At 43.3% G+C, this 72,089-nt stretch overlaps 3 protein-coding genes across 4 annotated transcripts; 2 read left to right on the forward strand and 1 right to left on the reverse strand.

Moving 5' to 3' along the window:
* Positions 1 to 44,383: 44,383 nt before the first annotated feature.
* LOC127338271 (uncharacterized) lies at positions 44,384 to 45,578 on the forward strand. Its single transcript, XM_051364462.2, has 2 exons — positions 44,384 to 44,663; positions 44,794 to 45,578. Exons 1-2 carry the CDS (start codon positions 44,483 to 44,485, stop codon positions 45,336 to 45,338), a joined length of 726 nt encoding a protein of 241 aa, XP_051220422.1. The 5' UTR covers positions 44,384 to 44,482; the 3' UTR covers positions 45,339 to 45,578.
* Positions 45,579 to 46,855: 1,277 nt separating this feature from the next.
* Positions 46,856 to 50,415, reverse strand: LOC127338270 (uncharacterized). 2 transcript variants are annotated; one of them, XR_007874264.2, is made up of 5 exons: positions 50,061 to 50,415; positions 49,849 to 49,967; positions 48,788 to 48,903; positions 48,042 to 48,387; positions 46,856 to 47,288 (listed from the first exon to the last, which is right to left on the reverse strand). XR_007874264.2 is itself a non-coding variant. In XM_071826944.1 (3 exons), the coding sequence occupies exons 1-3, from the start codon at positions 50,369 to 50,371 to the stop codon at positions 48,896 to 48,898; spliced, it is 438 nt and encodes a 145-aa protein (XP_071683045.1). In that variant the 5' UTR covers positions 50,372 to 50,415; the 3' UTR covers positions 48,770 to 48,895. The 2 variants fall into 2 exon arrangements, 1 of the variants encoding a protein (XP_071683045.1); XM_071826944.1 differs by lacking the exons at positions 46,856 to 47,288; positions 48,042 to 48,387 and having other exon boundaries at positions 48,770 to 48,903.
* A 16,874-nt stretch (positions 50,416 to 67,289) lies between these two features.
* LOC127341804 (protein RALF-like 33) lies at positions 67,290 to 68,127 on the forward strand. The gene has a single exon (XM_051367737.2). The coding sequence runs from the start codon at positions 67,470 to 67,472 to the stop codon at positions 67,851 to 67,853; it is 384 nt and encodes a 127-aa protein (XP_051223697.1). The 5' UTR covers positions 67,290 to 67,469; the 3' UTR covers positions 67,854 to 68,127.
* Positions 68,128 to 72,089: the final 3,962 nt, after the last annotated feature.

Here is a 72,089-nt window from a genome sequence, read left to right on the forward strand (position 1 = left end):
TATTGGTCTTATTGAATCAATTGACAAAGGTAGTCAGTACTGCCCATTTATTAATAAAGATTTACTGCGCATATAGAAATTTCATGACATATTTATATTCTTGTTTTATTGTTTGGTGTAGGCAAGCTTAAAAAAATCATCCCAGGAGAGTACAATTTAATCAGGAAGAGTACTGTGAAGCCAAACATGGTTGTTATCATTGACCTACCTGATGTCAATATACCAGAACCAAGGGAGATTGATGATGGAAAAGAAAACTATCCTGAAGAACAAGAATACATACTCATCGGTAGCCAGGAAGACTACAGCATGGAATGCTTGAAGGAAAGACGCAGAGCGGAAGAAACATCAGAGGACAGAAAAGAAGACAAAGAAACAACAAAGAGCGGCGAAGAAGACAAGAATCAGAAGCAACAGAAATCTGTTGTTGCCATAAACTATGAAGACAACAAAGATCAATACTTGAGGACTAGAGAAGCAAGAGTTGACGATCCCTCAAGATTGCACCAAGTTTTGTTTACTCCAATAAACAGAACCTCTTCTTCATCGCCTGGTTATAAAGTTGATAAAGACTTGCACTGTAGCCTCACTAGGTCACAAAGTCTTGAGACTCCACCGAAGGTTTCAAAGTCCAATTATGTAGACAAACTGAAGAGGGACAATGTTACTCCGTCTAACGTCACGACAACAAAGAGACCAAGAGCTACTGCAAAAAGGTTTTGCGAGCCTTTGCCGAACCATAAACCAAGGAAGTTCAAGCATCAGAAAAAAGCAAACGCCTTATATGACATCATACTGAAAAGAAAGAAATACGATGAGTAAGTATTTCATCTTGCACTGCATAATGTTCATCTCTTCAACTTGTTATTTTTTAACCTCTGGATTTTCATGCAGAATTGAGATATTCAATGCACCAGTTATGCACAGTACTGTTCCTGACTTTGATACCCGTTACACGGGCGCTGAAATTAAAACACAATTTGGTGTTAATCAGCCATCGGATGGTACTACGATGGACTACATCATTGACGAGGTGAGGAATACATCCGATTTGTACGCCATCGGAGAACGAGTCTTGTTAAGCCAAGGATTTATCATGAGTACGCATTGCAGTCTATAATGTATGCTGCACTATAACAATGATTATATTGTGCAACGACTACTGATATAATCCATGTTTGATATGTATGATGCAGCACGTTCTCCAGGTGGGTATTTGGTCCCAGTCACCAGAGGAAGTAGAAGAATCCGTTCAAAAAATGAATGATTCATCTAGCTACACAGAAGGTTTCAACGTGGATATTGCATCGGATGTTTTCCATAACTATGTTGACAGAACAAAGAGCCTTCTCGATGCAAAACTTGTAAGCTCCCTGCCTCTATAGGTGCAACATCAGTACAATATCTACTATTTCCATCTACTATTTCCATCTTGTTCTTACATGTCCAATCTCCAAACAGATAATGATGACGTACTTCAAAAGTTCTCACCATATTTTGTATGTGATGAACAAATATACACAAAAATTCGAAATATTGGACTCTAGAAACTATGTTGTGAGAAAAGGTGATGTCCAACTTTATACAAAGAGCAGATTCCACACGGAATGCGGGAAAATAGTAAGTAGAGAAAAATTCCAGATGCATGCTTTTCAAATAATACTATTTGTTGTTGTCAACCATTATTTTACAATCATTTATTCCCTGATTCCTACAGATGGCAAGGATGGAACTTGTACTCAAGCATGTTTACGGTACAGACAAATACAATAAAAGTAATCAACCAAAGAGCTGGGTTGCCTGTGCAAAAAAGCCAAGATATATCGCATGCCCACACCAAGGAATAAACCAATGTGCATTTTACGTTCTGAAGGGTGCGTACCTATATGATGGGATTCGTCTATTGGATGAAAAAGACGGATATGAGCCAATTGAAAAGGATCATGTAAGTGTTACTGAAATACACATTTGTTAATAAGATACAGTGTTTGTAGGATATGCAGTAATTGTAACTACTGTCGTCTCCATTCATTGCAGCCCAAGATAAACTCCATAAAAGGTGAGTATCTGTACGCTTTAATATTCACCCTGCGCAACAGGGCGAATTTGCCATCTGGAATCCAAGAGTTACAACCAACTTCCGCACTTTACGGATGATCTTTGTCATAGTAAGCATGTTCACATGTTCAGCAATGAATGTTAACATGACAATGACTTGTCTAATGTATTTATTAATTACTTTCATCTACTGTCTTTTGTAGCACATTCCCTATGGTGAATGGTGGACAGTGCACGTACATCAGATGCGCTTGCGTAAATTTAGTAAACTTCACTACATTGTGATCTATTAGTACTTGTGAATATGCTGGACATGTACTTTTTGTATCAGTACTTATTATTCCCAGAAAAAGCAGTCATGTATTCCTCTTGCTGCTTAAGCTGTACTCGTGCAGCATTCCCAAATGTACTCCTCTTGCTAACGATGCTGTACCTTCATGCACATGTACCTTCCCACAGAATCCACAATTTGATTTTTTTTTTAGAGAAACAGTCATGTACTCCTCTTGCTGCATAAGATGTACTTGTGCGCCTTTCACCGCTGTACTCGAAACAGCCGGCACCTGTCTCTTCACATAAAACAAAAAACATGCAGAAAACATAGGGAAACACTCCTGTGCCCCAGTTCATATCGAAGCTGTACTCGTGCGCCCTTCACCGCTGTAATCGACCTTGCTGGCACATGTCCATTCGCAAGTAACAAAAAACATGCAGATAACATAGGGAAACAGTCATGTATTCCATAGACAAGTAACAAAAAACTACTGTACTCCTCTTGCTGACGAAGCTGTACTCGTGCATCCATCACCGTTGTACTCGACACACCTTGCACCTGTACCTACATGTAGAATCCACAATTTGCAAAAAAAATATAGAGAAACAGTCATGTATTCCTCTTGCTGCCTAAGATGTACTCGTTTGCCTTTAACCGTCGTACTCGACCCTGCTGGCGCATGACCCTTTCCCAAAGAACGAACAACGTGCAGAGAACAGAGGGAAACACTCCTGTACTTATCTTGCTAACGAAGCTGTACTCGTGCACCCATAACCGCTGTACTCGGCACACCTTACACCTGTACCTTCTTGCAGAACCCGATATATGCAGACAAATATAGTGAAACAGTTGTGTATTCCTCTTGCTGCCTAAGCTGTACTCGTGCGCCCTTCACAGCTGTACTCGACCCTGCTGGATCATGTCCATTCCCAGAGAACAAAAAATATGCAGAAAACATAGGGAGAATCCGATCCCGAAGGGGGATTAGAGACAAAGCCAATGAGGAGCCGAAGACAGCCTTGTAGGAGGCCAAGCTGCAAAGAGCGCTCGAGGAGACTTATTAATCCCAGAAAAAGCAGTCATGTATTTCTCTTGCTGCCTAAGCTGTACTTATTCCTCTAGTGCATTAAGATGCGCTCCAAAGCTGAAAGATTGAGGGCCACTCTGGTAGAAAAAGAAAGCGGAAGCGCCTACAAATACACGGTGGGAGCTGAAAATTCTCAAGCCAATGTTCAAAGCAAAAGTCACACACCACCAGCACCTTCTTCTCGCTGCACAGCCACAACTCAGCGAGTAACTATGTCGGTCTCCACGGGAAAATCTCGGGCGGTTCCGGCGGCCGGCGGAGGAGGAAACGGCGTGGCGGCTGCCGGAGGGTCGCTCTCCTACCGTCCGGGACTCGTGCCCGCCCCCGAGGATACGATGACGAAGGAGGCGCGCGCTATGAGGGAGGCGGAGAAAGCGGATCTGGAGAAGAAGATCGCGAGCGCCAAGGACGAGATCGTCGCGCTGGAGGCGGAGCTGGCCGAGATGGACGCCGCCGCCGTCTCCGAGCCCACGAAGCCGTAGCTGAACCACCGGATCCGGCGCCCGCGCTCGTCGCTTGATCTCCGCGCGTGTCGCCGGCGCCGTTTTGAATTATCCTTCATTAGAAGTTTAGAACTGTAGGAGTACCTTGTTTGGCAGTGGCTTTAAATTTGCTTAGTTAGTTCGAGCACCTACTTGCTCTTCGGTCTATCTGGTGTGAGTTGTGACGAATCAACAACGATCAGTTAGTTCTTGGTGTGTTTGTGTGTGAACGTTGCCAAAGCTGCATCGGCCAAGTAACTTGCCCCTGCCATTCTGTATCAGATCAGCTATCACTCGTCCTTTTCATCTTTTTCTTTTTGCTCGAGCCGCCCATTTCGAGCTAATCATAAGCGCAGCATTGCTTTAGCCCATGCGACTCACAGCAGCAGCTCCTACCATGACATTGATCTTACTTCCTACCACAAGCTAAGCTAGCATATGGTTTGTGTGGTAAGATTAAAGAATCTACTACACCGAAATTGCATCAGCGGGTGGTCAAGGCTGCAACTTTGTGTGCTGTTGTGCAGCTGGTGGTTGGGCGGTCAAGGCGGCAACTTTGTGTACTGTTGTGCAACTGGTGGTTGAACTTGGCCCAGCCTCTCCTGCCATCGATGAGCGCATCTTAATTTGGAGCCCGATTTATTCCTCTCGTGCAGCATTCCCAAATGTACTCCTCTTGCTAATGATGATGTACCTTCTTGCACCTGTATCTTCCCGCAGATTCCACACTTTTTTTTTTTAGAGAAACAGTCATGTACTCCTCTTGCTGCATAAGATGTACTTGTGCGCCTTTCACCGCTGTACTCGAAACAGCCGGCACCTGTCTCTTCACAGAAAACAAAAAACAAGCAGAAAACATAGGGAAACACTCCTGTGCCCCAGTTCATATCGAAGCTGTACTCGTGCGCCCTTCACCGCTGTAATCGACCTTGCTGGCACATGTCCATTCGCAAGTAACAAAAAACATGCAGATAACATAGGGAAACAGTCATGTATTCCATAGACAAGTAACAAAAAACTACTGTACTCCTCTTGCTGACGAAGCTGTACTCGTGCACCCATCACCGTTGTACTCGACACACCTTGCACCTGTACCTACATGTAGAATCCACAATTTGCAAAAAAAATATAGAGAAACAGTCATGTATTCCTCTTGCTGCCTAAGATGTACTCGTTTGCCTTTAACCGCTGTACTCGACCCTGCTGGCGCATGACCCTTTCCCAAAGAACGAACAACGTGCAGAGAACAGAGGGAAACACTCCTGTACTTATCTTGCTAACGAAGCTGTACTCGTGCACCCATAACCGATGTACTCGGCACACCTTACACCTGTACCTTCTTGCAGAACCCGATATATGCAGACAAATATAGTGAAACAGTTGTGTATTCCTCTTGCTGCCTAAGCTGTACTCGTGCGCCCTTCACAGCTGTACTCGATCCTGCTGGATCATGTCCATTCCCAGATAACAAAAAATATGCAGAAAACATAGGGAAACAGTCATGTGCTCCTCTTGCTGCTTAAGTTGTACTCCTGTGTCCTTCAGCGCTGTACTCGTGCACCCATCACCGCTGTACTCGACACATCTTACACCTGTACCTTCTTGCAGAACCCGATATTTGCAGGCAAATATAGTGAAACAGTTATGTGTTCCTCTTGCTGCCTAATCTGTACTCGTGCGCCCTTCACAGCTGTACTCAACCCTGTTGGCTCATGTCCATTCCCAGATAACAAAAAATATGCAGAAAACATAGGGAAACAGTCATGTGCTCCTCTTGCCGCTTAAGCTGTACTCTGTGTCCTTCAGCTGTACTCGTGCACCCATCACCGCTGTACTCGACACATCTTACACCTGTACCTTCTTGCAGAACCCGATATTTGCGAGGCAAATATAGTGAAACGATTATGTGTTCCTCTTGCTGCCTAATCTGTACTCGTGCGCCCTTCACAGATTGTACTCGACCCTCTTTGGCACATGTCCATTCCCAGGGAACAAAAAATATGCAGAAAACATAGGGAAACAGGTCATGTGCTCCTCTTCTTTGCTTAAAATTTGTACTCGTGTGCCCTTCACCACTGTACTCCTGCACCCATCACCGCTGTACTCGACACACTTTACAGCTATACTTTCTTGAATAACCCAAAATTTGCAGACAAATATAGAAAAAAAAAGACAAGTACTCCTCTTGCTGCCTAAGCTGTACTTGTGGACACTTCACCGCTGTAATCGACCCTGCTGGCACATGTCCATTCGCAAGGAACAAAAAACTTGCAGAAAACTTGGAGAAATACTCGTGTAATCTACTTGGTGAAATCTGTACTTTTTCAACCTTCTCCTTTGTACTCGAGCCATTACGCACCTGTACATTCCTAGATAACTCAAATCTTGCGGAAAACATATAGAAAAACTCCTGTACTCCTCTTGGTGCCATTGCTGAACTCGATACAGGCGACACCTGTCCCTCCCGATGAACTAAAAAACATACCGACAAAAGGTACTGCGACGGTGGCAGGTGGTTTCAAGTGAATATATTCCTTTGTCGAGTTTTCGAGTGAATATATTCTGCACGAGAATGACACGACAGTGGCAGCATAAAAAGCATATAAAGCATGCAGCGACAAGCAACTGAGCGACAGTGTGTGTTCGAGATAATATAAAATGCAGTCACTCTGATTACACCATATTACTGTGTTACTTTTTTTATTTATCCCATGTTTTGGGTGCTTGTTGAAATTATGTAATTAACCCACGTTATATGACAGCACTTCTGAAAACATTTATTTAGTTCATGTGCAATCCTGGAATCTTCCTCTATCTTCCTCGGCTTATAGTAGTTGCTTTGCGTTGATGATTACGGATTGGGTCATGCGCCCTGCCAGTGTTTCGAGTGAATATATTCTACAAAGAATGACAAGACAAATGCAGCCTAGAAATCATAAAAAGCATACAGCGACAAGCAATTGAGTGACCATTCTCTGACTGAGTGACAATGCAATTAGAAAAATGGGCTGGTTATGATTCCACAGATTTCTTAGAGTGACTACAACTTTTTTTCATATAAATAGTAGCTACCGCATTGTTGGTTGGCGAGATAGAAGCCATGCAGTATTCTCGGAGATCCACTGGTTCCAGTACACAAGAACCTGCTCCTGCCAATCTCCTAGTTTACCACAGAAGAAGTGCAAGAGAGAGGGAGTTGGCAGATGAGAGGAATAGAGCATTCTTGGAGCAGGAAGCTGTGGATGGTTTGGAGAAGCTAGGTGAGTGTCTTGTGAGAACATCTATCATGGCACTCCCTTCTCCAAATGCTCCACCTAACATTAGAAGGGCTTGTAGACCTAGCATGCCATCAATGTCTGAGTTGCCAAGAAGAGTCGATGGATTGCATCCTAGGGAGGCAAGAAATCGGCGTATTTGTGCAGGGGAGTACCCTCCACTTGAACACTTGGAGAGGGCTCTTGAAGGACAGTACCTTCATGCATTGGTACCTCCTGAGACGGAGAAAGAAGTAACTGCTTCAATTGTTCTGTGCAAGGTCAAAAGGGCCATGAAGAGATGGTTGACTAGGGTGAGAAATAAATTAAGGAAGCAATAGTGTTTTGTGTCTCTGCAGCCATGTAGTGTATGTGTTTATCTGCAACCATATAGTGTGTGTACGTGTGTGTACGTGTGCCACTATGTATTATCGTGCAAGGTACAATAAAACGTGTCGTTCTTAATTACTAGCACTTGCCACATACAGAGAAATGCATATGCAAGTAGTTAATTGCATTACTTACACGATTCTACATTAGAGCGATGCGTAAGTACAAAAAAAAAAAAAAAGGTACGCACGCAGTGACATATTTTCTTTATAATTTCTACAAAGGCAATTCAGCGCGCGAGACATGGTAATCCCGATGAGCAGATCAAAAACTTTATTAGGCACATATTTATAAAATTTAAAGTAGTTACCATAACACACTTGCCACTAATAGGTAACAAAGTGCATTGAGCCCAAGTACGGCTCAGGCTTATATGCAAGTACTAGGTTATATTATGTACAATTATTTAACAAATTTTTTTTTAATAAAATGATGTAATGCGTCGCAGACAAGTGCCAAACTGACTTAGACATGATACGAGAATACGCAAGAAGATGAACCGCTTTGCGGTTAGACGAGTAGTGGAACCGCTTTGCGGTTAGCGGAATTGAATCGTATACATCTGTAATATAGCGCTCTACATTCCTCTCTAAATAATCACCACCATCGCCACTAATTCCCGCATTCCACTTTCTCCCTATTTTGCCACCCAACGATTGATCGCCGCGGCTTGCACCGCTCATCCGTAGCGATGGAGCAAGGTGACAAAGAAGCAACTCGAACACGCACGCGTATGTTCTTGCTTCTGGTCCGATGGCAAACATCACTTCGCGATCAGATCTTCTTACCACCGCTCGCATTGCATATGGTATACCGGAGATGCGCGATGCCATCCATGAAGACCGAAGCCTCCCGTTCGGGTCCCCGTGCATTTTACACAGCCTACGACCACAAGAGTATTCTGCTCATCGGAACTCTCATGTATTTATTTTCAATAATATTTCATTTTTTATGTTTTATTTTGACATAAATTTGTGAGATTAATGATGCAAAACTCATGTAGGGAATTGACGCTTCCCTGACGCCGTTAGACTCTGCTGTGGTATCAGCATTCGTTCCATGTAGAGTGATAGGCCGTAATAATAAGCATTGGGTTGGTGCGAATGGGGACCGGGTTGCATTTGTTCAGGATCAGGCACAATGGACCTTGATGAACGTCTACACCAAGGCGGAGATAACACTTCCTTCGATTCGAAATGTTGGGATCCATCCGGATGACCATTTCAGGTATTGCTCGATAAGTCGTTATTTCACCATCTTTTTTGATTTATTTAAGCCAAAAGTTTTTAAAATACCACCCAGGTATCATTGGGAGATGGCTAGTCTCGTGTTACTAAAGATCCAGTTGGTGAACCATTCATGTTTGAAGGCAGATGGCACTCATCGTGCCATAGCAGTGTTTGACAAGACATTGGCAATCATGATGGGTGGAATGGACTACGATCGAGGATCCTTAAGAATGACTTCCTTCGTCCGTCATTCTATGCCGATGCCATCTACGATGAAGGTAGGATATATCTTGTTACGGAACCCCGTGGGGATGTACTTGTGTGGCAGCCAATGGAATATGGTAAGTTCGTATTCTATTTATTTTATAACAATTTTGCACTTTTTGTCTTTACGCCATCAAATACGCTTAAGCTGCTTTCCTAGATTAATTATAAGGCTGTCTACAATCAAACTTATCTCAATCTCAGATAATTTGTTCAAATTCCCTATGCATTTTTTAATTTATTCACATTTCACTTGTTTCTTTTTCTTCCAACCCTATAAAATTTTAATAGTTATCACAAAGTATATGATCAATGCTACATTGTTTACTTAAATAACTACCATGTTAAATATACTGTAACTATGTTCAGACTACGTTGTTTATTTATTTCTCGTGATCACCGTTTTTTTTCTTTTTCTTTTGCCTAAAACACAAAAAAGGTGCAAGATCAGGTCCCCGTGTAATCTCGACGCCCTTGAACGAGGACGCGGCAAATGTTAACGCAGCAGGCCAAGATTCAAGAATCTGGTTCCTAGCGTCTGGTCTTGGTGGCAACATTATCTTGGTTTGTATCCGAGGTCAAGGCGAGCCAGTGGGTATTCCAACCAATTACAAGGGCAAGAATGTATGGAATTGTCCTTCCCTGCATTGTGAAGTATATGCAAGGAATGGGCAAGTTACCGATCCCGTTGATACAGATCGTCGAGGCAGGGAGATCTACAGGGTAACTCTTTGTTCCTCGGCGTAAACTACCCATTCTTGCTAGATGCCCCAGAACCAGAAGCTGGCAACGCTGGCAACACATTTCCGCTGTTCAAGCCGGACAGTGTTTTTGCTGCACCAAACTACGTCAACCATATCCTACGTTTCCCAGTTGGTGCCGCATACCAGCTTGATGGTGGTGCTTAGTAGGCTCGACTTTTGTTTGGCCTCGAGCTCAACCGGGGTGAGTTTCACGAGGTACCGATGTGGTTTGTGCCAACTCTGCCATGGCCAGATATGTGAAAGTTAGGTCTAGCCTGTGATTTAAAGTTGTTGTGTGCTATGCTTTCTATCTCAATTTGTGGAACCTTGAATCTATGTATTGTATTTAAATGTGTAAATTTATCATTCCATTTAGCATCGGCCGATGTATAGATTTCGTTGATGTTAAGAAAACCAACAAAGAAAACCTGGTACTATTCTTCGTGCCACATTTGTACACATCTCAGTAGAACCGCCGTACCCAACTTTATTAGTAACTGTGACTTTCATGCCGCAAAAAGTACCAAGAAAAGCAAAACTACGAACGCGAAATGTACCTCTTTTCGTGCCGCAAATGTACTCCTCTTAGTAGAACGGTCATACTAGACATTTCCTAACAACTATACATACCCCATGTAATCGGATTTACGAAGAAAAATAAACCTAACCAATATGGTACTCGTCTTCAAGCCGCACTTGTACTAGTCTCAGTTTGACAACTGTACTCTACAATATTAACAATCAGAATCGCCCTAAATAAAAATTGAACGGAAAATGCTAGATATAGCTAAGGATCTGCGTGTCTGATCTTCCCGATCTTCCTGCCACGTACGTACTATTCTGGAAGTAGAAGTACCTGCGTGTACACATATATCTGGATAAACCCATCAGCAACTGCTTCTTCTATTTATATGCATCTGGCAGCAGCTTCTTCCCCCTTATGCACAAATCTCCTATGATAAACTAGCAACTCTTTGTCTGTACAATTTGCAGCAACCATATGCCGTATAAGCACTTTTTAAAAGAGAGAAAAGACCCGGAGCTTATTCAGGTATTGCATAGGCAACTCCTATGATAAACAAAAAATAACATACAGATTGCTTAACACAAGGCATGATTGCTGAAAAATAAAGATGACACACATACAGATTGCTTAACACAAGAAATGGTTCACATCACGAGTCATCGATGTCGAAGTTCAGCTACAAACATAATACAAAAAACAGAATAGTAACAATGTTCACACGCAACAAAAGCTAAAACCATGTCCCAGCTTAGATAAAGTAATACAAACAACAAAATGCACTACATCTTCAAATGACATCAACAGAAATAACAACACCCTGCCTCTGTTCCATGATACCACCATAAGGATGGAAGAGAAACATCACCACTTGACCAGCTACTAGTGCCTTCTTCTTAGCAAAATCTTCCCATGCATCAGGACTTATTATCATCCTACCATCAGTGGAGGGATAGAACTGTCCAACAACATCTGATGTGTTATCTACTGATAAAACCACAGAACCCGAAGGTTCTAGTTGAAGACCTTGGACAACAGTGCTTGGAATTTTCTGCACAGCACAACAAAAAATAAACAAAGTAAATATATAAGCAAGCATGTACATGTGATGATTTGGTCTACAACAAAATTAAAAAAAGACAAGCATAAATAAGGAGTCACGGATTACATACATACCATCGTGGATCTGTTAATGTTTGTGGCGTTGAGTTTGTGGATAAACAATGGTCCCAACCCAGTGCCTCTCCTATTGATAATTGCCTTCCAACTAGCCAAGATGTTGGTAGACCAATCAAGTGGCCTTGTCATAACAACAACACTGTGTCTATCATACACTGATAACAAAAAAAGCAAAACGAAGAAAGTCTGAATAAGCTAATGTTTGTTTAAGATGGAGACATATTGTATCATAAGTAAAAAATATGAAAAAATAAAAATCATATAACCTTCATCTGGTTCTTCATCACTTGATTCACTGTAAGAAACACTCGAAGTACCAGCCTGGACATTAATGATCTGGGACGTTGTTGCTGAATTGCAAGGTCCTACTCTAATTGGTCTATCGGAGTTGTTGGTCATTTGAAACATAATGAAATCACCAGACGAGAACCGGAATTGCATAGAAATTCCTTCCACCCCCAACCATAAAACTAGTTACGAGACTACCTCCACTACATTGAAAGTGTAATTGTTGCCTACAATATCAGAGACACGGACTTCACTACTGCCTGCACATATCATGTTTATCTTGTTCCTAACATAGCATGGGACATTCTACAAGAAAGGGAAACATGCAAAATCAACAATAAAACGACAATAAGTTAATATTTGTTTAAAAAAAGAGGATAAAAATATAAATAATACGTTGGTGCATAAATAAATATAGTAACAAAATGTACCAGCAAATCTTCAGACTTAACCAACAGCTCTGTTATGAAAAAGGAACAATCCCTTGTTTTGGCCCTGCATGGTCCATCTGGATTACCACAAACATTGCAGACCATATTGAATAAAATCCTGCGCACATGGAAAAGGACATCCCTAAGTAAAGTTTCTTAGTAACAAAAAAGGAATAAAATTGATTGGTAAAGTATAAACAGGCAAAGACGATGAGCTCACAGAGATTACATGTAACAGATATAGAAAGTACCATTTGTAGATCTGATCTATTAGGGTTAAATCTTCAAATATGATTTGTTTTTAAAAGTTGTTGTCCATGGTACTTACCTGTTTTAGGATAAACATAGCAAAGAAAACGAAGAGACAAAAAAGGCAAAGGAAGAGGAAGACAAAAGAATCCAACGAGTTCCTAATGCAAACATATGAGGGTACGGGAAAGAACTGAGATAAGATAAAAGAAACCTATACGCGATACAGATATGGAGAAGACCCACCGAGATAGAGAAAGAGGACGATTGCTTCACTGGGTGATGGACCCGCTGCACTGCCAAAATCTCTCGGCGTGGGTGTAGACCTAGACGAGGGAAGGTGGAAGAGGGAAGAAGAGTGAGAATAGATGCAAAGTGATAAGGTTGTCTATATATTGAAGCCGAGTCGTCTCACCTCCCCAACGCTGTAGCATTAAAAAAAACGGACTAATATAAGCATTTATCTCGGGCAGTAATAAAAGCATTTTGACTAAGATGCTCCCTCCATAACCTGACGCAGCGGGACGTAGGTAATCCGTGATTGCTTCCTAATTTGCGCTGTTTCATGCATGCTAACATTTATTACATGCATTGACGAAAGAAACAGCTGTATTTGTTCACACTGCATGCAGTGAACCAAAGTCGGATCATTTCAAACGACATGTAGATAAAAGTAGAACCACGGTCTCGTACCACTTCAGTGCGGACGCCGTACCCATATCTCGTTCACCACCGTACTCCTCAAGCCATGCACTTGTACCGCACTATAGAAAACTGTTATGTTTATGGAGAAACAAAAAAACACAGTCCCGTACTCCTACTGGTGCGGACGCTGTACTCGTCTGTTGTTCATAGCTGTGATCTTCAAGCCATGCACCTGTACCTGCGCTAGAGAAAACGGAGTTCTTTCCAGAGAAACAAACAGAAACACGGTCCCGAACTCCTCTTGGTACGGACGCTGTACTAATTTCTCCTTCACCGCTGTACTTCACCTGCCTTGCACCAGTACCTAGAGAAAACGGAGAATTTTCCAGATAATCAAACAGAAACACGGTCCCATACTCCTCTTGGTGCGGACTCTGTACTCGTCTCTTCTTCTCCGCTGTATCCCTCAAGCCTTGCACTGCATCCGCACTCAGAGAAAACGGATATCTTTATCGAGAAACCAACGAAAACACGAGTCCCGTGCTCCCTCTTTGGTGCAAAAGGACGCTATACTCATCCGTTATTCATAGCTGTACTCTTCAAGCCATGCACACAGTACTGCGCTATAAAAAACAAAGTTCTTTCCGGATAATCAAACAGAAACACGAGTCCCATACTCCTCTTGGTGCGGACTCTGTACTCGTCTCTTCTTCTCCGCTGTATTCCTCAAGCCTTGCACTGCATCCGCACTAGAGAAAACGGATATCTTTATGGAGAAACCAACGAAACACAAATTCCCGTACTCCTATTGGTGCGGACACTATACTCATCTGTTATTCATAGCTGTACTCTTCAAGCCATGCACCTGTACCTGCGCTATAAAAAACAAAGTTCTTTCCAGATAATCAAACAGAAACACGGTCCCATACTCCTCTTGGTGCGGACTCTGTACTCGTCTCTTCTTCTCCGCTGTATTCCTCAAGCCTTGCACCTGCATCTGCATTAGAGAAAACGGATATCTTTATGGAGAAACCAACGAAAACACAGTCCCGTACTCCTATTGGTGCGGACGCTGTACTCATCTGTTATTCATAGCTGTACTCTTCAAGCCATGCACCTGTACCTGCGCTATAAAAAACAAAGTTCTTTCCAAAGAAACAAACAGAAACACGGTCCCGAACTCCTCCTGGTGCGGACATCTACTAGTCTCTTACTCATAGCCGTACTATTCGAGACAAACAGAAACACGGGTGCGTGTTCCCCTTGGTACGGACGCTGTACTCGTCTTTCCGTCACCTCTGTACTCCACATGCATTGCACCTGTACCTAGAGAAAACGGAGATCTTTCCAGAGGAACAAACAGAAAGACGGTCCCGTACTCCTATTGGTGCGGACGCTGTACTCGTCTCTTATTCATAGTTGTACTATTCAAGAATTGCACCTATACCTGCACTAGAGAAAACGGATATCTTTATGGGAGAAACAAACAGGAACATGGTCCCGTACTACTCTTGGTGCGGACGGCGTACTCGTCTCTGTTTCGTTATATCTCGTACTATTCAAAAATTGCATCTGATATCGCAATAGAGAAAACGGATATCTGCATGGGGAATTAAATAGAAACACGGTCCCGTACTACTATTTGTGAGGACGCTGTACCCATTTCTTCGTCATATATGTACTCTTCAAGAATTGCACCTGTACCTGCGCTACAGAAAACGGAGATATTTACACTGAAACACACTGAAACACGGTAAAGGCGTCCTGATCGTACCTCTCGCAATAGGACATAGCCCGGATCGTACCGAGCGTACACCCTGTCAAAGGCGTCCGGACACAAGATACATTCATATAAAAAAATGTCTATTTCAAACATTTCGGGGATACCAACAAACCAGAAAAAACAATGCAGACAACAGACACATTCATAACAAACAAGGAGTAGTTCAAATAAACAAGCAAATCTGTGTTCGAAGAAACAGCATTACAACTTTTCCCTGACAGGGTAGCACTTCATTGAAAAAAGAGGTGAGAACACACTCCCAAAGAAAAGCTTAAGCAAACAAACTAATAGTTCATACAAGCCATAACTAGTACTGGACAACTTAGGTGTGCCTGATCTTGGATTGATAACCAATAGATATCTTCAACTTATCCTTCAGCAAACACCTGATTCCTCGTTCATCTGACATTGCAAGTACTTATGTATATAGATTTATGCTGACTCAACAACAGCCCAGGTGTCATTGATGTTCTGCCTGCTATAAATTGACTTGAACGATCCATCAAAAGCAGGGTGTCTTTTCCTTACAGTAGCAACTTTGTAAAACTTCAACATCAACCGAGCACATATGAAGAAGTGATTTATGGAAGTGTAATCAAATGCGTAACGACTGGAGAACTTCAAGTACAAATGAGCCTTCCTCATCAACAGCCCACTTCACATCTGGCAAGTTTGCAACACGCAATGCATACACAAAATCCTTAGGGCCAGCAAAATACTTCAACTCCACCCTGAGCAAACAATCAGCAGGCCCTTCCTCCACACCAAGGATCCACATTGTTGTCGCAGGCAGTGTTGGGTTCTGATGCAGCTCCACATCTTCGGGTGGCGTACCAAATCCCCTTGGATAATTCAAGATATCCATCCCTTCGTGTACAAAGAAGGAACTGTTGCACATTGCCGTAGAAAAAGGTATCTTCACTTGGTGGCATCAAACTAAGCGTTTGAACCTTAATACAAATGATCAACTTATCATCATGCTTGAACATGATTCGATCGGAACCCAACAAGTACGTATCAACTGGATTACTGCATCTAACAAGCAGTTGAGAATTGTTGGATGTGTTGATCATGTATCTTATTGGAGCAGTGAAAAGTGACTGCACTGTGTGTATTGCGTTGAACAAACTCTCAGTTCGAAAAGAGAAACGAACACACACAAGCATCACATCGTTCACTGCACCAGGTTCCAGCCCCAGGTACTCCAAAACAAAACGTGAAACAACGGGCCTCCTAGTCTCCTCACCTGCCATAATGTGCTTCCTGTCTATACAAACATACACATGTGTTACATGAATTCAATGACAGACTTATTAGACTATATTCCTTCACATTCATTTTCCATTTATACCATAAAAACCAAACAATAGACTTTAATTTTATCAGTGCATACATAGTGCATTTTACTTGCAAAACATATTCAGAAAAGAAAAAACAAACTAATTGCATACAGCCACCCAAATACCATAAATGCAACAAAACACGAGTACAAAAAACAACACAAGGACAAAAATGGTACACGAAGCTAGCATGTATTATACCAATAATGCACAGATCTATACTGAACATGTTTCCAAAACATATATGTCTACACATCAGGAGCATGCATCATACTAAAAAATACAACCATGTATAGTTGCACAAAAAGCATCATGTACTATTTCTGTGTTTCATATGAGGTTGTCGTACCAGATCTTTCAACTGCAATAAGCTGTCGTACCAGTTCTATCAACATCCATATGTCAACAAACTACCAATGAAATATGACAGCGAAAAAATATGAACAAAACATCAATATTAGGTGGAGGAAAAAATCAAAATCAATTGTCGGATCTGTCTATTTAAGCAGTTGAATGTTAATGAATTTTTTACCAGGAGAAAAAATGCCACCGGTAGAGGAATGAGGGTCTCCGAGAACCCTGGCAGCGAGGAATGAAGGTCTCCGATGTCTCTGGCCACGAAGAATCCTCCCTGCGACGAACCACCGAAGCAAATATCTTCACCCTCCACCCCCCACCAGGCGAACTCGTTTACCTTGCAAAATGTCTCCCACACTACAGTTTGAACAGGGGGAAGAGGGTCCCGGGTCTTATCTAGAACAGAGAGGGAGTAGGTGGTGAGACACGTGCTCCCGCGCAACGCCACCTGTGACATAAATGAGAACACTTTGCCACACACATTAATGATTTAAGTTCAGAGATTCGAGACTTTACGATTCAAATCTCGAGGCAGATCCAACGGCACATTAGCATATCCCGAACGTGTCTCCGACTTGCCACCGGTACTGCCAAGTGCCAACGCGTACCCTGACAACGGCACCATAGCAACCGCAGTATAGTGACATCCCTACCTGCCACGTGCCACCGGGTAGACACGCAACTTGGTTGAACTCCCATCAACATGCTGTACTCGTGTTCGTGCCGCCACTGTACTACATACTTTCAAAATAAGCATACTTACCCTGGAGAAACAACAATCTACGCATGAAGCCGTGAAGTCTAAAAAAACCCCAGATTTGCCCTAGAACCGACCAGTCCACGACGCACCGTTCCACCTCAATGGCGACTCCATGCGACTACGGCGATGGGTTAGATGGTGGAAGACGCGGCGGGCATTGCGACGAATATGGCGATAACGTATCGGAGTCCTGCGACACCTCAAACAAAGTCGAGGGCGACGTGTCGCTGTTCCCGGCGGATGCTTCGCCATCAGCGAAAGTCTGGAAGGTGCGCCCGGCTGAGAGCCATCGGTGGACCTCATCACTCGGCGGCGGCGAGTAAGCTTGCTTCCCTCCTCTGTAATTTTTGCGGCACCGCAACCGAGGAAAATCTAGGGTTTGGCAATTTCCAGAATTTTGATTTGATTTTCATGTGGTTTTTTCGTAGCTTGGAGGATGAAGTGTGGGATGTTAGGTTTCACCTAGATGGAAAAGATAATTTGGAGAGGAAACTAGGCAAATCTTACATTACCTATACCAACATGCTAGCAATGTTAGAGATAAGGGTATGGCCGGGGTTACAAAGATGTACTTTGTAAAAGAAGAGGGGGCAGCATAGAAGGGATGGCACTCATAAACAGCATGATTGACGTTGAAGAAATGCTGGAACCGTATAAGGATGCCGGATGTGTTTCCATTTACGTAACCAAGGGTGAATCATGTCTGTCACAGATATAAACAGGAAACAATGTGAAGAACAAATTCCTATATCTGAAATAGGAGTGCCCGTTGTTTATGCAAAGTAGACATGCAGGGTGTGCTGACTACAAAATACCACTTAGTACATGCTATTCCTATATCTGTAATGTATGAGGATTGTCTGTCGATTCAAAAAAGCCAGGTTCCAGTGATTACAAAAGGTTCAGCTGATGATATGTACTCTAGCACCACCGGGTCACAAAGTTTTCAGACTCCACCGAAGGATGCAAAGTACAATTATGTACATGTTGAGCATACTGATAATTTAGACAAAAAGAAGAGGAAACTTGTTTCTTCATCTGAAGCCACGTCAACAAAGAGACCAAAACATACTGCAAGAGATCATCGCGAGTCTGTGGCACAATATAGACCAAAGAAGTTCAAACACCAATGCAAAGCAAAAAGACTGTACAACCTCTTAATGACATCAAACAAATTTGCATCGTAAGTACCTTATCATGCACCGAATAATGTTCATATATTCAACTTGTTAATTTCAACCTTTTGGATTTCCTTGCAGAATCGAGGTATTCAATGCATCGATTATGCACAAGGCTATTCCTGACTTCAATTTACCAAACGATGGGGCTGACATTGGTAGACAATTTAGTAGAGGTCAGTTACTGGATGGTACTACATTGGACTACATCATTGACGAGATGAGGAGTACCTCCGATTTGTACGCTACTGGAGAACGAGTGTTGTTAAGCCCAGGATTTATCATGGTATGCATTGCAGTCAACAATATATGTTGCAATATAACAGTGATCATATTGTACACTAACTACTGATATAATCTATGTTTGCAACGTATGACGCAGCACGTTCTCCAGGTGGGTATTTGGAATCAGACACAAGAACAAATAGAAGAAGCCTCTAAAAAAAGGGATCAAACATTTGACTACACAAAAGATTTCGATCTGCAAACTGCACTGGACACTTTCCCTAGATATGTTGACAAAGAAAAGAGCCTTCTTGACGCAAAACTTGTAAGCTCCCTACTTCTAAACGTGCAATACAATTACAGCATACAGAACTACATTTTTCATCTTGCTCCTATATGTCCAATCACCAAACAGATATTGATGCCGTACTTCAAAAATTATCACTATACTTTGTATGTGATGAACAAATACAAAAAAGAGTTCGAAATATTGGACTCTAGAAACTATGCTGACACAAAGGGATGTACTCCACTGTATACAAGGAGCACATACCATACGGAATGCGATATCATAGTAAGTATAGAATAATTTTCTAAGCTTCAAAAATAACAATATTTGTTGTTGTGGATCATTAGCTTGGAATCATTTATTTCCTGATTCCTACAGATGGCAAGGATGGAACTTCTGCTCAAAACAGTATATGGTTTAGACGCATACAATGCAAGTAATCAACCAAAAAGATGGGTTTCCCTTGCAAACAAGCCAGTATATATCAGGTGCCCACACCAAGGAGTAAATCAGTGCTCATTTTTCTGTATGATGTGCGCGTATTTCTACGATGGATATTTTCTGTTGGGTAAAAGTGATGGATATCTGCCAATTCTAAATGATGATTTATGTGTTAGTGAACTACACATTGTTAGTAAGATACGGTGTTTATAAGATATGCAAGAACTACTATTGTTTTCATCCATTGCAGCCCTTTATAAACGACATTAAAGCTGAGTATATGTACATCTTAATATTCACCGTGCACAACAAGGCCAATTTGCCAGAGGAAATCCTAGCATTAAAACCTCCATGATCATTTTATGAATGAAGAAATCATAGTAAGAATGTTCACATGTTCACAACTGATATTTCATAAAACAATTAAATATCTCATATATTTATTAACTTGTTATTCACTTGTTGCCTACTATATTTTTGAAGCACATCCCCTATGGTGAATGGTGGAACACTACACATGAATCGTATGTGTCGATTCATTTCCTCGAATACCTTTTGATGCTGTTTTGGTGGCAAAAACTTGAATACATTGCGATGGTCTTAGATCTTAGTACTTGTGTTGGACCTTCATCGTGTACTGTAAACCTATATTGTGTAGAACTTTGTATACACTATAATCCAGTTTTTTTTAATGCATTTTACAAGTAAGTACTTGTGTTGAACTTGCCCTTTTATCTGGTGTTTACTGATGAGTCGCATACTAGTGAATATGCTGCAGTATGTACTTTTATATCAGTACTTATGTATCCCAAGGAACCAAAAACTTCCAGAAAACATGAATAAACACTATGTACTCCTGTTGGTGCATAATATGTACTCGTGCATCGTTGACAAGTATGCTCGACCCTTTTAGCACTGTCCCTTAACAGAGAAAACAAAACATGTACTCCTTGCGTAAATCATATAGGAACATTCATGTACTCCTTTTGGTGCTAAACCTGGATTCATGCAAACTTGACGATCGTATTCGTCCCATGAACCCGTATCTTCTTAGAGAACCCAAAACATGCAGAAAACATGAAAAAACTTACGTAATCCTATTAGTTCCGAGGGTGTACTCACGAAACATTCACCAATGTACTTGATACAGATCACACCTATCACTTCCCAAAGAACAAAAAAACAATGATGAAAAACATAGAGAAACAGTCCCGTTATCCTCTTTGATGCCAAAGATGAACTCTTAAAACCGTCACAATCGTTCTCGAGTCTTTGTGGAGACACCAAGATGTCACGAGAGAAAGCAAATCTTGCAGAAAACATGAAGAAAAACAATCATGTACTCAAGTTGCTGTAAAATCTGAACTCGTGCAACCTTCACAACTGTACTCGCCAACTTGTGGCACTGTATCTCCACAAAGAACCAAAATATTGCAGAAAGCATTAAGAAACACTCCTGCACTCGACTTGGTGTCAAAACTAACCTCGTTCAGTATTGACAACTGTAATCGATCCATTGTGGCACCTGTATGTTCCCACACATAACCAAATACTTGCTCAAAACATGGAGCAACACACTTGTAATCCACTTGCTGTCAAAGTTGAACTCGTGCAACCTTCACATATGTACTCGACCCATTGTGGCACCTGTAAATTCGAAGATAACCCAAATTTAACAGAAAACATGGAGAAACACTCTTGTACTCAACTTGGTGCCAAAGCTGAACTCGTGCAACCTTCAGAACTGTACTCGACACATTGTGGCACCTGTACATTTCCCAAAGTTCCAAAAACATGCAGAAATCATGGAGAAACACTCCTGCACTCCATTTTCTGTCAAAGCTGAACTCGTGCAACCTTTTAACACTCTACTATACCAATTGTGGCACCTGTAACTTTCCAGAGAAACTAAAACATGCATAAAATGTGAAGACACATTATGTACCTCACTCCATGCCAAACTGAACTCAAGCAACCTCCATAACTGTACTCAAGCCGCTTTGGCTCCTATACCTTCCAAGAGAACCTAAACATTGCTGAAAACCTAGAAAAACACTCATGTATTCCATTCGGTGCCAAAGATGAACTCGTGTAGCCTTCACAACTGTAATTGACGATTTTTTACACCTGTACCTTCCCAGAGAACGCAAATCCTGCAGAACACGTGGAGAAGCACTCCTGTAATCCTTTTGGTGCCGTAGCTGTACTCACGCACACTTATCCACTGTAATCTTTACAAAAAACATCCTGCACTAGTGCTAAGAAAACAAACAGATACACTCATGTACTCCTATTACTGCCCAATCTGTACTCCTGCGCCCTTCAAAGTTATACTCGATGCAGCTTGCAGCTGTACCGTCCAAGTGAAAGACAAAACTTTCAGACCGTAATAATACCAGCACGAGCACTGTATCCCAGACTAAAAGCAAAGTAAAACTAGAAACGTACTGATCTTAGTACCTACCTGTAGAAACGAAAATTTCCGAAAAAAAATGAAGAGAAATCCCTATTCGTCCTTCCACCGTAATCATGTCCATACCACCGCTGTATCGTCTACTAAAATTTTGTGATCACCTATACTCACAGAAATAAAAACAACAATTTAAACAAAAACAAATAAAAACGTCTGTACTTACGACCATTAAATTCTATACACGAAAATCAAAAAATTAAACGTGAACAAACAAAGGCCGGTGAACTTAAGGCCCTTAACGAATGTACCTACTACAACTGGTACTCGTACTCTATCAACAGGTATACTCCTGTCAATACCACCGTTGAACCTAGTACTGCTATACTAAAGAAAATTTCAATTTCCAAACTACACATTATCACACATTACATTGATTAACAATTATATATAAACACATTGCAGTCAATCATATGAATGATAACAGTATCAGTCATACATTGTACATATATCCAGTAATATCGTATCCCTTGATTGCCCATTTTTTTCTAGGAATTTCAAAGCTTAGCCGTGCATCCAAGGCTGCATATTTGACCTGATCAAAGCTTAATTCGGGTCTTGCCCATCCTTCCTCTCTTATTTTCTTGCATGATTCACCTTTCTTTTCCAAATTTGTCCCCAACACAGCATTTGACAGATCATAGAGTGATGGTATTCTTATATTCTTAACAACTGGATCTAGTTTATGAATATTGATCATCTTCTGCAAGTCGAACGCACACCTGATATTTAATCCATAAGGCATCAGCATCTTGCGATCCATATCAATTGCTGCACCAAAAAACCAAATCTTCCCCGAGCTCAAGAATTTCTTTAACAAACATGGAATCTTTGTTGCCTGAAATATCTGCGAAAATTCAAACTAAAGGTAAACGATGTATATAATTCGGAACAGTTGGTAAAAAACTTGTATGGTGTCATTTGTGATACCTGAAAAAGAATGATGTCATTGGCAACACATAGCTGCAAAACTGCTGCACGTTGCCGTTTATCCTCTGGAAGAAGTTTCTGCTTTGTTCCTTTCACTTTGTCAGTGAACTCGCAATCAAGACCAACGATCTTTGCGCTGGCGTCGCACAGGAAATCTTCGGATACGCGGTAGATCCACTTCTCCATTGTTGCAGCCCTTGTGGTTACGGTGACCTTGAATTCCATTGAGAGATGCTCGAACGAATATACGGTGTCACTTGTTTGGGGCGCCATAAGGATGGGAGAAGAAAATGGTTCAACTGATGGTTTTGATACCTATCCACTTGGTATGGGGTTCCTTTTATACAAGATCAAGGTGGTGACGATGAGTGAGAACACATCAGTGCCGATTTGTATTCCCTCGTTGGAATGTGATCAGACTGATAATTAATAGCGGATTAATCAATAATAATCGTGTGTTAGACGTACAGACGCAAAAGGGGCATGAGAGCAAGGAATTACGAACAAGGAGGGTTATCATCAATTATGCCTACTCTCCTACTAAGTTATCACCGTTGACCGACACGGTGGTGCCTTTTTATTTTCTCGCGCTCGTTGTGTTCGTAGGACTGCAATTGTAAGACGTGCTTCACTTGACTCGGCCAGGCCATGTCTAGCAGAAACCACCGTTTCAGTGTACCTGACCACACTTCCATAGAACATTTTTAGCCACATTAGATACATATATCAAACTAGTTATTTTTCACTTTTAGAATCACCAAGTAAATAATCTATATTTTGGATTTTCTACAAATGTTACATCGATTATAATGTTGACAAAAAAATACACCTGGTGCTATACAATGTATTTGACATGTTAAATAAAGTGAATTGTGCATAATAAATATATATACACACGGCATATTAATAAAAGCGCCGGCAACAACATGCCGGCCCCTTGGCCTAAGGCGCGAATCAGGCACGCCAGCGCCTCAAAACGCGGGAAAGTTTGGACGTGGGAGCCACATATCAGTAACGCTAGAGCGCCACGAGAGATATTTTCACCCACGACGCCCGGCCGGAAACTCTCCCGCCTGCCGCGTAGGAAATTCTACCGCGTAGGAGGTTTCCCGCCTCGCCGACAGTCTATATTATCCCACCACCCCCGCCTCATTGGTTCAAACAACATAGAAATGGAAAAATGTTCAATTCGTGGGACGACGTCGCGCTAGAGAGAACATCAGGTAGCGGTGCAATAAAAGCGCTAGGAGACGCGGCCGTTGCGGGACACGCGGCGGCGACTGGAGGAGGAGCAGGAGGAGTTCCCGCGACGGCGGCGGGAGGAGGTGAAGGAGCAGCTGGGGCTCGATGAGGAGGAACGGCTCTGTATGGTCACTGTAATTGTCGGAGCTGCTCGGTACGGTCACCGAGATGTGAAGTTCCATGGTCTGGCAGTGAGAAACAATGCCATGCATGTAGCCTACAAATTGCTGGAGTTATTCCATGAATACTTGCTGCATATGAGATGATTATTACAGAATATGGGCAACTACTGATAAATAAACACAGGAAAATGACAGTCGTTATTGGGCGGCGCCACCGTCGAAATTTTGCAGGCGGCGACCATATTTGGGCGGCGCCGCCTACAAGCCGCTGTATCCTGTATTCAACATTAAATACCACAACAACATAAAAGTTATAAATAAGCACAGCAAAATTATATATGTGAGCACAAACTGATGACATGTATAAATTCAAACTAGTTGCTTTATATTTGATCATAGCATTACATAGCATTGCATTACATAGCATCTCCAAAAGGCTACTGCATCTCCAAAATGTTACTGCACTACATAGCATTGCTTGCAAACTCTAACTTTGGTTAACTCAAAGCTACTGCATTACATAGCTACTGCATCTCCATCTACCACTACACATGTACACCACAAACTACTTCAAAAGCTAGCAGTACACATGTACTGCTCATCTTCTCCAAAAGCATACATCTCCATCATCTACTGGCTCTTAACCATGGACTTCTTCTTGTACTGCATCTACAATTAGCTTCCACTAGCAGGGGGGTTCCATGCAATCGGCACCCCAAGCGGAGCAGCCCCGTGCTCCATGGATTTCATCAACAATCGAGCCATTTCGATCTTCGAAATGTACCTCAAACCAACCCTTGGATCATCTGCATACTTGCAAACCTCAATGACCTCGGACGTGTGCTCCGGTTCGCCGCCGGCCTTGGCAGCACCGGCTCTGTATGCAGCAATGATATGCAGCGGCATCTCCACCAAATGGCGCACCTTGAACTCGGAATCCCAGCGGATGAGAAGCTCCATACCTCTGCGCCTGCACGCCACCCCCAGACGCTTCATATCGACCATGGACCGAGGAGCAAAGACCTCCTCCTGCGGCAGCCCCGCCATATCCATCAGAGCCGCCGCCGCTTTCTCCTCCTCTTGCCCTTCTTTGGTACAGGACGACGGCTGCAGGTACAGGCGACAAAGAGGCTCCATCACTGGGCCGACGGACTGCTGTGGCGATGAAGGAGAGGACGTGCCGGCGGTCTTCTGTGGCGACGAAGGGGAGGATGTGCCGCCGGTCTTCTGTGGCGACGAATCGGAGAGGTTGTGCCGGCGAGCTGCTGTGGGGGACGAATCGGCCGGCCGGCTGCTGTACAGTCGATTCGGCCGGCGGCTGCTGTGGGCGACGAATCGGCGGCGGGCTGCTGTGGGCTCGATTCGGCCGGCGGCTTCTGTCGGCGACGAATCGGCGGCGGGCTGCTGTGGGCGACGAATCGGCGGCGGGCTGCTGTACAGTCGATTCGGCCGGCGGCTGCTGTGGGCGACGAATCGAGCCTGGCCTGCTGTGGGGTCGATTCTGCCGGCGGCTCCAGTGGGCGACGAATCGGCGGCCGCCGTGGCCGAATCGGCCGACGGTGCGTACGAATCGGCGGCGGCTCCTGTGGGCGACGAACAAACAAACACAAAAACGAAGAACTGGGGGAGTGCGGGTTGGACGCGGCGGGTGGAGAATGGGGGCGGGTCAACGCCATGGGGAATGGACTTTGCATTTCTCTCCCCATGTGCTGTTTTGCAATTACGCCCCTACACTTTCTGTTTTCTGCACGACGGTCAGCCAACGCAGTTACTTTGATTCAATTCATGTCAAAGTTGAGTGACCTGCACGTCCTAGCTGCTAAATACACGCTCGCGTACACCACCAGTGACCGTATAAATCATGTATGACAAGTTCGGTGACCTCCGCGGCGTATTTCGGCAGTACGGTGACCGTACCGAGCAGCTCCGACAATTACAGTGACCATTGGTGCATTTTACTCTTTCGGGGATGGGGATGGTCGGGGATCGGTGCGGCGCTGGTGGAGGTTTCCCCTGAGATCCCAGTACCCATCGCCAACTTGACCCATACCAAAGTGCTAACACATCGGTCGGTAAATGAAATGTTTATATCACTTGTTATAATAAAAAAAAAGATACAACGGGTGTCGGATAGAAGATGATGTGACACAATTTACTAACAATTACAATCGTTGTTACTAAACTGCGCAACATCACCTTATATCCATACACAGTTTTACCTCAACATAAATGACACGTGAGGGGAGTTGAACTCACAACCTATGCATAATACCTTCGAACCACTAGGACAAACCATTCTGTGTGTTGCAATCCTTATCTAATGTATCAAATACTAGTACTTGTACTACATACTCTTCCCCATTATTAAATTCTCATTGACTGCCAAACAGGGTTAGGTTTATCCAGTCCTCCGAACAGGGCGTCGTGCAGCTGCGCTAATCAGCAAGAAGATCACAAGCAAAGATAGCAAAGCATCAACAACCGACAGAGCACCGACAAAATCAATCTTCAGGACTGCTGATCTACTATAAGTCCTCTCACCGCTAGTCAACTCCGTGTCAATTTTGCTTTTTCTGGTCTTGAATTAGGGTCGTCATGCCGGCTGGGAACCTGCTCTCACAGGCGAGTAATTTAACAGGATCTGTTTAGAAGTGGCTGTAATAAAAGATGTTACTATGCTTCCTATTATTATACGGTTTTGTTTGGTGCTGCAGCTGTACTTGTCTTAAGGTAAGAGATGTACTTCACCATAATGGGACCTGTACCTACCCAACGAAACCGAAAGATTGCAGATAAACAAATAAATAACCAGTTAAAAACAACAACACCTTGAATAACCAATAGACTGTTAATGCTTACAATACGCCTTATTATAAGATTCTTCAATACAACCGAGACATAGGTACAAATAAAAATAAAACATCCTTGACACAAACTTCAATAAAATTTCAACACATGGTTTGAACAAAACAATCGCATTATAACCGACTTAAAATATTTCACTAGCAATACTTCTAAAGTTTTCGGACACTTCTTCATATCTAAAAGCCAAATTCAAATCCATTTGTAACGGTAGGAACAAACCACATAGGAGACTCCACAATATCACCCCAGCCAGCCGCAGCATATTCGAAAGAGGAGCCAATGCCAACTCCACCATTGAGTGACATCCTACACCAATCTGGAACAGGCTGTGGTACTTGGTGGAAACGCTTGTGAGTAGCAAACACACAGTCTGATGTGAAAACTGAAGCTGCATTGACATCGTTGAGACCAGCTGCCTCGGGAGGACCAAGCAGAAACGGGTAGTTTATACCAAGAAACAAAGATGTGCCTTGCAGACCTTCAAGCCTGACCCAATTTGGCGTGGCAGGGTCATCACCATAAGAATCTTTAGCATAGACATGACAACGCATCGATGGGTAAATCAGTAGCTCCCTCCCCATATGATCGATCGGATTACCTTCACTGGGTTCACCATGACCTCTAACATTAATCCAAAGAATAGTGCCTTCATAGCCCGGAGAAAGGAACCACGTGCCGGGAGCAATGTTGTTGCCATCATGAACACCACCATGTAGATTTGGCTGCTCAACAATCTCTGGAGCAGCTATCACCCGAGGAGCAAGACTGCACCTGTTTTTTTTTTGCTTAAACGTGGTCAAGATAGATCGGATACTATATAACTATAAGAAAAACGTGATGCAAAAAATAGTATAAAGTAAGTGAAGAAATAAAGAAAAAAAAACTATAAGCACAAAAATCAAAAACTCACCCCAAATAGTTGGATCCCAAACAAGGACATCCCCTCTGGGTGCAGTAACAGCGTAGATCCTACCACTGGTAAGAATGGCATCAACATACCTTGACGGTGCAAGGTAATCGTTGCGAAGGATCCTCCACTGCACGTCCCTACTACCACCACGCATGATTGCAATCATCTTATCAAACACTGCTATGACATAGTAGTTCCATTTGTTTCCAACCCTGTATGGTTCAGCAGTTATCTGAATCTTCAACAACTGCATGTGTGCCAAATCATACCGATACAAGAAAGGCCCATCAGGAGCGATGCCAACGTTACGAACGGATGGCAGAAGGATCTCCTCGTCTGTGTAGACGTTAAGCAGAGACCACCGTGCTTGCTCTTGAACAACTGCAACCCATTCGCCATTGGAACCAACCCAGTGCTTGTCGCCTGGCCCGACCTGTGTACAAGGTACAAATGCTTTTGCGAAAGGAGCGTCTAGTGGCATCAGCGATGCGTCAATACCCTGCGAATTTTCGAATTTTCTAGTATGAAATACAGTACACAAACATTTTGTTGCAATCCATGAAAAACAATGAATACCTGTTCAGTGCGATCAGCGGGCCATGAACTAGGATCAGAATGCAGCAGACACGGCGATCCAAAAGGAAACCTTGCATCCTCACGGATAGCGTTGCGCATACCTGGCATACCTCGGGACATTCTAGCAACGGTGATGACGTCTGAGTGAGCGCTGATATGCGTCAATGGACCAGAAGCGATCTCAGAAACGACAGAGGAAGAACCCTTCTCCATTGATGAAGAAGAGTGGATATTCCTGTACAGCAGTATGTTGTTGTTTCTCAGCGGATGATGTGATAGAGATACAAGGAAATGTTCAGAATATAAGAACTGGAGTTGGCAGTTAGTAGTAGCGGTTGCTAATTATAGACCATGAAAAACACTTATGCGCCAACACCTATGAAACCGTCAAAAGTAGTGGGGGTGAAAGCAGTTACAGGAGTGAGGGGGTCGTCCATCAGTTCCAAAAATAAGTTTAATACAGAGCATTAAAATCATCCATTTCATGATATGCAACCGTACTTACGCATCCATTGCATGCTATGCAACCATATTTATGCATCATGTTGTACAAAGAAAGATAGTGCACCTGCTGGTTTAGCACTCCATCAACAACATAAATGTACCTATGCAGCACATCGTTCGGTACTTATACATACTATGTAATAGTACTCGTGATTCTGATTGCACAGTACTCATCTGGGATCAGCTGTACTCTACCCTATTACAAACTGTACCTATCACATAAAACAGAAGAAACAAACGGAAAAAAATCTGGTTCTCATCTACATGACACAACTGTCCTCGATTTAGTTGCAACACTGTACTCTACGCTATTACTAACTGTACCTATCCCATAGACCGAAGAAACCAACTATACCGACAGAAACAATCTCGTACTCCTCTCCATGCAGCACCTGTACCCTGTGCGGGCGGCGGCAGCCTTCAACTTCCTCGACGCCCGGGGCACCTTGTCCTTGCTTCCAATAGGGCGACCGCGTCCCCGCTTCAGGTTGCTGACCGGGAATTGGACGCCATACCTTCGATCTGAACAGTTTCTGAGCGACGGATGAGACTCGACGATTCCTCTCTCGAGGCAGATCCAACGGCACCATAGCAATCGCCGTTCCGCATTCGCGGCGAAGATACTAGCAACGTGTCACGCGTCCCGCCACATGCCACCGGAGGTACATGTGCAACCTTGGTTTAACCCTTACCAACAGTCTGTACCCGAGTTGGTGCCACGCCTGTACTCCCGCATACAGCACAACCGTACTACATAATATCAACAACATTAGATATTACAGAAAACAGAAACTATCATCTAAAACCAAAAGATACAGTTTTTGATCTTCGTGCCGCATCTGTAATTTCCCCAGCTGCAACCAAAACCAAAAGAAACAACCTGGTAATAATATTCATTATTAAAATAATGAATATTATCGTTAGAGTACAAGTGGTATTGTTCAGAATATCACAAAATCCAACAAAACCCCGACGTGGTGGGTCCCACAATATCAACCAATTCGTCTTCTACATCTATATTATAGCTGTATTAGGGCAAACACCTACATACTCACCTCTAATCTACTCAAACACCCACGGAAGAACTCACCGCAAGGACGCGGTACAGGCCGACCCCGTTCAAGAACTTGTCGGAGAATCAAGATAGTCTCCACTGCTTCTCCATCCGAGGTTAGTTTCCCATCAAGCAACAGACTGCACTACGATGCCTGAATTCGTTGTCTCCACACCTGTATTCCTTTTATACGAATTAGAACACATAGACTGTGCGACAGCTCCCATTTCTTCCCCCACCACCGGTCCAGCAAAAAGTAAGGGCAAACCCTAGCGAGCCGCCAAACACCTATCCTCTCTACACTCCACTACTCCTCATCAACCAGCGGTGAAGGAAGCTGTGGAGATCTGAGTTATTGCTGCGGAGATCACAGTGGCTACTCTACTCACTCCGCCGACTCCGCCGGCCACCCTTCAATGGCGACGGCGCGTGCCTTTAGAGATCTGTGAGTTCGGGCACAGTATGGATCAATTCCACCGATGGCTCATCCTTTAGTTTCTTCTCCAATGGTATATAGAAATTAAGGAAGTAAATGGCATCTGCGTCTAAAGCAGACCCTTCGTTATTAAATATTTTTTTGCTTATTACTCTGACTGTTGTAAACAGTATTAGCTCTCTAATACACTCAGAATCGCAGGTACAAACCTTATTAATCTAAGGCAAAACTACAACCTTATGTGTGTAACCATGAGTAGAAACCAAGGAAAATTTAAATAATAACTTTACCGCCCTGCACATATTGCCTTATCAATTTAAGACATAATTACAGCCTTATGTGTGAAAGTGCGCTAAGACACTCATCTTAACAAAATTAATTTAAGAATAGTTTCCATGATAAATTTAAACAGTTGCTTTCCTCACATGCAGATTTTTGCATTTCAATTTCAGGAAGAATAGCAAATCTCCGGTATGACAAGTCAGCAGCTATCACCGTCCTTGAATGAAGGTAATGTACAAACTTATCCCTCGATGCAAAAATGTGTTACTCTTATGATTCCTTTGAAGTCAAACCTGTTTATCTATAAAGCATATTAAAAAAAAAATTGAAAATTTCTAATATAAAATTTTTCTGGTACTTACCATCCATGACAATGAGTTTAAGACTAACTAAAACGTCTCTACAACTAAAATGCGTCTGTATAAAAGTATAATAGATTCAAACAATTATATTAAATTTTAAATACGAATTCCATGTATTAACCTTTGGATAGATGATTTCTGCGATATTATTGCAGCCACTATAAATCATGAGGAAGCTCCAATTGCCCCACAAAACTTGAAGCCATCAATGTTGTGTTCCCAGAAGAACAAGACAACATAAATGCATTCAATGCAAGTATACGATCTAAAAGGAAAAATTGTGAAGCAAGAACGAGCGCAGATTCCTCTAAAAATATTGCGATAAAGAATGACCGCCTCCTCGCAGAAACATTTTGAATAGCCTTGCAGGAAGAAAGCACAAGAATATATCATCAGAGAAAGAGGCAGCAAGAATGGAAAAAGAGTCTGAAAACATGTTAAAGAAAACTGCCGATATTGGTTCTAAAAGTCCAAGGAGAAGCAAACGATTGTCATATACAAAAGAGACAGTAGTCACCAGCTCTAGCCAAAGTGCTCCAAATATCAATGAAGAAGAAAAAACACAGCCTACAAAATCTGCCAAAGAAGGAAAGAAATCAAAAAACGCCGCCGCAATAAGAAAATCGTATCGCAATACCAAACATCACGCTGAGCATGACGACAACGAAGAGAACAACACAAGCGAAAAAGAAAACGATGAATACAACGAGGTAAATATGATTATTTTTCTTAGTACCTTGGATCCAAAATAAATGCATTTATTATATTGTTAAACATTTTTGTCTAACACAATTGATTTTAATCATGCAGAACATATCTGAAAATTCAGAAGATAAAAAAAATAAAGGCAATAAACAGGAAAAGGCAAGAAGGATTGCAAAAAAAGCAAAAATAAATTTTATGGCCAGAACGATCAACAAGACAGTAAGATGCTCACTTAGACAGCTATTCACCTGTGTTGAAATATTGGAGGAACGGCATATAAAAAGACTTCGGGATGCAGGTTTGGGTCCCTTGCTTGACAGCAAGATCAGACAAAACATTAATATCCGACTTGCCTGCTTCCTTATGAATAGAATAGATCCAACAACCATGACTCTGAATCTAGGAGTAGCAAACAAAGTAATTGAGATTACATCTTATGCTATCCATCTGCTTTTTGGACTGCCAGACGGTTCAAACACAACTCCTAGACCATCAGAAAGTGGCAACGACAAAACATTGCATGATCTGAAGATTGAGCTTGGGTTTAGGAAAAATGAGGATATGAATACTGATGACCTTCGCAAGCTCCTAAGGCTGTTGGTTAAAGACGAAGCAAACGACGATTTGGCTCTGAAAGTATTTGTGTTGATAATGTACATGAAATTCATATGCCCTGGAACAGCTGTCCGTGTGTCAAGGGAGGCAGCAATGGTAAAAAATCTGGACATATCAAAGTTGAAGGACATGGATTTGTGTCAGTTGCTTGTAGATGAGCTCAAGAGAGCAGTCATTCAGTACAGAAAATCTAAATCAAAATGGACTGCCCTGCCTGGCTGCATCATAGCACCAGTTCTGTTATATCTTGACTGTTGTATGAAACAAGGCCTTTCAGACCTGGACACAAGAACACCTCGTACACACTTCATGGATTATGAAAAACTAAAGAGCATCGCTGCAGCAGACTGTGCTAAAAAAGGCGGGAAGACCCCAATACCTGGATATTTGGAAACTTACCTGTAAGAAAATTTCAATGACCCTTTATCTTTTTTGTTAATTGTATCTCATATTGCATAAGTTAATACAATGTTTTCATTTTCTCATCCCAACAGTGGAAAGCACCAAATGACATAGTTTACTACCAGAAAAGGAATCCACTAAAAAGAATGTATCCGCACCATGAAGACCAAATGATGTCGGCAAAGCGTACTTTCAGAAAATCAAGCATTCCAGCTGGTGGTTCCATTGAAGAAGAAAACACCAGTGTATCAGAAGATACATTGGAACAGATTGACAACCTGCTGACTAGCGCATACGACCTATCACACAAAGTACCAACTACATTTGACCGCCTCAAAAATGGAACAGCTGCTGAAAACCAAGCATCTACTGTCAAAGAAATTTCTGACAACGAAGCTAAAGTTATAGAAAGTTTACAGAAGACAACATTTCATCTCAGACAAACTTTCGCATTGTTCAAGAAAGCACAGGATGAACGTTGCAAGCAAATTCAGCAAGATGAAAGGATAGCAAATAATGAGGTACGACAAAAGACATAATCACACTGGCAATTTTTTGTTGTGTCTGTTCAAATTTAACTAATCTAACTACTTACAAATCATAATTTTAAATTTCCAAGTACAACAATACTATAAGACTAATAAAGTTTAAATACAAAAAACCAGGTTGACAAAGAAGCTGCATCTCCAACTCAAGAAGGCACTGCAGAAAAAACAAGAAGTGGAAAAAATGTGAGTTAACCTCGACTACATATGAGTTAACTTCAATTACAAATACAGCAACCGTTTAAATTATTTTTCTAACTTGTTAACATATCGTAACAGGTTGCGAAGTAACCTGCTTCTGCAAAAGAAAGGATTCAGGTACAATCAAACAATGAACATAATATTAACTTGTTCATTGAATACAAAATAAAGTAATACTATTAAGTTGCTGTGGTGAATTTACAAAATAAATAATTTTTTTATAATAAACTTTTTATGTTATATCTTTGATTTACAGGTGCAAGATGATGGCCCAATGGAAGCATCAGAAAACTTTTACTTCTACAACTGAAGTGTGACGAATGTCTGTACTAAGACGTTGGTTTGAACTACCTACAACTTTTTTAGTATCTGTACTTTTTGTAAACGTCTGCAAAGTTGAAAATCCGCAAACATATCATTGCATAACTTCCTGATTCGAACCAGTGATTATCAATGTGAAACAAGTGTACTCCACAATCCTTGCACATGTAACTCCGCCAGACAAAACAGAAATTGTTGCAGAGAAACAAAAAAAAACACGGTTGGTACGGACGCTGTACTCATCTCTATGTCACCTCCGTACTCCACAATCCTTCCACATGTACCTCCGCTAGACAAAACAGACATTGTTGCAGAGAAACAAACAGAAACACGGACCCCTGCTCCCATTGGTGCGGACACTATATTTGTCTCTCTGTCACCTCCGTATTCCACAATCATTGCACATGTACCTGCGTTAGACAAAACGGAAAATCACAAAGGGAAACAAAGAGAAACACGGTATAGTGCTCCTCACCGTGAGGATGCTGTACTCGTTTCTCCCACACATCTGTACTACACAAGCCTTGCACCTGTACATGCGCTAGACAAAACGGAAAATCACAAAGGGAAACACGGTACCGTGCTCCTCACCGTGCGGATGCTGTACTCGTCACTACCTCATATCTGTACTCCACAAGCCGACCTGCGCTAGACAAAACGGAAAATCACAAAGGGAAACACGGTACCGTGCTCCTCACCGTGCGGATGCTGTACTCGTTTCTCCCTCATATCTGTACTCCACAAGCCTTGCACCTGTACCTGCGCTAGACAAAACGGAAAATAACAAAGGGAAACACAGTACCGTGCTCCTCACCGTACGGATATTGTAATCGTCTCTACCTCACATCTGTACTCCACAAACCTTGCACCTGTACCTGCGCTAGACAAAACGGAAAATCACAAAGGGAAACACAAAGATGTTGTTCCTTACCGTGCGGATATTGTACTCGTCTCTACCACACATCTGTACTACACAAGCCTTGCACCTGTACATGCGCTAGACAAAACGGAAAATCACAAAGGGAAACACGGTACCGTGCTCCGTATCTGTACTCCACAAGCCTTGCACCTGTACCTGCGCTAGACAAAACGGAAAATCACAAAGGGAAACACAGTACAGTGTTCCTCACCGTGCGGATATTGTACTCGTCTCTACCTCACATATGTACTCCACAAGCCTTGCACCTGTACCTGCGCTAGACAAAACGGAAAATAACAAAGGGAAACACAGTACCGTGCTCCGTATCTGTACTCCACAAGCCTTGCACCTGTACCTGCGCTAGACAAAACGGAAAATCACAAAGGGAAACACGGTACCGTGCTCCTCACCGTGCGGATGCTGTACTCGTTTCTCCCTCATATCTGTACTCCACAAGCCTTGCACCTGTACCTGCGCTAGACAAAACGGAAAATAACAAAGGGAAACACAGTACCGTGCTCCTCACCGTGCGGATATTGTACTCGTCTCTACCGCACATCTGTACTCCACAAACCTTGCACCTGTACCTGCGCTAGACAAAACGGAAAATAACAAAGGGAAACACGGTACCGTGCTCCTCACCGTGCGGATGCTGTACTCGTTTCTCCCTCATATCTGTACTCCACAAGCCTTGCACCTGTACCTGCGCTAGACAAAACGGAAAATAACAAAGGGAAACACAGTACCGTGCTCCTCACCGTGAGGATGCTGTACTCGTCTCCACTTCACATCTGTACTCCACAAATCTTGCACCTGTACCTGCGCTAGACAAAACGAAAATCATCCAGAGGAACACAGAACGTGCTCCTCTTGATGCAGACGCTGTACTCGTTAATCCCTCACCTCCATACCAACCAAGCCTTGCACCTTCAACTACAATAGACAAAAACGGGAATAATCCAGAGAAACAAGGTCAAGTGCTCCTCTTGGTAAAGACGCTGTCCTCGTATTTCCGCCACCGCTGTACTGTACAAGCCTTGCACTTGTACCTGCGCTATTGTCTTTCCTATTATTGTCTTTTTGAGAACAATCCCACCCACACATCGGAAACTAATGAACCACAACATCCACAGCGTGCTGGAACAATATAATACATGTAAAAGGCACTGGACGACAAAACACCGCACTAGGTCCCGTATGTCATAAAGGCAGAATACAATAAGTGTAAAAGAGAGTGGACGACAAGACCTCACAGTAGCTCCCGGATGTAATAGTGGCAGAATAGAATAAACATAAAACAGAGTGGACGATAATGCCCCCAAGTAGGTCCCGAATGTATAGAGTCATAATAGAATAAATATAAAAGTGAATGGACAATAACACCCCTAAGTAGGTCAGAAATGTCTTTGGGTAAAAACCACACCAAAACTACTCTACTTGGCTTCTAAAATCAACAGTTCCACACCAACCGCTTTGCAAGAATCCACCTCCTTATCCAAAACAGGAAAAGAAAGCAACAACAGCAAGGGAGCATCGCCGGCATCTCCATCACAGCACACCAGCTTCAATTCGGAAAACTATCCCAGGTTTCGGATCATTGGTATGTATATCTCCAAAACTTATAGATTCTGTGGAAACTCTATGTTATAAATAGATCAGTCGCATACAACAATAATGCAGAAAACAGATCTAGGGTCTACTGGAAAACAGTCTCACTACGCTTTCTTTTGCCACCTCGTGAATCAAGCACGAACTTGAAGTTCCGCTCATGGATCTAATAGGAACAAACATCACACACATACATCGTATTCGAGGTCAATCAAGGGAAAAAGATCAAATGTCGGCGGACACAGAGATATCAATAAGTATATAAAATTTTAATTCCAAGTCAACCAAGAAAACAAGGTTAAATGATTAATATAGGTCATGAACAATATATTCGTTGCTAAAATATACTAATATTCCACACTATGATATTTAAATGACAAATAAGAAAAGATATAACTATAAATCAAATGAATTTCATTATCACTTCGAACTAAGTTGAAACAAATAAATTATTTATATCCAAAATGTATTTGTTTGCATTAGTGAATAATCTGTAGTTCCTTGGTCTCCAAAATATATTGCAAGCATATGCAATTTGATGGTTACCTTTTTGTTCTACATAGAAAATGCTCTCAAGACTGCAAAAGGATGCACACAACAGGGCAAAGAAGTACGGATACTTGTGCAGAAGCTGTCCAATATGCGAGGCCGACCCTCACTACCAGGTTTCAAAAAATATATTACTCATCAAATACAATGAAAGTTGACCTAAATTCAATTTAAATATGATTTATAATGAATGAATTAATAATTGAAATGTCATATCTAGGAAACACTGCTTGCAAGAATTCAGGAGACTGCGCAATCAAGGGCAGAGGAATACGGAAACTTGTGCAACAACTATCCAACATACGGCGTCGACCCTGAAGACCAGGTTTTCAAATAATCATAAGTTAATGCTTAGTTGCGTATAAACCATATTACTTCATGTCATGCAATGAAAGTTAATTTAATTTTATTTAAATCTTAATGCATCTAAACTATATGATCTTAATGCATCTAAACTGTAGGAAAGTCACGCAACAGGTAATCAGGGTACAACCAACACTGCCACTGAAAAGAGGCAAAGCAATGATGAAAGTGACAACAGCACGGAAAAAGGTGTTGACAGAGATATTGATGAAAGTTATGCACAGTTTATCTCAGAGGTGTTGAACAAGATAACTGTTAGAGGTACAAATAGTAGCAACCAAAAAAGCAAACATTACAGTGAATATATAGTTTTCAATGAAAAATTTAAAATACCTCTTGATTGTAGGACCTGGACTGTATGGAAACGAAAATTTTGACGAAGCATGCGTCTTTGGAAACCACGTGGAGATGAATTACACTCAAGTATTCCAGCTGACAAATGAAGTCATCACGAACCAGACACCAGCTATTAAACATTATATTTGCACCATGACTAAATCATTTGTTACAAGAGGCATATCTAAGATGGTAAGTTTATCGGAGTTTTCGTAAGTCTATCTCGTCAATTATATAAAATACTTACTGTCTTCATGACAAGAAAACTTCTGACATACTGTACAACAAAACTAATAATGGTTCGTTAATATCTTAGGAATTTTCAGAAGAATTCACTAATGAACACATTCGGGGATTCATACAAGAACCGGTTAAAGTTGCCGTCAGCTGCACATCGGGAGACATTACAATGTATGCTACCATGAAGATGGATAAGAATGGGAAAGCTATGATAAAGAAAGGATTCCGAGATATAGTTCAAGAATTTTACCTGAAAGAAGGAGACATTTGCTCATTTAGCTTCAAAGATGAAAGAGGATCTCCATTCTTACATGGCAGTGCCTGGCTCAAGCTTGTCATAACAAAGCTAAAATGTGAGGCGTAAGTTAAAATAAGTACAATGTGTCGTACAGAAACAATGTGAACCACGCAACGAATTACGTTCAAGTATTTGTATTTGGTTATTAGTTAATGCTAGTGTCACGTGTACTTTTCAATATTTTATATGTAATATTTGAGAAACTACTCGAATTTATTGACACTGTAATGTTAATGGTAGTGTCATATGTCTGAAATTCATTTGCTGCGAACTGTACTCGACTCGTCCTCACCGCTGTACTCGACAAGCCTTTGCACCTGTAACTACACTAGTGAAAAAGGAAAGAGACACAGTCCTGTACTCCTACATAAGTTGTACTCGACTCGTCCTCACCGCTGTACTCGACAAGCCTTTGCACCTGTAACTACACTAGTGAAAACGGAAAGAGACAAAATCATGTACTCCTCTTTGTGCGAAACATGTACTCGGTTCGCCATCACCATTGTACTTGACACGCATTTGAACCAGTACCTGCGATGGAGAAGCACAGACTTGTACTCATTTTGATGCGAAACCTGTACACGACTAGCCGTCATCGCCGTACTCGACACCCAACAGAACATGTACATACGCTAGAGAAAGCGGAAATCTTTCCAGATAAATCAAAAAGAAAAACACAGTACCGTGGTCCTCTTCCTACCTAACCTGTACTCGTATCTACGCCGGGGATGTACTTCACCACCATTCGAACATGTACCTGCGCTAGAAAAAATGGAAAATCTTTACAGATAAATCAAAAGAGAAATACAGTACCGTGCTCCTCTTCCTACATAACCTGTACTCGTCTCTACGCCGGGAATGTACTTCACAGCACTTCGGACGTGTACCTGCGCTAGAGGAAACGGAAATCTTTCCAGATAAACCAAAAGAGAAACACAGTACCGTGCTCCTCTTCCTACATAACCTGTACTCGTCTCCACGACGAGGATGTACTTCACACCCCTTCGGACGTGTACCTGCGCTAGAGGAAACGGAAATCTTTCCAGATAAACCAAAAGAGAAACACAGTACCGTGCTCCTCTTCCTACAAAACCTGTACTCGTCTCTACGCCGAGGATGTACTTCGCACCCCTTCGGACGTGTACCTGCGCTAGAGGAAACGGAAATCTTTCCAGATAAACCAAAAGAGAAACACAGTACCGTGCTCCTCTTCCTACATAACCTGTACTCGTCTCCACGACGAGGATGTACTTCACACCCCTTCGGACGTGTACCTGCGCTAGAGGAAACGGAAATCTTTCCAGATAAACCAAAAGAGAAACACAGTACCGTGCTCCTCTTCCTACAAAACCTGTACTCGTCTCCACGCCGTGGATGTACTTCACACAACTTCGAACCTGTACCTGCGCTAGAGAAAACGGAAAATCTTTCCAGATAAACCAAAAGAGAAACACAGTACCGTGCTCCTCTTCCTACAAAACCTGTACTCGTCTCAACGCCGAGGATGTACTTCGCACAACTTCGAACCTGTACCTGCGCTAGAGGAAACGGAAATCTTTCCAGATAAACCAAAAGAGAAATACAGTACCGTGCTCCTCTTCCTACCTAGGCTGTACTCGTCTCCACGCCGTGGATGTACTTAACACACCTTCGGACGTGTACCTGCGCTAGAGGAAACGGAAATCTTTCCAGATAAACCAAAAGAGAAATACAGTACCGTGCTCCTCTTCCTACCTAGGCTGTACTCGTCTCCACGCCGTGGATGTACTTAACACACCTTCGAACCTGTACCTGCGCTAGAGAAAACGGAAAATCTTTCCAGATAAACCAAAAGAGAAATACAGTACCGTGCTCCTCTTCCTACCTAGGCTGTACTCGTCTCCACGCCGTGGATGTACTTCACACACCTTCGAACCTGTACCAGCGCTAGAGAAAACGGAAAATCTTTCCAGATAAACCAAAAGAGAAACACAGTACCGTGCTCCTCTTCCTACCTAGGCTGTACTCGTCTCTACGCCGAGGATGTACTTCACACCCCTTCGGACGTGTACCTGCGCTAGAGGAAACGGAAATCTTTCCAGATAAACCAAAAGAGAAATACAGTACCGTGCTCCTCTTCCTACCTAGGCTGTACTCGTCTCCACGCCGTGGATGTACTTCACACACCTTCGAACCTGTACCTGCGCTAGATAAAACGGAAAATCTTTCCAGATAAACCAAAAGAGAAATACAGTACCGTGCTCCTCTTCCTACCTAGGCTGTACTCGTCTCCACGCCGTGGATGTACTTCACACACCTTCGAACCTGTACCTGCGCTAGAGAAAACGGAAAATCTTTCCAGATAAACCAAAAGAGAAATACAGTACCGTGCTCCTCTTCCTACAAAACCTGTACTCGTCTCTACGCCGGGGATGTACTTCACACCCCTTCGGACGTGTACCTGCGCTAGAGGAAACGGAAATCTTTCCAGATAAACCAAAAGAGAAACACAGTACCGTGCTCCTCTTCCTACAAAACCTGTACTCGTCTCTACGCCGGGAATGTACTTCACACCCCTTCGGACGTGTACCTGCGCTAGAGGAAACGGAAATCTTTCCAGATAAACCAAAAGAGAAACACAGTACCGTGCTCCTCTTCCTACAAAACCTGTACTCGTCTCCACGCCGGGAATGTACTTCACACCCCTTCGGACGTGTACCTGCGCTAGAGGAAACGGAAATCTTTCCAGATAAACCAAAAGAGAAACACAGTACCGTGCTCCTCTTCCTACAAAACCTGTACTCGTCTCCACGCCGGGAATGTACTTCACACAACTTCGGACGTGTACCTGCGCTAGAGGAAACGGAAATCTTTCCAGATAAACCAAAAGAGAAACACAGTACCGTGCTCCTCTTCCTACAAAACCTGTACTCGTCTCCACGCCGTGGATGTACTTCACACAACTTCGAACCTGTACCTGCGCTAGAGAAAACGGAAAATCTTTCCAGATAAACCAAAAGAGAAACACAGTACCGTGCTCCTCTTCCTACCTAGGCTGTACTCGTCTCCACGCCGGGGATGTACTTCACACACCTTCGAACCTGTACCTGCGCTAGAGGAAACGGAAAATCTTTACAGATAAACCAATAGAGAAATACAGTACCGTGCTCCTCTTCCTACCTAGGCTGTACTCGTCTCCACGCCGTGGATGTACTTAACACACCTTCGGACGTGTACCTGCGCTAGAGGAAACGGAAATCTTTACAGATAAACCAAAAGAGAAATACAGTACCGTGCTCCTCTTCCTACCTAGGCTGTACTCGTCTCCACGCCGTGGATGTACTTAACACACCTTCGAACCTGTACCTGCGCTAGAGGAAACGGAAAATCTTTCCAGATAAACCAAAAGAGAAATACAGTACCGTGCTCCTCTTCCTACCTAGGCTGTACTCGTCTCCACGCCGTGGATGTACTTCACACACCTTCGAACCTGTACCAGCGCTAGAGAAAACGGAAAATCTTTCCAGATAAACCAAAAGAGAAACACAGTACCGTGCTCCTCTTCCTACCTAGGCTGTACTCGTCTCTACGCCGAGGATGTACTTCACACCCCTTCGGACGTGTACCTGCGCTAGAGGAAACGGAAATCTTTCCAGATAAACCAAAAGAGAAATACAGTACCGTGCTCCTCTTCCTACCTAGGCTGTACTCGTCTCCACGCCGTGGATGTACTTCACACACCTTCGAACCTGTACCTGCGCTAGATAAAACGGAAAATCTTTCCAGATAAACCAAAAGAAAAATACAGTACCGTGCTCCTCTTCCTACCTAGGCTGTACTCGTCTCCACGCCGTGGATGTACTTCACACACCTTCGAACCTGTACCTGCGCTAGAGAAAACGGAAAATCTTTCCAGATAAACCAAAAGAGAAATACAGTACCGTGCTCCTCTTCCTACAAAACCTGTACTCGTCTCTACGCCGGGGATGTACTTCACACCCCTTCGGACGTGTACCTGCGCTAGAGGAAACGGAAATCTTTCCAGATAAACCAAAAGAGAAACACAGTACCGTGCTCCTCTTCCTACAAAACCTGTACTCGTCTCTACGCCGGGAATGTACTTCACACCCCTTCGGACGTGTACCTGCGCTAGAGGAAACGGAAATCTTTCCAGATAAACCAAAAGAGAAACACAGTACCGTGCTCCTCTTCCTACAAAACCTGTACTCGTCTCTACGCCGGGAATGTACTTCACACCCCTTCGGACGTGTACCTGCGCTAGAGGAAACGGAAATCTTTCCAGATAAACCAAAAGAGAAACACAGTACCGTGCTCCTCTTCCTACAAAACCTGTACTCGTCTCTACGCCGGGAATGTACTTCACACCCCTTCGGACGTGTACCTGCGCTAGAGGAAACGGAAATCTTTCCAGATAAACCAAAAGAGAAACACAGTACCGTGCTCCTCTTCCTACAAAACCTGTACTCGTCTCCACGCCGTGGATGTACTTCACACAACTTCGAACCTGTACCTGCGCTAGAGAAAACGGAAAATCTTTCCAGATAAACCAAAAGAGAAATACAGTACCGTGCTCCTCTTCCTACCTAGGCTGTACTCGTCTCCACGCCGTGGATGTACTTCACACACCTTCGAACCTGTACCTGCGCTAGATAAAACGGAAAATCTTTCCAGATAAACCAAAAGAGAAATACAGTACCGTGCTCCTCTTCCTACCTAGGCTGTACTCGTCTCCACGCCGGGGATGTACTTCACACCCCTTCGGACGTGTACCTGCGCTAGAGGAAACGGAAATCTTTACAGAGAATAAAAGAGAAAACGGAAATCTTTCCAGAGAATAAAAGAGAAAACGGAAATCTTTACAGACAATAAAAGAGAAAACGGAAATCTTTCCAGAGAATAAAAGAGAAAACGGAAAACTTTACAGACAATAAAAGAGAAAATCAAACAGAAACCTTTCCAAAAGAAAAAAAATAGAAAAAAAAAACAACAGTTTGATGCGCCGAAGGCGCCTTGATACGAGGCGAAGCCGAGCCGTAGCAATCGCTTCGACATATGGGGGTAACGACAAACGGGGACAACGACATATGTCTGCCATTCATTATGTTTATTAATGTTTGATGCGCCGAAGGCGCCTTGATACGAGGCGAAGCCGAGCCGTAGCAATCGCTTCGACATATGGGGGTAACGACAAACGGGGACAACGACATATGTCTGCCATTCATTATGTTTATTAATGTTTGATGCGCCGAAGGCGCCTTGATACGAGGCGAAGCCGAGCCGTAGCAATCGCTTCGACATATGGGGGTAACGACAAACGGGGACAACGACATATGTCTGCCATTCATTATGTTTATTAATGTTTGATGCGCCGAAGGCGCCTTGATACGAGGCGAAGCCGAGCCGTAGCAATCGCTTCGACATATGTCATCTCGTAGCACTCTGTTGGAATTTAAAAAAATTGTAATTTGAAAGTGCTACCTCCCTCCCATTAATTCCCCAGAAAACTCACAGCCCGGAAAGACAAAGGGAAAAAGCAAAAAAAAAAAGTCCCGCCCAATTTTTTGAAAACGTACTGCGCGCGTAAAGGGAAAAAGAAGATTAACGGGTCCGCATATTGTTAACGGGTCTACGGGCGCGTAAAGGGAAAAACCAAACCCGGAAAACGATTCGCGTCTTTTCCCGGGGACACGTTCCGCGCGCGACACGTGTCGTCGCGAGAGCGCGCGCGCGGGATGGGTTTTTCCCTTCTCAAAGATCGGCCTTCGTGTAGTGGTACCCCGCAACTTGAATGAGCCTCTGCGAAACTTTGATCTTGGCAGGCTGTGCTGGCCCATTTATTTCTAAGTCCAGCCCGATCTGGGCGTCGCATGCCATGCATTGACTGAGCCGCGTAACGTCCCGTCTATGCAAGGCAGAAAATTAATAAGATACGCAACGGCCGTGGCTGTCACTGCTAATTGCTGCACCGCCGATTAATAACTTTCCCAACAACGGCAACATTTTACATCACCATATATACGCACGCACGCCCTGCGCAAAGTCTACCTACGATCTGCACGTATACATACACACGTAACACACACGCGCAAAATAAGTACATACTCTACACCTAAGACCTAGCTACCACATCGATCGATCGGCGTTGAGTTTGGCACCACATGACCGGCATGGCACTGGCGCGGCTCGCCGTGGCTCCCCTCCTCCACCTGCTGCTGGCGGCGACCTGTTGCGCCGGCCGCGACTTCATCGTCGGCGGCCGAGGCGGGTGGGCGACGCACCCGGCCGAGCCGTTCAACACTTGGGCCGAGCGCAACCGCTTCCAGGTCAACGACAGCCTCGGTACGTAAACCTTACTTCCCGTCCAGTTCCCCGCCGGCGGCGTGATCCGCACTGCGCACGGTTCGACTCGTTGCTGATTTTCTTTCTTACTGTGTGTGCATGCTTGCCTGGCTTGGATGGATCGGCGCAGTGTTTAGGTACAGCGATCACAGCGACTCGGTGATGGCGGTGAGCCAGAGCCACTACGACGCCTGCAACACCACCGACCCCTACGTCCATCTCGAGGGCGGCCACAACGTCTTCGGCCTCGCCAGATCCGGCCCATACTTCTTCATCAGCGGCGACGCCAAACGCTGCCAGGCCGGCGAGCACCTCATCGTCGTCGTCCTCGCGGTGCGTGCCGGCAGTGGCAGCCCCTCTCCTTCCACAAAGCCGTCGCCATCCAAGTCGTCGCCCCCATCATCATTGCCGCCTCCCGTCCCAGCACCGGCGGGTTCCCAGGCGACTCCGCCTGCTGCGGGGAACTCTTCCTCGACGCCACCGCCGCCTGCGGGAAGTTCTTCGTCGACGCCACCGCCATCTCCTTCGTCGACGCCGCCTCCTCCCGCAGTTGCACCGCCACCGGCGACCAATGCTACGGTTGCACCGCCGCCGCATTCGCCGTCGTCCGCGTCAGCCGTGAGGGGCGGTGTCCTGGCGTTCCTCGCGATCGCCGGAGCAATAGTACTAGCTTGATTCTGTCGATTGGTCCATTCAGATGTTTTTCGTCCTTGTGTTTAGTTTGCTTCGGTTGCTACTTTTGGTTGATTTACCTTCAAAGTTTGTAGGATCCTATCGGATCAAAATAATGTTTTTCTTTGTTTCGTCGCCAATATCTTCTATTTCTAGCAAGTACGGTATGTAATCTTTCATGATGTAGTATGTAATCTCGTTAAGACAGATTCTTAGGAGGGTTTAAGTATGTGCACGGATACAAGTGATTTTGCTCGTTGATCTATTCTGATTTCATTGATCCTTATGTATGTGTCCAATGGTGTTTATACATGAAATCTTACTTTTTTGGGGAATAATAAACCTTGCAAAACTTAACTGCTTAATATTCAATGCATTTATATATGAGTTATCCTTGGATTAATTTCCAGATTAATGTAGAGTTGAACGCACCAAAGCTACCGGTAAAATTACTTTGAAACAAAATCTGGAATTAGGCCCATACTGAAAGCTGTCTCGTAAAGCATGCTTTGATCTCGATTCTTTTTCTATAGTTATGTTATCTAAGAATTATAGAATTACATATTTACGGAATATTCTTCTTGAAAAAATGAAACATGTGTGATCAGTTTTGACATATTAAGACAACTAGTTGAATGCCCGTGCGTTGCCACGGGTTTTTTTACAATAACTCAATATAATGGTCTGCAAACGATATTCATGGTGCAACCTTCGTCGACCTCGCCGAACCATTGGAACTGCCGGCGCCAAAGGAGGAGAAGGCCGACGAGGACGACAGCTGGTCCTTTGGGGCATCCAGCGACGCCTCTGACGACCTGGACTTCAGCGCCTTCGACTCCCGGCGCCGCTAGATGTTTTTTTAGTTTTTAGTTTAAATTCATGTTAAATTTGTACAAATTTCGTTCAAATTTCGTATGAATATCGTTTTAAAAATTTGATTTTAACTTTTAAAATCTATCGGGGGCGCCGTTTTGGAGGCGCCGGTGTGGGAGCAGCATCCCCAAATAGAGGTTGCTCTGCCGGCGTCTCCCATACGACAGCGTGCCGACGCCTATTTAGGGGCCGCCGGTGGCTCCTCGAGTTCAATTAGGTATTCTGCAGTTCCCGCTTCAGCTTTGGTGGCATAGTCGGCCGAAGCTCCATTCTCCATATCCTTAGGAGCATCTGAAATATGCATAGTTACGAATTAGAGTCTAGAACTGCAAGTTATTTACAGTGCCAGTAGTTCATAGAATCATTGCCCCAAGGAGGCAATGCCGCAGTGCCATGGCATCAGGTGTTGCTGTTGTGGTGTAGTGCGACGGAGTTGCTGTGGTTCACGGGGTTGGGTTGGTTGACTGAAGAGCTAGTGGTGAGCTATGTCCACAAACTGAAATTGATCAGTATTGACACCAGGTGAATCATGCTTTCAGTGGCATCAGTCGTATCACATGGATGCATCAATTTGCCAGTGGCATCACTTGGATGCATCAGTTATTCAATATATCTTACCTAAAAATTACTTTTGAAGCATGTGGTCGCATGCCACTGACAAATTAATACAGTTGCTTTTGAAACATGTGGTAAACTTCGCATACATTTTGAAACAGAGGAAACATTTTAATCTAGCTAATCAACAACGAATTTCTGTATCACCTTCTCACAAGATGAGAACCAGAAAAGCAAATCGTAAATCTTAACATCATCAGCAGCGATGCTAAAACCGAGTCCATTGGCATTTGAAGGTTTCAGCAGCATCCATTACACTTCATCATCAGTACTTGTAGACATTCAGGAATCTTTGAACCACCTCCAGATTCAATTCTTTGTATATCTCCACAAGTAGACACAATCTTGTAAGATCTCCCAAAAAAATAGAGACTGCAATATTTTTTGAAAATGAGAGGCCAGTACAAGCTTGTTGTGAGCTTCTTCAAATGTCTTGCAGAACAGTTGTGGGTTTCTTGCTCCAACCTGAGACAGTGAATCATGTTGATGTTTAGTATGCAATCAGTTATCAAGCACCAGAGTAACATAGTCAATCAATTGTAACCCCATGTATGTTTATCTATTCCATCTACTGCCGCAAAACTACAATTGTAATATATTCAGTACTCTGCAGCAACGACCCATTCTTTGGTAATCTTTTCAGCTCATAAACTTGACTAAATAATTGTGACAAGATTATACAAACAAAAATTCTGCAGGGCATAAGAAATAAATTAATCTGCAAAAAAACACAATATATTAAAACTATTTTGTTTACATATTCAAACTTGCAATTGGCTTTCAACTATTGTCTAGAGATTCATTCTTGTGTCAGGTTGTTAGCTAGTCTTCAACTTCTAGAGATCAGGTGCTAGATGTATTTTAGAAGCACCTTAATTCTTACAGCACATATCACATGTTATATTACTATCTAATTTTAATTTGAGATGTCCAGGCAAAGGTATGAGGTCCAAGGATGAGTATTCTGTGCAAAATGGCATGGTTAAAAACAAGTTAAATAAAATAAAATAATATAAGAATCCAAGTGAGCATATCTGCAGATATATGAATATGGGAATATCACGGACACACTCAAGAATGATAGTAACTTCTCTAAAAGAAATGATAGTAACTTATGATAGAAAATCAACTTATACGAAGCTCGGATCAGGTACCATATATATATAACCCTCATATTGCAATCATCTGATACCAAGGAGTCAGTGGTACAATTCTTACCTTTACAGAAGTGGTATATAAGGATCAACAGGGAAGCTGCTAAGATTTTTCCCAATGACATCAAACAATAAGGACTTCTTTGTACACTATGTTCTTTGTGGTCGTAACTAAGGACTCGGATCTTTTCCTCTTCTTTGAATTCTTGTTCTAGTTCTTTTCCTGGTCCTTGACAGCGAGAATCTTAATGTTGCTTTTTGCGGTGGCTCTGGACAACGCAACATAGAGCTGACCATGGGAGAATACCGCCTCCGGTAGGTACACGCCGACAACTGGGATGGTCTGTCCTTGTGCCTTGTTGATTGTCATGGCAAAGCTGAGCCTGATTGGGAATTGCTTCCTCTTGAATCTGAATGGGAACATTTCGTCATCAGAGGGGCAGAGAGGTATTTGTGGAAGAAACACCCTATCTCTAGACAGGTTGCTCACAAATTAGTTACAAATTTATTGAAATGTATGCACCCTCTCCAATACAATTTCTAAAGCAGCATATACAAACTTCCTTTTTTTCAATTTGTCAATTGTTACTGCTGTGGTAAAGCAACTGAAAATAAATAATGAAGCAGTAAGGAATATCATTAGCAGGGTTTGCTTTTATCATGCTACAGTCTTTTTAAAGTGAGGCCATTCAGTGATCACGATAAACATAGGCCATGACACAGGTCTTTGCTACAGATTCTGCTTTCATGTTTGCAAGATACTGCATGATTTGTACATATTAGCACCAACGATCAATGAAGAATTCTCACCTTGTTGAATGCTTGGCAGGCTATCAGCGGTAGAGAGATAGGGTCCCTACTAACTTTGTTGCTAACTTAACTTCATCCAGATAATGTGGCCAATAACGAAAACCTTGGTCAGGTATCTGCAAAAAAATGGCATGTTCACTTGTATGATTGTGAAAAGGAGAAAAGAATAATAACAACACAAAAAACACATCTTCCTTCAGGTTGGCCTTCAGGTTTCCAGAACCAAATAATTGTCAAGCTAATATTGGCTACCAAATTACAGAACCTCGCATGTGGATGTGTGGGGTTTGCTAAGGAAAAAGATCAGTAAGATATATTAACAATTAAGGAGGGAACTCTGCAAGTTAGTGCCATTCACGTAGGATCTTCCTATTCCTTCCACTCGATTAGGGAGTTCCTCTCATGCACAAAATATTATAATTGTGTTAGATCCCCTGAAAAGGCTTACTGTGTCAATATTTCATCTAATGCTGGTCCGGGAAAATAATCAGCAATCGTCGAGCACAATCTATCATTACACAAACAGAGAGCAGGAAATATTGTTTTGTTCAAGCTTTCCCCTTCAAATTGCAAATGTTTTACTACATACTATGGTAGAAACAAATGACCAGATCTGAGGGAGGCCACGACAGTATAGAACACGCCATCAATGCAAGGACTCGAATCTGTTTTTATAATCCGAATTGCACAGGGAAATCACAGCAAACAACAAGCTCATCTATGATTATAATAGGATGAATTTCTAGATAAAAAATCAGTAATGAGAATCTGACAACAAGATTAAACAGCCATATCGAGTAGATGGGCATAATCGAAACACCACAATCTGCGGTAAATAATACAGGGAGGGGGGTGATGTCGCCTAGTTCTGCACATGAGCACATCTACCAACCCCGTCGATTGTTGGCATATACCAGTGTGTGTAGCTCCTATTGAGCATGTATGCTTCTATGTCAGACATGTTTGTCTGCAATTCAAAAGGTACTCTAGGAGATGATCTGATATGTTTAACCACGAACAGCACAATCTTGAGGCCTAATGAATACACAAATGTTCATTACCTCCTGAACCAGTAGAAGGAATAGGATTCGAGCAGCAGGTTGTGGAAGTAGAACTCCTTCGTGTACCCTGCAGTTGCCTCGTCGCGATGGTCACTGCCCCTGGAGCCACCGCCCTCCACCTGCACGTCATGAATCTCAATCAAACCAAAAGAACAAGCAGCATGAGTGCATGGGGGCATGCGCGCAGAGGATGTCGAGGGGGTGTAGCAGACCAACGCTTCTTCGTCCAAAGATGCGGCGTAAGGAGGAGGAAGACGTCCTGTGCACGCCCTCCTGTCTTCTGGTGGGCGACGAGCAAGATGGACGACGCAGCAGCGTGGCCACTGCCGGCGGCGTCCGACCTATTCTGTGGTCGGAGGTTTCCCAGTGGCGGCAGCAGCTGGTCCAGTCGCCGGATTTGAGAGAGGTGACTGGGAGACGAGGGGAGAACAAGGGCGGGGAGGGGGCTTTGAGCATTTTGTGCTGGAGGTGGTAATCTCCACGATCGGCAGTTGCCGCGCAAGGAGATGACCGGCGGTTGCATGGATTGACCCGCACGGGGCAGACCGGCGGTTGGAGAGGGGCGGCCGGAGAGGGGGGGCGGAGAAGGAGGCATCGGCGACACGGCGCGCCTGACGGTAGAGACAGCAGAGAGGGGGGGCGGAGAGAGGCGGCCAGAGAGGGGCGGCCGGAGAGAGGCGGCGCATCGACGGCAAGGCAAGGAATCAATCAGGGGATTTTTTTTTTGTTTTGGCTGTGCGGGACGAGAGGTCAAAGACCGTGCGTGGGTGGTGACCTGCTTGGTCGTTTCCATCAGCCGGTTTTGTTCCTGGTTTATTCCGTTTTTTACGTATAAACGTGGCGTGCGGGAGAAGAGGCGTGGGGTTTTATTTTTGATTTGAGGTGGGAGGTTGGACGTACCATGGGACACCACCTCTAGCCATTTAATATAGTAGAGATAATTTTGGAGATGTTTCATTGCAAATATTTATATATAGGATCTCTGAGTATATGGCCCATGCCGGTTCGTCGAAACAGAGAAGACAAAACCCTAGCGCCGCCTCCACCCCTGCCTCCTCTATAGATCGGTTCCCCCTCCTCCAGTCGGCCTCGCCGTTGCCGGGAGGGGTGGAGAACACGATCTGCCAGATGACTACAAATTTTCTTGGTATGGCCTTTAGATTGATTTTGAATCTTTTCTCATGGTTGCCATGAGGAGGATTGTCCTTGCAATATTTCACCCGACTGCTACGTTCTCGACAATGGTGATTCGTACTCTTGACTCCGTAGCGGCGTTGACCAAGTTGTTCGGTTGCTTTTCCCGGGTATACTGATGTAGGTACTCTTGCCGATATTGACTAACTATTTTAATAATTGCGCTCGTGCACATCGCCATGACATTGCCCCTCAAATTAAAATTATGGGAGAATCTTTGTTGGTATTTACAGGTTTGTGGTTTCACACATACGTTCAGATGTCTTCAGAAAAGTACAAGGTTGTATCATGCACTAGTAGAAAACTGACCTTCCGTCCAGGCCTTTTGTCCCGGCCCAGTCTGGAGTCGGGACAAATGGCCAGGCCACGTCGCCCCGAAACCAGCGGGAGGGCACGGGGACTTTTGTCCCGGTTCTTTAGGGACATTTTGTCCCGGCTGGAGGCTCGGGACGCGAAAAAGGGTCTGAGGCCTTTTGCGGCATGCTGGCAGCCCTTTTGTCCTGATTTGTGGCTCAAACCGGGATAAAAGGTCTCGGCCTATATATATAACTAGCCCCCCTATTCTCCCTACATTTTTTTCCTTGGTGGTGGAAGGTGGAGGTTTATGCTAGCTTTTTTTCTTCATGTGCACAAGAGGTGTTTGATGAAATATTTGTGAGAACGATGCCACTTGAGTTCATTTAATAAGATTTCTCCTTTTTTTTTCTTAAAATGTTAGCAACTATTTTCTCGTCTAGACCGCACAGTACTAATTTTAGCATGGTGGTTGCATTTGATATATAATTATACTTATGATGCAGATGAGTCATCCATGGATGTATGGTAACCGATGCGATCTCGCTTTTAGAGAGGGCGTGAAATCTTTCGTGCTTGTGGCTGAGGCCAACAAGGGGAACGAAGGTTTTATTTGTTGTTCATGTCTGAAATGTCGGAATTAGAAGAATTACTCTTGCTCAAGAGACATTCAGAGCCACCTACTTCGGCACAGATTCATGTCCAGCTATAATACTTGGACCAAGAACGGAGAAGAAAGGGTTATGATGAAAGATGGCGATGAAGAAGATAACGATGACAACTACCGATATATGTTCCCTAAATACGGTGATACTGTAATGGAAGACAATGAAGGGGAAGGAGGTGAAGAACGAGCACTAGATGAAACTGGTGATGATGATCTTCGTCGGGCCATTTCTGATGCAAGGAGAGACTGCGACACAGATAAGAAGAGGTTACAGTTCGACAAGATGTTTGCCTGGCAGGGTTTGGAGAAACTTCAAGAAGGTGGTTAAGGGTAGTAACTCTCTCTCTCGCACAGAGGAAAGGCTAACTGACTCCCGCACTAGATGAAACTGGTGATGATGATCTTCGTCGGGCCATTTCTGATGCAAGGAGAGACTGCGACACAGATAAGAAGAGGTTACAGTTCGACAAGATGTTTGCCTGGCAGGGTTTGGAGAAACTTCAAGAAGGTGGTTAAGGGTAGTAACTCTCTCTCTCTCGCACAGAGGAAAGGCTAACTGACTCCCGCACGCCCCCAACCCTAACCCTCCTCCCGCACCCCAGCCTAACCGCCGCCGCCGCCGGGGCAAAGTCCCACGGGGCGTGGCGGCGGCGGAGGCTCCTCCTCATCGACGCCTGGTGACGGCGGCCGGATCTCCCTCCTCGATGCATGGCGGGCGCGGATGAGTCGGGCGGCGGCGGCCTGCGCTGCGCCCCTTCTCCCGTCGGCTCCCCTGGCGGCCGGCGCATGGGATGGGCGGCGCGGCCAGCGCTGCGGCCTCCCTCCTCCCGTCGGCTCCGCAGCATTCCGACAGGGGTTGGTGGTGGGTGATGTCTACGCACGCTTCTATTCCTGTAGACAGTGTTGGGCCTCCAAGAGCAGAGGTTTGTAGAACAGCAGCAAGTTTCCCTTAAGTGAATCACCCAAGGTTTATCGAACTCAGGGAGGTAGAGGTCAAAGATATCCCTCTCAAGCAACCCTGCAATTACGATACAAGAAGTCTCTTGTATCCCCAACACACCTAATATACTTGTCAGATGTATAGGTGCACTAGTTCGGCGAAGAGATAGTAAGATGCAAGTGATATGGATGAATATGAGTGGTAATAACAATCTGAAATAAATATGGCAGCAAGTAAACATGCAGTAGAGCAGTAAATAAACGGAGATTCGATATTCGGAAACAAGGCCTAGGGATCCTAGTTTCACTAGTGGACACTCTCAACAATGATCACATAATAAAACTACTCTACACTCTCTTGTTGGATAACAAACACCATGTAGGATAACGTTGCATAGAAAACAAAAATTTTCCTACGGCGAACACGCAATCCAAGCCAAGATGCAATCTAGAAGACGGTAGCAACGAGGGGGTATCGAGTCTCACCCTTGAAGAGATTCCAAAGCCTACAAGATGAGGCTCTTGTTGCTGCGGTAGACGATCACTTGCCGCTTGCAAAAGCGCGTAGAAGATCTTGATCACGATCGGTTCCGGCGCCACGAACAGGCAGCACCTCCGTACTCGGTCACACGTTCGGTTGTTGATGAAGACGACGTCCACCTCCCCGTTCCAGCGGGCAGCGGAAGTAGTAGCTCCTCTTGAATCCGACAGCACGACGGCGTGGTGTCGGTGGCGGTGAAGAAGTCCGGCGGAGCTTCGCTAAGCTACGCGGGCAATATGAAGTGGAGGAGCAAAGCTAGGGTTTGGGAGGGGGTGGCCGGCCACTCAAGGGGGGCGGCCAAGCTATGGTCTTGGGGTGGCCGGCCCCCTCCCTTGGCCCCTCATTATATAGGTGGATCCCAAGTGTTGGTGTCCAAGTCTTCGAATAAGACCCGAAACCAAAACCTTCCATAGGAGGGGGCAAACCTAGCCCAACTAGGACTCCCACCCAAAGGTGGGATTCCCACCTCCCATGTGGGGGGTGGCCGGCCCCCTATGGTGGAGTCCACTTGGGACTCCACCCCCACTAGGGCTGGCCGGCCATGGAGGTGGAGTCCCTTGTGGACTCCACCTTCCTTGGTGGTTTCTTCCGGACTTTTCTAGAACCTTCTAGAACCTTCCATAGAACCTTCCGCGACATTTTATTCACATAAAATGACATCCTATATATGAATCTTATTCTCCGGACCATTCCGGAACTCCTCGTGATGTCCGGGATCTCATCCGGGACTCCGAACAAATATTCCAACTCCATTCCATATTCAAGAACTACCATTTCAACATCCAACTTTAAGTGTGTCACCCTACGGTTCGAGAACTATGCGGACATGGTTGAGTACTTACTCCGACCAATAACCAATAGCGGGATCTGGAGATCCATAATGGCTCCCACATATTCAACGATGACTTTAGTGATCGAATGAACCATTCACATACATTACCAATTCCCTTTGTCTCACGATATTTTACTTGTCCGAGGTTTGATCTTCGGTATCACTCTATACCTTGTTCAACCTCGTCTCCTGACAAGTACTCTTTACTCGTACTGTGGTATGTGGTCTCTTATGAACTCTTTCATATGCTTGCAAGACATTAGACGACATTCCACCGAGAGGGCCCAGAGTATATCTATCCGTCATCGGGATGGACAAATCCCACTGTTGATCCATATGCCTCAACTCATACTTTCCGGATACTTAATCCCACCTTTATAGCCACCCATTTACGCGGTGGTGTTTGGTGTAATCAAAGTACCTTTCCGGTATAAGTGATTTACATGATCTCATGGTCATAAGGACTAGGTAACTATGTATCGAAAGCTTATAGCAAATAACTTAATGACGAGATCTTATGCTACGCTTAATTGGGTGTGTCCATTATATCATTCACACAATGACATGACCTTGTTATTAATAACATCCAATGTTCATGATTATGAAACTAATCATCCATTAATCAACAAGCTAGTTTAAGAGGCATACTAGGGACTTCTTGTTTGTCTACATATCACACATGTACTAATGTTTCGGTTAATACAATTCTAGCATGATATATAAACATTTATCATAAACATAAAGATATAAATAATAACCACTTTATTATTGCCTCTAGGGCATATCTCCTTGAGTCTCCCACTTGCACTAGAGTCAATAATCTAGATTACATTGTAATGTACCTAACACTCATGGCATTCTGGTGTTGGTCATGCTTTGCCCTAGGGAGAGCTTTAGTCAACGGATCTGCTACATTCAGATCTGTATGTACTTTGCAAATCTTTACTTCTCCATCTTCGATGTACTCGCGAATCGAGTGGTAACGCAGCTTGATATGCTTCAGCCTCTTGTGTGACCTTGGCTCTTGTGCATTGGCGATGGCACCCATGTTATCACAAAGAAATGATTAATGGGTCCAATGCACTAGGAACCACACCGAGCTCTACAATGAACCTCTTCATCCATACCGCTTCCGATGAAGCCTCGAAGCCGCTTATGTACTCGATTCCGTTGAAGACTTCGCCACCGTGCACCGCTTCGAGCTTGCCCACCTTACTGCAGCACCATTCAATATAAACACGTACCTGCATTGTGACTTAGAGTCATCAGATCAGTGTTCCAACTTGCATCGGTGTAACCGTTTACAACGAGCTCTTGGTCACCTCCATAACAAAGAAACATATCCTTAGTTCTTTTCAAGTACTTCAGGATATTCTTGACCGCTGTCCGGTTGTTCCATTCCTGGATCACTTTGATATCTCGCTAGTCAAACTAACAGCATGTGCTATATCCGGTCTAGTACATAGCATGGCATACATGATAGATCCTACCGCCGAGGCATAGGGGATGTTACTCATCCTTTCTCTTTCTTCTCGCTCGTAGCCGGTCCTTGAGTTTTACTCAATACCTTGCCCTGGTAACATAGGTAAGAACCCTTTCTTACTTTCGTCCATTCTAAACTTCTTTAGAATCTTGTCCAGATATGTACTCTGTGGATAGCCCTATTAGGCGTCTTGATCTATCTCTATAAATCTTGATGCCTAATATATATGATGCTTCACCAAGGTCTTTCATTGAAAAACTATTATTCAAATAACCTTTAACGCCGCTTAATAGTTCTATATCATTCCCAATCAATAATATGTCATCTACATATAATATCAGGAATGCTACGTAGCTCCCACTCACTTTCTTGTAAATACAGGCCTCTCCATGACATCGTATAAACCCGAAGTCTTTGATCACCTTATCAAAGCGTCGGTTCCAACTTCTTGATGCTTGCTTCAGTCCATAGATTGAACGCTGAAGTTTGCATACTTTGTCAAGCATTTTTAGGATCGACAAAACCTTTGGGTTGTACCATATACAACTCTTCCTCAATGTCTCCATTAAGGAACGCCGTTTTGACATCCATCCGCCAAATCTCATAATCGAAAAATGCAGCTATTGCTAACAAAATCCTCACAGATTTTAGCTTCGCTACAGGTGAGAAAGTCTCATCGTAGTCAACTCCTTGAATTTGTCGGAAACCCTTTGCGACAAGTCGAGCTTTATAGACAGTAATATTACCATCAGCATCTGTTTTTCTCTTGAAGATCCATTTATTCTCGACAGCCTTTCGGCTATCAGGTAAATCTACTAAAGTCCATACTTTGTTATCATACATGGATCCCATTTCGGATTTCATGGCTTCTTGCCATTTGTTGGAATCTGGGCTCATCATCGCTTCTTCATACGTCGCAGGTCCTCATCATTGTTATCTACAATCATGACATTTAGACAAGGATCATACCAATCAGGAGTGGCACGTTCCCTTGTCGATCTGCGAGGTTCGAGTTTCCTCGTTCAAGTTTCATGATCATTATCATTAGCTTCCTCTGCTGTCGGTGTAGGCGGTACAGTACAACTTCCAGATCGCGCTACTCGATCAACGAGTATAGATTCATCAATCTCATCGAGTTCTACTTTTCTTCCAGTCACTTCTTTAGTGAGAAATTCTTTCTCAAGAAAGGTTCCGTTCTTAGCAACAAAGATTTTGCCTTCGGATCTGTGATAGAAAGTGTACCCTATAGTTTCCTTAGGGTAACCTATGAAGACGCATTTCTCCGCTTTGGGTTCTAGCTTGTCCGGTTGTAACTTCTTTACATAGGCTTCGCAACCCCAAACTTTCAGGAACGATACTTAGGTTTCTTATTAAACCATAATTCATACGGTGTCGTTTCTACGGATTTTGATGGTGCTCTATTTAAAGTGAATGCGGCTGTCTCTAATGCATAACTCCAAAATGATAACGGCAAATCAGTAAGAGACATCATACTACGAACCATATCTAAGAGAGTTCGATTATAATGCCTCGGACACACCATTTCGTTGAGGTGTTCCCGGCGGTGTCAATTGTGAAAGTATTCCGCATTTCTTTAAATGCATGCCAAACTCATAACTCAGATATTCACCTCCACGATCAGATCGTAGAAATTTGATCTTCTTGTTACGTTGATTTTCTACTTCACTTTGAAATTCCTTAAACTTCTCGAAAGTTTCGGATTTATGTTTCATGAAATAGATATACCCATATCTACTCAGATCATCTCGTGAAGGTTAGAACATAACGATAACCACCGCGCGATGCTACGCTCATTGGTCCACATACATCGGTATGTATGATTTCTAATAAGTCGTAGCTCGCTCCATCATACCAGAGAATGGAGTCTTTGTCATTTTTCCCATTAGACATGCTTCGCATCTATCAAGTGACTCAAAGTCAAGTGATTCAAGTAATCCATCAGTATGGAGTTTCTTCATGCGTTTCACTCCAATATGACCAAGACGACAGTGCCACATATAAGTAGAATTATCATTAAGTTTAATTCGCTTAGCATCAATGTTATGTATGTGCGTATTACTACTATCGAGATCTAACAGAAATAAGCCATTCTTTTGTGGTGCTCGACCATAAAAGATATTATTCATAAAAATAGAACAACCATTATTCTCAGACTTGAATGAATAACCGTCTTGCATTAAACAAGATCCAGATATAATGTTCATGCTCAACGCAGTACATAATAGCAATTATTTAGGCATAAAACTAAACCCGAAGGTATATGTAGAGGAAGTGTGCCGACTGAGATCAAATTGACATTGGATCCATTTCCAACGCGCATCGTCACTTCATCTTTCAGCAGCTTGTCGTTTATTCTTTAGTTCCTGTTTCGAGTTACAAATATGAGCAACCGAACCAAAGATCAAATACCTGTGTACTAGAACGAGAACTAGTGAGATAAACATCTATAACATGTATATCAGATATACCTTCTTTCTTCTTCTTGACAAGGCCACTCTTCAGATCTGCCAAATACTTGGAGCAATTACGCTTCCAGTGTCCCTTCTCCTTGCAGTAATAGCACTCAGCATCAGGCTTAGGGCCGTTCTTAGGTTTCATAGGAGGCGTGGCAGCTTTCTTGCCACCCTTCTTGAATTTTCCCTTAGACTTGCCCTGTTTCTTGAAACTGGTGGTTTTGTTGACCATCAACACTTGGTGCTCTTTCTTGATCTCAATCTCAGCAGCTTTTAGCATGCCAAAGAGTTCAGGTAACTCCTTGTTCATGTTCTGCATATTGTAGTTCATCACAAAGTTCTTGTAACTTGGTGGCAGTGATTGAAGGACACGATTAATCCCCAGTCTGTTAGGAATCACTATTCCCAAGTCACTGAGTTTCTTCGCATGCCCGGTCATGGCGAGCATGTGCTCACTAACGGAGCTGCCTTCTTCCATCATACAGCTGAAGAAATGTTTCGATGCTTCATAGCATTCCACGGCCGCATGAGTCTCGAATATAGCTTTCAGCTCATTCATCAACTCATGAGGATCATGGTGCTCAAAACGTTTTTGAAGATCGGATTCCAGATCGCACAGGATGGCACACCGAACTTGAGAGTACCGAGTTTTCCGAGTCGCGTAAACAGCTTGTACTTCATCGGATTCATCTTCTCAGGAGGGTCACCTAGCGGTGCATCAAGCACAAATTGCAGATTTCCGCCGAGAGGAAGATCCTCACATGACGGAACCAGTCGGTGAAGTTGCTACCGTTGCTCTTAAGTTTCTCTTTCTCTAGGAACTGATTAAAATTGATTGGGGACGCCATCTCTACAACATATATTTGCAATAGTTTAGACTAAGTTTATGACAAATTGAGTTCAAATTTTTAATTCAACATAATTAAAAACCTAAGTGAACTCCCACTCAAAACAATATCCCTCGCATTGTCTTAGTGATCACACGAACCAAATCCACCGCACCTAAACCCGATCATCACGAGAAAAAGTGTGATTTCAATGGCGAACACTCATAGTGTTCATCATATCAACCATATGATTCATGCTCTACCTTTCGGTATCACGTGTTCCGAGACCATGTCTGTACATGCTAGGCTCACAAGGCCACCTTAGTATCCGCATGTGCAAAACTGTCTTGCACCCGTTGTATGTACTCATCGAATCTATCACATCCGATCATCACGAGATGCTTCGAAACGATAAGACTTGATAACGGTGCTACTAAGCATGAACACTTTATTATCTTGAGATTTTAGTGAGGGATCATCTTATAATGCTACCGTCGCGATCTAAGCAAAATAAGATGCATAAAAGGATTAACATCACATGCAGTTCATATGTGATATGATATGGCCCTTTTGTCTTTACGCCTTTGATCTTCATCTCCAAAGCACGGACATGATCTCCATCATCTTCGGGCATGATCTCCATCATCGTCGGCGAAGCACCAAGGTCAATGGCACCGTCTTCATGATTGTCCTCCATGTAGCAACTATTACAACTACTTTGAAATACTACTCAACATGAAATTTAAAGACAACCATAAGGCTCCTGCCGGTTGCCACAATACAATAATGATCATCTCATACATATTCATCATCACATTATGGCCATATCACATCACCAAACCCTGCAAAAACAAGTTAGACGCTCTCTAATTTGGTTTGCATATTTTACGTGGTTTAGGGTTTTCGATATAGATCTAATCTACCTACGAACATGAACCACAACGTTGATACTAATGTTGTCAATAGAAGAGTAAATTGAATCTTTACTATAGTAGGAGAGACAGACACCCGCAAAGCCTCTTATGCAATACAAGTTGCATGTCGAACGAGGAACAAGTCTCATGAACGCGGTCATGTAAAGTTAGTCCGAGCCGCTTCATCCCACTATGCCATAAAGATGCAAAGTACTCAAACTAAAGATAACAAGAGCATCAACGCCCACAAACCATTGTGTTCTACTCGTGCAACCATCTATGCATAGACCTGGCTCTGATACCACTGTAGGATAACGTTGCATAGAAAACAAAAATTTTCCTACGGCGAACACGCAATCCAAGCCAAGATGCAATCTAGAAGACGGTAGCAACGAGGGGGTATCGAGTCTCACCCTTGAAGAGATTCCAAAGCCTACAAGATGAGGCTCTTGTTGCTGCGGTAGACGATCACTTGCCGCTTGCAAAAGCGCGTAGAAGATCTTGATCACGATCGGTTCCGGCGCCACGAACGGGCAGCACCTCCGTACTCGGTCACACGTTCGGTTGTTGATGAAGACGACGTCCACCTCCCCTGCTCCAGCGGGCAGCGGAAGTAGTAGCTCCTCTTGAATCCGACAGCACGACGGCGTGGTGTCGGTGGCGGTGAAGAAGTCCGGCGGAGCTTCGCTAAGCTACGCGGGCAATATGAAGTGGAGGAGCAAAGCTAGGGTTTGGGAGGGGGTGGCCGGCCACTCAAGGGGGGCGGCCAAGCTATGGTCTTGGGGTGGCCGGCCCCCTCCCTTGGCCCCTCATTATATAGGTGGATCCCAAGTGTTGGTGTCCAAGTCTTCGAATAAGACCCGAAACCAAAACCTTCCATAGGAGGGGGCAAACCTAGCCCAACTAGGACTCCCACCCAAAGGTGGGATTCCCACCTCCCATGTGGGGGTGGTCGGCCCCCTATGGTGGAGTCCACTTGGGACTCCACCCCCACTAGGGCTGGCCGGCCATGGAGGTGGAGTCCCTTGTGGACTCCACCTTCCTTGGTGGTTTCTTCCGGACTTTTCTAGAACCTTCTAGAACCTTCCATAGAACCTTCCGCGACATTTTATTCACATAAAATGACATCCTATATATGAATCTTATTCTCCGGACCATTCCGGAACTCCTCGTGATGTCCGGGATCTCATCCGGGACTCCGAACAAATATTCCAACTCCATTCCATATTCAAGAACTACCATTTCAACATCCAACTTTAAGTGTGTCACCCTACGGTTCGAGAACTATGCGGACATGGTTGAGTACTTACTCCGACCAATAACCAATAGCGGGATCTGGAGATCCATAATGGCTCCCACATATTCAACGATGACTTTAGTGATCGAATGAACCATTCACATACATTACCAATTCCCTTTGTCTCACGATATTTTACTTGTCCGAGGTTTGATCTTCGGTATCACTCTATACCTTGTTCAACCTCGTCTCCTGACAAGTACTCTTTACTAAATCGTGGTATGTGGTCTCTTATGAACTCTTTCATATGCTTGCAAGACATTAGACGACATTCCACCGAGAGGGCCCAGAGTATATCTATCCGTCATCGGGATGGACAAATCCCACTGTTGATCCATATGCCTCAACTCATACTTTCCGGATACTTAATCCCACCTTTATAGCCACCCATTTACGCAGTGGTGTTTGGTGTAATCAAAGTACATTTCCGGTATAAGTGATTTACATGATCTCATGGTCATAAGGACTAGGTAACTATGTATCGAAAGCTTATAGCAAATAACTTAATGACGAGATCTTATGCTACGCTTAATTGGGTGTGTCCATTATATCATTCACACAATGACATGACCTTGTTATTAATAACATCCAATGTTCATGATTATGAAACTAATCATCCATTAATCAACAAGCTAGTTTAAGAGGCATACTAGGGACTTCTTGTTTGTCTACATATCACACATGTACTAATGTTTCGGTTAATACAATTCTAGCATGATATATAAACATTTATCATAAACATAAAGATATAAATAATAACCACTTTATTATTGCCTCTAGGGCATATCTCCTTCACACCATTCATTGTGTAGGGCTATAAAAGCACACCTCAAGCCGGAGTAAACAAGCTCCACAACATCCGGAGTTCATATTTAAGTAACCTCTAGAGTGCATAATAGACCGTTGCAATTTAGACCGAGTACTAACATAGCATACACACTGTCAACAATAGCTATGAAAGGGGGAATAGATCGCATCAATACTATCATAGTAATAGTTAACTTCATAATCTACAAGAGATTACAATCATAACCTACGCCAAGTACTACATGATGCACACACTGTCAATATTACATCATGGAGGAGGAATAGACTACTTTAATAACATCACTAGAGTAGCTCATAGATTAATAGTGATACAAAGCTCATGATCACATAAAGATCACACGGGAGAGAGAGATGAACCACATAGCTACCGGTAGAGCCCTCAGCCTCGGGGAACTACTCCCTCCTCATCATGGGAGACAGCAATGGCGATGAAAATGGCGGTGGTGTCGATGGAGATGACTCCGGGGGCAATTCCCCGTCCCGGCAGGGTGCCGGAACAGAGACTTTTGTCCCCCGAAACGGAGTTTCGCGATGGCGGCGGCGTCCCTAGAGTCTTTCTGGAGTTTCGTCAATCGGTGTCGGGTTTTTAGGTCACGACGGATTTTATAGGCGAAGAGGCGGAGTCGGAAGAGTCCCGAGGGGCCCACCCCATAGGGTAGGGCGGCCACCCCTCTGGCCGCGCCGGCCTATGGTGTGGAGGCCCTAGGCCTCCCCCTGGTTTGCCCTTCTGGCTCCGTGAGTTTTCCGGCGAAATAGAATTTCTGTGATTTTTCTGGATTTTTCCGAGCACTTTGGTTTTTGGGCCTTTTCTGCAATAAACAGACATAATAAACAGAAACTGGCACTGTGACATCTTGTTAATAGGTTAGTCCAATAAATGCCATAATATGATATAAAGTGCATATAAAACATGTGAGTATTGTCATAAAACTAGCATGGAACATAAGAAATTATAGATACGTTTGAGACGTATCAGTGGGCGGCGGCCAGGCTCGTGGCCTGCGCAATTTCCCCCCGCCTCTTGCCGGTGAGTGGAGGCGATCTTGGGTTTCACCCGCGACACGAGGTCGCTCGGGGCAGCAGCTTTGGGTACGACGGTGGAGGTGGCCCTCTTCTTCGCCGGAGAGGGTCGGCCTGCGGTTGGTGGTGGTGGATCTATCGATCTATCACCGCGTTCCGGTGGCAAGATGGAGATGCTTGGATGCCGGCGATGGAGTCGCCGGTGGAGGGTTGGCATGGCCAGCCCGGGACGGTCGCCGACGTGGGGGTCCGACCTGAATAAAGGTGGTGGTCCTAGGGTCTCTCTTGCATGAAGAGGAAGACCTACTGGAGGCCTGGACTCGTGATCTAGCCGGACTGTTGAGTTCCGGAAGGCTCCGCCGGCGAATGTAACAGTGCTTTTTGCCTGGAGTTTGCTGGATCGGTGGTATTCGGTCGTGCGCACCCATGCTTTTATTCCGACCGATTGGTTCTGGAGGGAGCGGTGCAAAGATCTTTTTCTGTGTTGACATCAAGTGACTATAGATCCATGATGAAAGTCGGAAGAAGGGAAGTTCATGAAGGTCGAAGGGGAGGACTAGCTAAGGGAGGTTCAAATCTCCGCGCTGTTGAGGGATTTTCTTGGTGTTCCGGGCTTCACAACAGCGGTATGAAAGTGGGGGCGACAACACAGGTGAAGTTCAGAGTCCTACCTTTCAGGGTGAAAACCCAAGGTCTGGCCTTAACTGGTTGTGCCTGGCAATGACCTTGTTGGAGGCATTGTTTTGAGAGCGGGGACTATCTTCAGGGTGAAAACCTAAGATCTTTGATCGGGCGACGATGGTGTTAGCGCACTGTTTCTTTCTTGGAGGCGTCGTTTTTGGAGAGTCTGTACTACAGGTGTTGTCTTGGCGGTGGATGTATTGCTGTTGTTAGGCCCGAGATACTATAGCGGGACTTTTGTTTCTTAGTTTTCTTTTCCTTTTTTTGGCTGTGTGCATCCGTAGTGCCATTAGGGTGGTGCGTTGTTGCAGAGGCTGGGTGCAATTGGTATCATTTTGATATTAATATATTCCCTTTATCGAAAAAAGTAACTTCACATAGAAGCTAACATTTACTCATGTATCATGCGCCCATCAGCCACAGGGAACAAATCTATGTGAATACTACGTTTGCGAGTTCATTCGCATGTTCACCACTGAGAAGGACGATCGTAGACTCGACGTAAGCTCACAACTTTAATTTATTACCGTTAATATTTTGTTATCAAGATCGATATATTCATATTCATCTCATTTTCCTATATAGGTCGAGTACATGCGGGAGAAGCTCCAACCACAACAAGACCTACTAGGAATTACAGAGGAACTGGCGGGACTTTTGATGAGAGAAATAATAGACGACAACGACTTGTTTAGTGTAAATAGGCGCTTCTGATGATCCGCGTGTAATAGTTCGAATAGACGGCGGGCTCTAGTCCCGGTAGTCGCGAGCTCCATGTATGTAAGGGACAAATTATATATATATATATATATATATATATATATATATATATATATATATATATATATATATATATATATATATATATATATATATTTGTTTGCTCGATCGTAATACAAGTTATCTGATATATATAATGCATGAATGTCTACAGTTTGTAGTAGCGTACAAATATATAAAAAATATTTTAAAATAAAAAATGAAATAAAAGGGGGTGGCTGCACCCCTGCCGAACCCTAAACCCTAAAGGAGCAGCATCCTACGCGCGCCACGTAAAGGACCTTTTATCCCGGTCTATGTTACCAACCAGGACAAAAGTGGTGACCCGTGCGCGCCCCGCGGCGGCCACGTGGTGGACTATCTGTCCCGGCTGGTAAGCGGGCTAGGATAAAAGGTTGGGCCTTTTGTCCCACCTCCGTTGTCCCGGTTGCCCAGCCGGGACAAAAACCTCTTACGGGTCGGAACAATTGGCCCGTTCTCCACTAGTGATAGAATATAATAACAAAGAGTTGGAAGAGCTCAAAGATTTCCACATTTTAGACTTTATTTTGTAAGTGCTGAAGACAAGACAGCTTATGTATCTCCATCATGTACTATTTGCTACTATAAATATATATATTATTATATGATATTGAGTATAAAAGGGAAAACTCTGACTATGGCGGAGGAGCGTGTATGTCTGTATATTGCGTTTGGAACTCTCTAAAACAAAAGTTGTGTGATGACTCTTTGTGTTTGCAACTTTGGAACGGTTGCTCAATCAAAACCAGCTAGGCAATTTTTCACTGAGATACGTGTCTCCTTGCACTCTTCACTGAGATACATGTCTCCTTGCATTGTGTGTTGGCACGTGTCTGCTTGCGATCATGCATATATGTGCGCACACTAGGCAAAATTCATCCTAGGAGCACATGCATGCTTCTGGGATGAACATTAAACTCACTAAAATAAATTAAAATAAAGTCACACGCGTTCTTAAGAAATTAAATTACAAATCAATTGTTCATATTTTGTATATTCTTGTAAAATTTCGTCCATACGAAAAACATAACGATGCCCACATAAATGAGAAGGCACTTTTCCTCTGAAAGGCAAACAGTTAATATACCCATGGTTTTTTAAAGTTAGAAGCTTAGAAGTGGCTAGTTGTTTATCTATTTTCTGTATCTTTTACATTAGGGAAATATTCAAAAATGTTTATACAAATAGGACAATGTTACGTTTTCCATTATTTGTTGTTGTGTTCCTTTATTTTCAGAGCAATACCAATCAAGCTTGGAAAAAGGGATCATTTATAGTCTAAGCGTAATACACGTTTTACGAATATTTATATTGTGTGAATTAGGGGTAGGCATTCCGCGATGATCAAAATATTGATCTTGTATTCGGATCCACAAGTGAATCGCAAAATGTAACCATCAGTTTTACACTTTTACTGCTCCGACAAAATCTGGCACACGATAGTTCGGGTTTTGGTCATGACCAAATATTGTGCTAGTTGTTGTAGGCACAAACTTGGATAGTATTTGGTAAAAACTCAACATTTCTGCTGTAATTTGGACATTTATTCAATGCACATATTAATGTCGATTGGAATAAACATTCAGCAACACCAAACAACAACATTACCACAATATAGCGCCGATGGGAGGACTACAATGCACTAAGCCCTAATGGACTTATGCGCTGCTCATTCGACATGTAATCATATTGTCAATTTGGTTACCTATTTCGGTCTTTCAGAACTGCTACCTATGTTTGGTCTTTCAGTTACAGTCTTTTTGATTACCTGTTTTCTACCTCTCATGTGAAGTTAATCAGTATCTATGTACACACATTTAACCAGTATATTTGTCGTATGTGATAAGAACACATTGAAAAGAGTTTGGACCTTGATGCTATCGGGTCTCCGTCATTCATTTTCCGCGCTGCACTTATATGAACATCGCCAATGAAGGCGAAAACTTTTACAGCTTCATCAAACCACTTCAAATAATGAAAAAATGGTACGAAACCTCAGGAACATTTATGAAAAAAATATGGTCCAAAATTTCACCATTTTTTATTTTCTCCTATACTTTAATCAAAAATAGTGCCCATGGGGCTACATTAAGGTAATTATGACATAATTTCGCCAATTATTTAAATTTATCCTATATTTAAAAAATATAGTGTCCATTGGGCTACATTAAGGTAATTATGACATCAGAGTCTGGAATTTCGTCAATATTTCAAAAACAATTCTGAAATTTCTTTGACTTCGAGATCTGCCAAAAATATATGTGTCACTCTGGATCCTTTAACTCAAAGAAAGATTGAGAGGGATAAAGAATTTGTGTCAAAAAAAAGAGGGATCAAGAATCCTAATTAACGCTATTTGGAATGGATAATTACATTGAATCTGGGAATTTCGTTCCAAAATCACTAGTGATGAAATGATTTATAACTACTTCGGCTAGGACCAAAAGTTTTCCGCGATCAGCATCTGAATGACCTGACATTGGGCTACACTAAATTTGGCACACGAAAAATTAGTTACCGCGCATGCCACATGATGGTTATGTACGTACGTACTCGGACGACCATTGGTGCCGCGCACCGAGGCCAAGGCCGCAACGCGCGGCGGCACCGGCAAGGAAACGTGCGGCCGCCCTAGTTCCTCTCCCGTCCAGCCTCTCCCTCTCCAAATCCCCTCCCCGGCGTCCCGCTCTTCATCTCCCCCTCCTCCTCCCCTTCCCTTCAAAGAGAGAAGAAGGCAGGGAGGTAGAGATCCAGCCTACCTGCAGACCGACGTCGATCGACCCAAGCGAACCCCAAGAAACCACAGCCACCGGAGAGAGAAGTCTCAACATGGCCAGGCTCAGCCTTGCCGTGCTCGCACTCCTGCTGGCCGCCGCGGCGATGGCCTTCGTCCCCGCCCCGGCGTCCGCGGGCGAGCTGAGCTCCATTATCCTGCAGCCGCGGGTGTGCGACGGCGCCGTTGGGGAGTGCGGCGTGGACGAGGACGAGGAGATGGGCACGGGCGCCGGCGGTGCCGGCGAGGCCCTGCGGAGGTCGCTGGCCAGGAAGCCGACGGCCAAGTACATCAGCTACGCGGCGCTGCGCGCCGACCAGATCCCCTGCAACAAGCGCGGGGAGTCCTACTACCAAAACTGCGGCTCCCAGGGGAAGCCAGTGAACCCCTACACCCGTGGGTGCTCCGCCATCACGCGCTGCGCCCGCAACATGAACTGATCTACCCTTCCGTCCATCCATCTCGCGCCGATGGCGAGGATCGGAATATATATCACCCAGCGGGGATCGGAGTAGGTTTGGCGCCTGATGAAGTGGCGGTGCTGCTGCATTGATCCAACCAAATTAACGACTGCTGTTCTCTATGCCATGTGTAGCTTTTTATGTATTCATCATTCGTATTCATCGTGTTCCATGCGTACCCATTAATTCATTCCTTTCGGAAATGTGTTGCATATTTGAAGAAGAACCAATTGGAGCTTTGTTTTCCTCTCAATTTTTTTTTTGAAACGGTTTCCTCTCAAATTTTGATGCGCGTGTTTTTGTAAGAGCATCTTCAATAGTCGTGCTAAATTTTAGCGTTGTAAATTTGTAAGAGCATCTCCAACAGTCATGCTAAATTTTGGCGTTGTAAAAGCACTTTGCAGCGCGCTCCATTCATGTTCCGCGCGTGAAGCCATAATCGCCTCCACCAGAAGTTCTAAATTTTGGAGCTGTAAAACTGGGTAGTTGTTCGGCACGTTCTTTCCGACGCGGTAGATATAGTGCACGAGAGATAGCGCTTTTGCCTGGGGCTCTATTTTACAGTACCGGTCGCAGCATCTGTTGGAGCATCAATTTGAGCCTCCCGCGCGTTAAACTAGTCATTATTTTTGGATACAGCGCCGGTTACCGTGCCTGTTGGAGATGCTCTAAGGAGGCCAATCTGCCGCGAACGTCCCCTCTCTGCTGGGAGCGCGTCTCCAATTAACCGATAGTTGCAAAAAAAAATGTGGTGGGCCCGGTTACTTTGCCAGATTGTAGTTTTTTTTTTTTTTTGACAATTGCCATCCACTGTACATTATAAAATCTGACTGCTATGATGTGTTAGCTCCACGGGACTAAAATTTTCATGTTCGCTTGATATAATTTTCCTTTTTTTAAGTCGGTTGATGCGGATCCAAAGCCAACGTTCCTCTGGTCCATCTTCAAAAACATATTGTACTCCTTAATCCTTATGCATGTGTGTTGGCTACTTTCGATGCACCACTGCATTTTCTGTTTTAAATTGTTAAATATATATGAGGATGTTTGCGTGTTTTTTCGTGTGAATCAGGAGCTTTATTAATTAACCAACGGTGAGGAAGACAAGAGTGTAGTTAACCCACACGGAACGTTTTCTATCTGAGCTCTCTATGAGCACAAGCATGGGCTGCCTCATTCGCAGCCCTATTTACATAAATCAAGTCAAAGTCAGTGAAAAAATTGCTAAGCTCCCTAATTTTCTGACAAATACTAGTAGTAATAGATCTACTAGTATCATACTGGTTATAGAGATTAACCAACTTTTGAGCTTCCATCTAGATGACCAACTTATGTAGTCCCATGTTGATAGCCAAGAGAACCGCTTCCTGGACAGCTTCTACTTCGCGAGCTATAGCGCTCTAGTCGTGATCATGTCATAGATCTTGAGCTCTTAGTAACAAGCCTTCGTTCTGCATCACAATGCCAGTGACGCTGTTATTCTCAGCCTTGTGGTACCCTGCATCGGTATTGATCTTTACAATACCTGGATCGGGAGGTTTCCATCGCATTGAAACTTTGCAATGTTTTGGCTTCTTCTCTTTACCCACTTGACCAGGTCAATAGTGGTCTCCACAGCCCATCATACGGATTGGGGACTGTTCTACCTCCTTCTCCATGCCATATGGCATTATGTTCGGTCCAAACTGCCCAGGCTCCACATAGAATCATAAAAATGTGGCTCTGCAAAACCAGGGTCCCATCAACTAAATCCGCTGCCCATGACCTCGGGTGTACGTGTGGAATTTCAACACCTGAGGCTTGTTTCATACCTGCCAAAAAGCTCTTTGTCAACTCCACTCAAATAACGAATGGAATGTCGTATCCTTATCCGCACCACATGTTTTGCAGTTGTTGATCCACTCCATGTGCAGGTTAGTAACCTTGTAACGTGTCATAATTGAGAAGGTAGACTACTTTGTGGCTAGGTGGAACAAAAGTTCATAGTGTTCTTGAGCTTACAGGAGTGAAATCTAATAACATCCCTTTTCCCATAGATTTTGTAGCTAAAGGAATCATCTGAATTTTCATGGTTAAGCATCACCAATTTTATCATGAGGTGGTGGCATCTCAATGGGCATATGTGTGATTGAGACGGTGGTTGTGGATAAAACTTATATTTGATGCTCTGTACCTTTTACCGAAACACATTTTTAGTAGAACGCAGTATTCATGTACGTAGCGAGGTATATGTTGTTCTCTTAGTGTTGGTGTGAGTATGACTGTGTTTGTGTGTCTATGTCATACAGGATGTTTATAGAAATAAATAACTTTCTATTATTTTTTCTACTTAATTGTATGGTTGTAATTTCCCCTTTTTTTCTTTATTATGCCATTGCTCTGGTGCTCGTTCGGCTACCATTTATGTTATACTAATCACATACTTCCATGGTCTATAAATAAGTCTACTTCTAGCTTTTGTTACAATTCTAAATCTTAAAATTTTGACCAACTTTATAGAAAAGAGTAGCAACAAATATGACATTAAATTTGTGTCACTATATCCTCTTACAATGTAGTTTCATAGTACAAAAAATTGGCATTATATATGCTGCTACTCTTTTCTATAAAATAGGTTAAATTTTTAAAATGTTGACTTATAATAAAACTTAAAAGTACACTTATTCGTGGACGGAGGGATACAATTTACTAGTTTAAGCAATGATGCTTGTTCAAGCTGATATACCTAAGATTTTTCACTCTAGTGGGAGTTTTTGTTTCATTTGTCCCATGCTGTGACATTTTCAGGTATCGTCTGTGATTTTTTGTGTATTACCACAATCACTTATGTACAATCAGCCTTTTTCCTAGTTTATCATTAGATAGATAATGTTTTGGGCATAAAATTGTTAAGTAAATTGTTTTAGCAACTACAAGTTTAACCTATCTTTGAACCATTACAAAGGTTAAACATGGACAAGCATATGATATGATGAAATTATAAAAATAAAATACAACCAAACTGGAGGACAATGCACCAAGGACTTGAGACTTGAAGATGGAGGATCCAACCAATACTCATTGAGAACACTGGTCTCGTCGTGCTAGATTCTTGCGCGCTTCAGCCAAATTAAACCACCCCATGACGAACTAGTTCAAGGAAAATTCTTTAGTGTGTGGTCCAAGGTCCAAAAATGACACTTTTCTCATCTCGCTCCAACTAAGGCCCTTATGGAGCTGCACCCCCCCCCCCCCCCCCCCCAATGTTTTAAATATGTAATGTGTTTTATGGAAACCCACCCCTTCATAACTGTATAACGCCTTTGGCGTATGATGAGCAGATATCATAAGCACAATTATAACTAGTAGGACAAACAATTATATCACGAAATTAATTTCATATGGTTACAAATTTGACTTATAATCACTAGAAAATATAATAACAACACACAACCTAACTTCTATAACCCATTCCAAAACACATTTAATCCTACCCACGTAGCACAAAATGATAAAATAAGGATATGAAGTAGAACCGAAAAGATGAGCCTACTTCTTTGCCTGCAGGATGCATATTTTTCTTCTCTTTATCCCACTATTTAGTTCACAGGATCCTCTCAGTGAGTAGTGCCATAACTTTCCATTGTATATATGATATATGACCTTGAGAGAATTGGAGACGCTATGATCAATAAGCCGTGTGTGCTGGGGAGTTCAAAATGTTCTCACTTATTTATACCAAATAATTTTACTTATGAATTACTTATTCCAACAATCTAAGATCTTAGCTTGTATAGGTTTTGTTAATCTTAGCCCAATTAACCACATAATGCCGTACTTCAAATTAGAAATATGCAGTTTTATGTTACCATTTCGACATACTTGAACAAAACTAGAAAATAATATTTTTTAACAAAGAAACATATGTTTGTTATTTTCTTTTTGAAGTTATCTTAAGCTTAGTTAAGGAGGCCTTTTGTTGAAGAGAGTCTCTTGGATCTAAGGAAAAAAAAATTAAATAGCGATTCCTAGCACGTGTAAGAAAATGTACTCCTAGAGTGTTATCTTCGATTTAAGTATCCTCTAAATATCTTGGTAAATTGCTCTAGAGCGTATGTATCAATCATGTTTCTAGAGTGTATTGTTGTTTATCGTAGGTGTAAATGAATACACACTTGAGCACTTGTCCGTTGCTCTCATGGCAAAGAAGAGAACTCTCGAGGGACAGCAGATCCG

This window comes from Lolium perenne, chromosome 3 (assembly GCF_019359855.2).
Source record: "Lolium perenne isolate Kyuss_39 chromosome 3, Kyuss_2.0, whole genome shotgun sequence".
Classification (NCBI taxonomy): Eukaryota; Viridiplantae; Streptophyta; class Magnoliopsida; order Poales; family Poaceae; genus Lolium; species Lolium perenne.

Bases quoted from the DNA above. Each gene is read 5' to 3' on its own strand.
- LOC127338271 (XM_051364462.2), top strand. From the start codon at position 44,483: ATGACCGGCATGGCACTGGCGCGGCTCGCCGTGGCTCCCCTCCTCCAC. The intron at 44,664-44,793 runs GTACGTAAACCT...GGATCGGCGCAG, and splicing joins CCAGGTCAACGACAGCCTCG to TGTTTAGGTACAGCGATCAC.
- LOC127338270 (XM_071826944.1), bottom strand. From the start codon at position 50,371: ATGCAACCGCCGGTCATCTCCTTGCGCGGCAACTGCCGATCGTGGAGA. The intron at 49,968-50,060 runs GTCTGCTACACC...CATGACGTGCAG, and splicing joins CTTTGGACGAAGAAGCGTTG to GTGGAGGGCGGTGGCTCCAG.
- LOC127341804 (XM_051367737.2), top strand. From the start codon at position 67,470: ATGGCCAGGCTCAGCCTTGCCGTGCTCGCACTCCTGCTGGCCGCCGCG.